This window comes from Gossypium raimondii, chromosome 12, assembly GCF_025698545.1.
Source record: "Gossypium raimondii isolate GPD5lz chromosome 12, ASM2569854v1, whole genome shotgun sequence".
Taxonomy (NCBI): domain Eukaryota; kingdom Viridiplantae; phylum Streptophyta; class Magnoliopsida; order Malvales; family Malvaceae; genus Gossypium; species Gossypium raimondii.
In genome coordinates this window covers 33026326-33098414 of record NC_068576.1, presented here as the reverse complement: position 1 = coordinate 33098414, position 72089 = coordinate 33026326, and the positions used below count along the sequence as shown (strand labels likewise).

General features: G+C 37.7%; 1 protein-coding gene and 2 long non-coding RNA genes across 3 annotated transcripts; all 3 read right to left on the bottom strand.

Annotated features, from left to right (window-relative positions):
- Window positions 1-29131: 29131 nt before the first annotated feature.
- On the bottom strand, window positions 29132-29479 carry LOC128035491 (uncharacterized mitochondrial protein AtMg00310-like). Its single transcript, XM_052625236.1, has one exon. The coding sequence runs from the start codon at window positions 29477-29479 to the stop codon at window positions 29132-29134; it is 348 nt and encodes a 115-aa protein (XP_052481196.1).
- A 14028-nt stretch (window positions 29480-43507) lies between these two features.
- On the bottom strand, window positions 43508-44998 carry LOC128035306 (uncharacterized). Its single transcript, XR_008191671.1, has 3 exons — window positions 44957-44998; window positions 44403-44489; window positions 43508-43710 (listed from the first exon to the last, which is right to left on the bottom strand). It is a non-coding gene; the product is annotated as an uncharacterized LOC128035306 (long non-coding RNA).
- Window positions 44999-50965: 5967 nt separating this feature from the next.
- Window positions 50966-52523, bottom strand: LOC128035307 (uncharacterized). The gene is made up of 3 exons (XR_008191672.1): window positions 52482-52523; window positions 51933-52019; window positions 50966-51142 (listed from the first exon to the last, which is right to left on the bottom strand). It is a non-coding gene; the product is annotated as an uncharacterized LOC128035307 (long non-coding RNA).
- Between the last annotated feature and the right edge of the window lie 19566 nt (window positions 52524-72089).

Here is a 72089-nt window from a genome sequence, read left to right as displayed (position 1 = left end):
TTCTTTACCCACCACCTCCCAATTCTCTTTAAAGAAAATACCCCAAAGACCATCAATCCTAGGGGCTTTGCAGGAGTCAATCTAATTGAAGGCTTCAAGAATCTCCCCATCCGTGAAGTCCCTATCTAGCATGTTGTTAATGTCCTAGGTGATGTTCTTTTGTATGTAACTCAAGTTAAGCTCACCATGAGAGGAAGCTTCCGACTTCAAAAGACTATGAAAATACTCTCACGCGACCTTACAAATATCATTAATGTCATTCATCCAAATACCATTTGAGTCCTTTAGTCTATCGATTTTTTTCTTTAACCTACTTGTGGCACAGACATGAAAAGAAACTCTCTTCTTTGGCATAAAGGTGCCTAAGCTTAAGACGAGCAGTTTTAAACATATCAACATTATTCTACCGACGAACGCCATCAATGAGCTTGCCAATCCTCGCCACCAGCTCAGGAATTTGATTTTTCATCCTTCTATAACGACCATGTTGCCACGTGCCAAGCTCCACACGCACTTTCTCAAGCTTCTCAATGATATTTGTATCATTACTATTCCAAGCTTTCTTAATAATGTCTTTGGCTTCCTTCTCTTTCGCCCAGCACACATCATATTTAAAGAAAAGCCTCGGGTCTTTAAAGTTCTCTCTAGGTTTGTGCCTCAAAGTATCCATCAAAATTGCATCATGGTCTAAGTTTGTTTGTCACACCACTATAGTCACAAGAAAAGGGAAATTGTTAATAGCGTTAGTAGAAATAAGGAACCTATCCAACCTCTCTTTGACTGTGTTATTCCCATTCCAATTATTGACCCACGTGAACCAGCCTTTGTTGGTTTTTATGTCAATAAGAGACAACTCCTCCAGAACATCTTTAAATTCCTCCCTAGTTACCCTAGATTTCCTTCATGCCCCTCTTTTTCAACATCGTTTATGATGGCACTAAAATCACCACCCACAACCCAAGCCTCCCTAATCAAGCTGCCCACAATTAACTCTAGTTTTAATCTTCTTTTCCTAAATTAGGGAGCAAGATTCAGATTCCTCTTCCCCAACTCTATCACAGCTACCTCGGGTTTATCTTCTTTTCCAAAATTTCGATCCCATTTCTCCAGTTACCTCTAGTTTGGGTTGACCCTCCTAACCGAACTCTAAGCCAACTCCCATATTGGAAGCTGAGGTTGTTTGTTTCAAGGTGTTCTTCTTTCTGTTACATTTTTTTGTAATGTGTCCAATAAGGCCACATATGTAACAGAAGGCATGTAGGTTTTCATATTTGATCTCACAAACAGTCTCGGTGCCCTCGCTGCCAACTAAATGGACCACCCTTATAAGGGGTCTTAGCACAACTATTTTGACCCTAATTCTAATATAGCCAGTCCACCCCCATCTCTATCTCGCCAGTCAATAGCCACGAGCTCCCCAATCGCCTTTCCTACATCGATGGCCACCTGACTATTCATTTGCTCAAAGGGGATGTTGTAAATCCTTATCCAAAATGGAGTAATATTAAACACATAGTCATCCAATTCTTGACCCTTAATGAATGGCTGGAATGTATTGAGAAACACTCAAAACATTGAAAACAACGAAACAAGGCTACTGGAAAGATTATTTCTTCATACCTTTCAGAACGTAAACCCTACTATTTATAATACAATTATTAACAACCGTAACTACCATTCTTAACTACTAACTATCATAACTACCTGCATACCCTAATATGCCACCAACTTCCTCAACTTCTGCTAAGAACATCTTCTAAGCAGAATGTTTTTGAACTACCTTAAGATAAGACCTGAACTTAGTAAACAGAGAAGCTGACAAAGGTTTATTAAACATATCAGCAACTTGTACGTGTGCTAGAATGTGCCCTACAGCCAATTTTCCATCTACGACTTTCTCTCGAACAAAGAAAAGGTCCAATTCCACATGTTTAAATTTTGAATGTAGAACTGGATTTGCAAACACAGCAACACCCCCTGAGCTATCACACCATACAGTGGGTTTCCTCAAGGGTGCAACATGCAGTTCTGACAAAAGCGATTCTAGCCAAACAACTTCTGTAACCGTGTGAGCCAGCCCCCGATATTCTACCTCCGCTATGGACCTGGAGACAGTTGGCTGCTTCTTTGACCCCCATGCAATCGGATTACCACCAAGAAAAACACAAAAGCCTATAGTAGATCTCCGGTCATCGACATCAGACCCCCAATTCGCGTCAGAGTAGCCAACCACATCCAATGTATGAGCCTTTTTAAATCGAAGGACATAGTCAATAGTACCTTGAAGATACCAAAGAATATGCTTGACTGCTTGAAAATGTTGATCAAGAGGGCGATGCATAAATTGACATACTTTGTTTACGGCAAACGTAATATCTAGCCTGGTTATAACCACATATTGAAGTGCTCCTACAATACTTTGATATCCAGCTTCATTCTCAATAGCACAACCACTAGACTTAGACAACTTCGAAGTGGAAACCATTGGAGTGGGAGAATTGTTCTCTTGATCCATCTTGGCTTTCTTTAGTAAGTCAAAAATATACTTTGACTGACTTAAAAATAAACCATCAGTAGTAGAAGTCACCTCAACACCAAGGAAATAACCAAGAGACCCCAAATCTTTTAAAGCAAATTTAGCATCTAACGTTGCCACAAAGCTATCGATACTTTGTTGATGGTTCCCAGTAATTATTATATCATTGACATACACGAGCACATACAAAAGCACTCCGTCCACCTTCTTCACAAAAAGAGAAGCATCAGACTTAGTAGGGACAAATTATGAGTCAAGCAAAAACTCACGTAGCTTAGAAAACCATGCTCTTGGAGCCTGCTTGAGGCCGTATAGAGCTTTCTTTAACATGCAAACTAACACTCCACCATCACTACGGGTCTGCTCAAAACCAGGTGGTTGTGCCATATAAATCTCTTCAGCCAAATCCCCATTGAGAAAGGCGTTGTTAATATCAACTTGTCGAAGTTTCCACCCAAATGCAACAGCCAATGTCAACACAACCCGAATAGTAGTCGGCTTCATAACTGGACTAAAAGTATCTTAAAAATCAATTCATGCCTCTTGAAGGTAGCCCTTGACAACTAGACGACCTTTGTAACGAGTGATGGTCCCATCTGGTTTTCTTTTGAGTTTGAAGATCCACTTGCAACCCATAGCCTTTCTATCGGCAGGTAAAGTAACAAAATCCCATGTGTTATTTTCCAGCAATGCGTTATACTCTTGTTGAGCTACGAGAGTCAATTCTTTGCTAGTAAAGGCCTGTTCTATTGTAGCAGGTTCTACTTCTGTTAACCCTATTGAAAAGACTCTGGGTCTAAAAATCTCGTTCTTAGATCGCGTCTGCATAGGATGAGAGTTTACTACAGGAGCCCAAGTAGGCTCACCAGGCAAACATCGAGTATGGTCATTATCAGGTGAAGAGCTGGAGGATGTTGTGGATTGACATGGAACATCTAAAGAAGAACTATTTGAACCCTCTTGCATGGGAGAACAACTCACACGTGGGCTAACTTGTAAACCATCACATCTTGGCATACAGTGGGAAGTTCTCTGAGAGGATAAAACCTCAGCTGAAGATGGGTGTCTCGCTGGTCCTGAGGAAGGTGCTATGACAGGAACCACAGATTGCTAATGTTGAAATGTATTGGAGTTATGTACAGTCAACGAAACTCCTGCAAAATCAGAATCACTTTTAAAAGGAAAACATCCTTCATCAAAAACCACATGTCTGGATACAAACACTTTCTAATTTTTGTCAAGGCACTTGTAGCCTTTATGAGTCATACTGTAGCCAAGAAATAAACAGGGCTGAGACCGGAATTGTGGCTTGTGAGCATGAAATGGCCTGAGATAAGGATAGAATCGACACCTAAAAACCTTCAGATGCTGATAACTAGGAACAGTTTGATGCAGAACTTCATGAGGTGACATTCCCTTGAGAACTGGTGCGGAGTCTATTTATGAGGTACATTGCATTAACAAATGCATGAGACCAAAAAGATATGGGCATATTCGCTTGAGCTAGTAAAGTCAAGCCAGTGTCTACAACATGACGATGTTTCCTCTCTACCAACCCATTTTGTTCTGAAGTATGCGGACAAGAGAGCCTATGTTGAATCCTAAGCTGACACAACATTTTCTGAAATGGATGATACTCTCCTCCCCAGTCAGCTTGGGGAGCTCGTATCTTGCCACCAAATTGTACCTCAACAAGTTTTTTGAAACTGAAGAAACTTGGTCAAAGCTTCAGACTTATTCCTGATCAAATACAACTAGGTGTACCGAGAGTGAGCATTAACAAAGGAGATGTAATAGAGACTACCGTCAGAAAGTACAGAGGCAGGTCCCCAAAGATCCGAAACAACAAGTTGAAAAGGAGCTGAATACACAGTGTTTGAGGGAAAAAAGAAAATTTATGTAACATCCAAGTTGACAAGCAGAGCAAACTGAGCTCAGTTTACATTTCTTTGAATCAACATTACAATTTTGAAGAATTTTAGTAACTATCCTATGACAAGGATGCCCAAGGTGCCTATGCCATAGCTCAAACACTTCATTACAAGAAGAAGAGACTCCTGACTATGTTGTATATGTTGCAGCAGTGTTACCAACAGTATCGACATTCTTTGATGTGCTAGGATGCTGAGTGTCTGAATGGTTAAACTGATATAACCCATTATGTATGCGCCCCACCAGTAATATGGCCCCTGTCTTGATGTCCTTCTCAAAACAATGGAGAGGATGAAATTCAAAATACACAGAGTTGTCTGTAGAAAATTGAGCAACAGACACTAGATTCTTGCATATTTGAGGGACATGAAGTACATTCTTCAAGTGAAACACTCAGTTGGAGCAAACAAAAGACGAGGAGCCAGTATTATCTACTGGTATAGATAGACCGTTTCCCATAAACAATTTTTGCTTACCTGTATATGGAGCTACTTCACATAGACCATCCAGATCATTAGTTATATGATTAGTGGCCCCTGAATCGGGAAACCAGACAGTGTTGTTGGAAACCAACTTCCCAGTCGTGGAAGCCATATTAGCCTGCAGCTACCGTGGTTATCAGAGAACCTTTATGACTACAACAATGACAACAGATCGATGATCGACAACTCTGGAGTCATTGACAATGCGCTTGCATGGATTGCTGAGACACGCCCTCAAAGGAGTCATCAAACCGATAGTAGCACTTGTGCATAGTATGTCCAATCCGACCACAAAGTTGACACTGAGGCTTAGTATGTGTGAATCTCCTTCCTCGACCTCTGCCTCGAAACTCTCTAGAGCCACCCCCTCTAGAAGATGATCGAGAATTGTTGTCAAATTGTTTAACACGACTACCACCAGATTCAGTATGTTGAGCAACATTAGCCTGCAAAGACATATTAGAAACAAGATCTTGCTGTCGAGCCTCACAATTAGTCAACATTTCAGTGAGATGATCAAGAGAAACATTCATTGCTGATGCAATGATACGTATGGATTCATATTCCACTGGTAAACCAGTAAGAATAACAGTAACCTGTTCTTGCCCAGATATACCACTACCAGCAGCAAGTAGAGTATCACACTGACTTTGAACCTTCGCAAGATATTCCTGAATGGTTAACTGTCCCTTTTTCTGAAAGTATAAAGAATGTCGTAAAGTCGAAACTGTCAAAGAAGATTTAGAAGCAAACCTCTTGATGACAGCACGCCAGATATCAAAGCTTGTACCCGCACCAGTGAAACGAACCAGAATAGTATCAGAAATGGTAGACAAGAGCCAAGAAGCCAATAACTTGTCTTGTTGCTGATGAAAAACAAACTCAGGATTATAAACAGGAACACCATTACTATCAAGAATGGATTGTGAAGGAACCTGAATCGTTCCAAGAACAAACTCATGCAAACCATAACCTTCAAGAATGAGCAAGATTTGCTGCTTCCATAACAAAAAATTATGAGCATTGAGTTTCACCGTATCATGTTTAGGAAACTGATGAATTTTGCGCAAAGAAGCATAACCAGGATCAAGAGAAGAAGTAGCAATTGGTATTGCCGTGTGAACGGACAGATGACCATCATGGTTACCTGAAACTGCATTTGTATCCATATTCAAAGAGAGAAAAAAAATATTATGGCTGTGATACCATATTGAGAAACACTCAAAACATTGAAAACAACGAAACAAGGCTACTGGAAAGATTATTTCTTTATATCTTTTCAGAACGTAAACCCTACTATTTATAATACAATTATTAACAACTGTAACTACCATTCTTAACTATTAACTATCATAACTACTGCATACCCTAATAGAATGCAAACAGACTTTGATCAAAAAGCCATGGGGTTAGGTTTAAAATTCTCCTTCTATCATCGATGTTACCAAAGTTCACAAGTATCACACCATCAGTTAAGGCCACAAAGTTAGCTTCTTCCTTGGTGAACCATAAGGATTTAAGAACACGATACATAGCTTCTCTGTTAACTTTTTCCCCAGACATGATCAATCCAACAGCCCACACCTCATACCCGTGTATGTTTGTTGACTTTTTATTCGTACTGATCACCCTTTTTTATTCTTCTTCAGAGAAGTTAGTTCTGTCCAATAGCTCTTTTATATCCTCATCCATTCTTGAAATCAAAGAAGCAAGCAAACAAGAAAAAACACTTTCACCGAAAACCCAGGCAGACCCCGGACCTTCACCACGAATGAACCAAAAAGATAACTACAAAAGCCAAAAAAGAGAGAAGAAACAGCAAGAAACTCTAGGAAACCAAAAACAAGAAAAAAAACAAATAAGATGATAACTGTGGCTGCAAAGATACCAGTCGATATTAAAACTAAAAAGCGGGAGGAAGAGAAGCAAACACACAAAACGACCAGAAATTGCGCTAGAAACAAGCATTATGATCCTCAAAACCAAACCAAAAAGAAGAAAACATAGAAACTCTAAAAGAAAATGGATCTAAAAAAATCAAAACTGGAAAAAACCGTTATCCAATTTAACGAGAAGGAGAAAAAAAACTACCAAAAACCCTAAAAAGTACAAACTACTTACAGATAAAGAAGAAGATATATATACAAAAACTATGATAATAAGACTCAACGTAATAAATGTCGATTTTTGGAAAATAGAGAAAAACAATTACATGTGATGAAAACACGTAGGAAAAGTCAAACGTACCTGGCTGCGAGAGCATGTAAAAATACAGAAACCATGCAAGAAAAACGTAAAATCATGCAAGAAACGTAAACTGTAAGCAAGGAAAAAATTTGCAGAGAAAACGACAAAGTTCACTGAAACACGAAGACCACCATTCCCTAAAGCACCCCAAAGGGTTTTTTACTAAAATAGGGTAAAAAACAATTTGTACTGAAATAGAATGTCAGAAAAATTATTTACGAAAATGGGTTATTTTTTTCATTGGTGCCTATCTTAGAGGCGCCAATGAATAAAAAATTATGAAATTTTTTTCTTTTTTTAATGGTGCCAATTAGATAGGCACCAATGAATATTTTATATTAATTTTTTTATATATATAAAATATAATTAATTTTTTTCCTGGGTCAGTATATGACCCGTATAATACATAGTAGTGGCGTCTATCTCAGAGGCGCTAATGGTGGTGCTTATCTGAGAGGCGCCAATAGTGGTGCCTATCTGAGAGGCACCATTAGTGGTGCCATGTTGAGAGGCGCCAATGGTCTTATTTTATATAAAAATTTATTTCAAAATATCAATAAATACTGTTAAATAAATACAAAATCAAATAAAATTACTTTATATAAAAGTTACATTATATAAAAATTAAATGAGTTAACAACAACTATATGATTAAAAAGTAAGTTATAATTAAACTTTTAATAAAATGATTTTAATTTTTTTATAAACTTATATGTTAAACTCACCAAATACTAAACTAATCACAACAATTTATAGCTTAATCCTAAATTACTAATAAATTAATTTTTAAATAATTAGAAACACAAAAATTTATAACATAATCCTAAATTACTAACAAATTAATTATAAAATAATTACAATATTCATGCAAAATTAAAATATTCATACAAAAATTACAAAATTACAATATTCATACAAAAATTACAATATTCATACAAAATTACAATATTCATACAAAATACTAATCAAAAACTATAAATACAAAATTAAAATATTCATAAAAATTAAAATATTCATACAAAATTACAATATTCATACAAAAATTACAATATTCATACAAAATACTAATCCAAAACTATAAATACAAAATTTATTATAAAATAATTACAATATTCATACAAAATTACAATATTCATACAAAATACTAATCAAAAACTATAAATACAAAATTAATTACAAAAATAATTACAATATTCATACAAAAAATTACAATATTCATACAAAATTACCCATTGGCGCCTCCCTATGAGGCACTTTTAATGGCGCCTCTGTATGAGGCACAATTAGTGGCGCCTACCTAACAGGCACCACCCAACCCATTTTCCCCTTTGACCCTTTGACCGTATTTTGACCCATATTTTTATTTAATTTTTTAAAAAAAATAAAAAAAATAATATTTTATTCAACAAAAAGAAAAAAAATTTAATAGTTTTTTATTCATTGGCGCCTCTGAGATAGGCATCAATGAAAAAAGTAATCCATTTTCGTAAATAATTTTTCTGACATCCTATTTCAGTACAAATTTTTTTTACCCTATTTTAGTAGAAAACCCCACCCCAAACGTAGGGTGGGATTTGCTTCTCCTTCCACGTAGAAAGCCATCGTACAGTTCTCGAAAAGCTCACCAAAGACAACCTTGAAAACCCCACTAAACAGGGATGCACAAAACACCACACCACTATCTAGTTATTCTTATCAAGAAGAATAAAGACGGACATCAAAGTAAAAATGAATCAAGAAGAAAATTTGCCAAAATCTTGGAGCAAAAATTCATTCCTACCAGTAGCCCGCTACAAGGCGACATTCCTTTTTTTTTTTTTACAAAAAGACCTAAAAGATCAACCTTCAATAAAATAACATCATCAATTACAAGATTATGAATCATTGTAGGGTAATCCATACCAAAAACTAAATGACCCTCATTAGAAATGGCATAATTACTCAAATAGTCTGCCACCTTATTACAATTACAATTGGCCCAATTAACAGCCACATTATTAAACCTATCCATATTTGTATTCTATTTGCAAGAGTTGCACAATCTGTTTCGAATGTGACTTTTGTAACATTCAACAATCCAACAATCTTGAGGCTTTCTTCGAAAGCATAGAGTTTACCCAGTGACCCGCCATCTCCTCGTTTTTTAAACTAAAACCCCTTCCAATAACAAAGCCCTCGGAGTCATGTGCAATTACCCCAAAACTAGTTTTAGTGTTCGACACAACAATATCGAAGTTGATCTTCATAGTACCTTTTAAAGGCTTCTCCCACTTTTTTGGATAAGGGGATAATGGTAGCATTGTCTTGTTAACCATGTTATGAATACGAACATCCTTGCTTAAGGTAATGGCCCTCTCCCAAATGACGCGTGCATCTTCTTCCTTACCATGAAAGATAAAGTTGTTTCGGTTATTCCAACTATTCCATAATATTGTGATAAAGTCGACACTGGCTTTCTTATCCAGAAAACGTATGGACTCCTTAATCTAGTCAATACAACATTCGTAGTTATTGTTAATGAGCCTACCATCCAGGCCACCACATGTGAGAATGGAACGGGCTGTAGGGCAATCCTTGAATGCATGAACTAAAGTTTTAGTGCCAACCCCGCATCGAGGGCACTCCTTATTAACGTTCTAGCGAATAGAAGCGATCTTCGCATTCGTTGGAAGAATTTCACGTCCCAACCGCAAGGCGAACACCCGAATTTTTGGAAGGGTTTTCAGCTTCCAAATGGTCTTCCAAAAGAAAAAATGAGGACTTAGGCCCACCTGCTGAAGAAGAAGCCAAGAATACGCTAATTTTGACGTGTAAAAACCATGATAATTCTGGAACCAGACCTTACAGTCCTTCAGACTATTAGAGATGATAGGTAGATTACAAATATGGTCCCCCATGTAATTGTCATAAATTTTAATGACTCTAGTTTTGTTCCATCTCATACAATCATCTGTCCAAAGCTCATGCCCTTTTCTCTCATGAATGTGCTAACCATTACTGGTTATAGAATCACTATTTAACCCCTCAAAACCTCAATTGTCTGTACAAATATCAATATTTTTCCCATCACCCACCTGCCATCCAAAGCCTTTTTCGAGAGTCCTAGCAGCAGTAGCAATGATGCTCTATGTGTAAGATAGTTTATCCACATTTTTGGGGTGGAACAGGTCACCATCGATGAAATATTTTGAACTAAGAACTTGAAAACATAATATATCTTTGTTCGTGAGCAACCTCCAGACATGTCTACCAAGGAGAGTTATATTGAAATGCCAAATGTCTCTAAACCCAACCCTCCCATACCCTTAAGGCGGCAGACTTTATCCCATGCAAGTATAGCCCATCCAAGGTCTTTATCTTTTCAAGCCCATCACATCCTTCAAATCTTTGATTGCGCCTCCTCAATGGTACCCCTAGTGTCACAGGGCTAAAGTTTTCTCTTGTGATCCGTGCGGCCTTAGGCGATCCGTTCATCAAAACTAGCCTAAGTCAGCCTTAACTCAAGTGAGGATTCCTTAAGAACTCCTCTAAGGCACCAAATTGAAGAGCGAAAGCGATTTATGCCAAAAGAAGCTAAACCAAAGAACAACAGAAAGCCACAGAAAAGAATTCACACAAGGTGTTTGAGTAAATGCTCTCAGAATTCTATTTCTCTTAAGAATTCAACATACAATGGAATGAGTACAAATGAGAGGGAGGCTCTCTATTTATAGTTGAGCTCCCCAAAACCGACAGTCAAGATACATTTACATCGACGGACGAGATTAATCATATCCCTTTATTTTAGGGATTTACAAGATATGCCATATCAAATCTAATCTAATCTTTACAAGATATGATTCCCCCTATCTTCTAAGATTAGTTACCATATTAGCCTAAATTGCCATGTCTTCATTTCGGGCCAACCAGGCTTCAATCTGACAGGCTTCTCCAATAGTTCTTTGAATCGGGCCAGCTCTCAAGGGCTAAATGTTCCCCATCTAATTGATAGACCTCCATGGGGCACATCTTATGTAACGGTCACGGGCCTTGCACTTTAGCCCGTGACATTCTTCTCCACTTATTCTCGCAATGCCCTCATTGCGACTTCCGAATGGCACTGACTTGATTCACCTTTGAACCCTCTCGATGCCTTGGCTTCTCCTTGACTTGCCTTGTGATCAGGTTGTCCCTTCGCTCGGAACCTTTGCCTCTGCTTCCATCGCATCTTCACTTGAACCGTTGCACTCATTGGTACATCTTGTTGGCAATAAGTCTCCGCTCTAACTTGCCCCAAATTTGACTTGTTCTCTCTTGAATCATCTTGATTCTCACATCTTGGCTTCGTATTGCCCATGGTCCCTTGGCCTCCTTGTTCATCAACTTTGAAAGGGCCCCTACGACGTTGCCAAGCCAACAAGTCAGAATTCAAAACACTATCAAAGTGTTTACAATGTACCTTACTCGCAGCATTTACTCGTCCCGACTATTTTTACATCGCTCCCTTTTTCTTGAAGCCCGATGCACAACCCACCTTTCCCAAAGGTGCCGGCTCTACAGTTGAATCTGCAGGCTTCATATCGAATTATTGCGCCACAAACACTTCCGAAGGAGCTTTCATAACTTTCTGTTCTATCAAGTCAATGTTCCTCCCATACGAAACATCCTCGACTAGTTGGATTGATGACAACACCTTTGCCCCCACCTTCATATCTCGATGCACTGACACAACAATTTTTGTTAACGGACCAGTGATAATATGAATTTTATCGGCCCATGGATACAGAACTGTCTGAATCCTATCAAGAAAGTTTAAGCCAAGTACATAATCGTAATCATCTAATTGGATTACCTCAAAATCTTCCTTGCCCTTCCATTCGCCGATTTGTAGCTCGACATTTTGAACTACTCCCATAGTTGGGGCTTCTTCAGAATTTACTGTTTGATCTTTTTATTTGATTTCTTAATCGGTAGACTAAGCTTCTTTGCAGCCTTTTCTTATATGAACAAGTCCGATGCTCCCGTATCAATAAGAGCACTCCGATTCTGACCCGCAATGTTGATGTCTACAAACATCAACCCTTCCTTACCATTCCTCTTCTTAGGAATGAGCACTATCGAATTGACCCTCGATGGATTTCCCTCAATAGGCTTCGCCTCTTCCGACTCATCATTTCTTTTGATAGCCGAAACTGAAGATACCTTTGGGCAATCCCTCTTCATGTGCGGTCCCTTACAAAAGTAGCACCGTAACTTTCCCCTCCTTTCTTTCGGGCTATTAGGTCTCCACTTCCCATTTCGTGGGTTCCTATCATCACCATCAATGCTACTACCATTGCCATCATAGCTTTGTCCATCTTCATCCTCCTCATGGTACCCACCATTACCCCTCCTGTTGGGCATGGAAGATTCAAACATGTCCCTTCTCAGAGCAAGTTCCACTATGGACTCCGCTACCATCATGGCATTGGTAAGTTCTCGAACTCCTCGACGTTGCAATTCTTGCTTCGCCCATGGTTTCAACCCATCTGTAAAGGAGAAAAATGCTTCTTTCTCGCTCAAATCAGAGATCTTGGGCATGAGTTCACTGAACTCCCGCACATACTCCCTAAGCGTGCCTCGTTGCATTAGCCGTCGCAACTTTGCTCGAGCTTCATCATCGGCATACTCGGGGTAAAATTGTGCTTTAAATTCACTTTGGAACTCCTTCCAAGTCCCAATTCCAGTCCCACCACGTCTCACATCAGTGGACCTACGTCGCCACCATAACAAAGCAATAACAGTGAAATACATAGCAATAGTATTTACCTTTTTGACATCATCCTCGATGTTCATCACACGAAAGTATTGCTCCATGGCCCAAAGAAAGTTGTCCACTTCACTTACGGAACTTGCCCCTTTAAACGCCTTCGGCTTGGGCACATCCATCGCTTGTGGCTTCGGCTTTGAAGCCAACATTCCATTCCCTACGGCAGCCTTGAAAATCTTGAGCTCTCCCTTAAGCTCATTGATCTCCTCCTTCAAAGCTGTCACCATAGCCTCGAGAGCATCGTCCTTTCCAGCCAGCTTATTATCCGAGGAACCGATAGTATCCCACACAAATTCCCTGAGCTGCTCTTGCAATGTTTGTAACCCATCATTGTGTCTATCATCGACATCGTCGATCCTCTCCTTAACGTCCCCCATGGACTCCTCGAGAGTGACGACTCGATCCTCCAAAGCTGACAATAAGTCCCTTGATCGACTCATTTTTTTGGCCCTTCCTCGAGTCTCTATTGGCTCACTCTGACCAACAACTTCCTTCGACATCCCAACAGTGCCTTCGAACCAAAAGCTCTGACACCAACTGTCACGGGGCTAGAGTTTTCTCTTACGATCCGTGCGGCCTTAGGCGATCCGTTCGTCCAAACTCGCCTAAGTTAGCCTTAACTTAAGTGAGGATTCCTTAATAACTCCTCCAAGGCACCAAATTGAAGAGCGGAAGCGATTTATGCCAAAAGAAGCTAAACTAAATAACCACAGAAAGCCACAGAAAAGAATGCACACAAGGAGTTTGAGTAAATGCTCTCAGAATTCTATTTCTCTTAAGAATTCAACATACAATGGAATGATTACAAATGAGGGGGAGGCTCTCTATTTATAGTTGAGCTCCCACAAAACCGACGGTCAAGATACATTTACATCGACGGACGAGATTAACCATATCCCTTTATTTTAGGGATTTACAAGATATGTCATATCAAATCTAATCTAATCTTTATAAGATATGATTCCCTCTATCTTCTAAGATTAGTTACCATATTAGCCTAAGTTTCCATGTCTTCCTTATCAAGCTAACCAGGCTTCAATCTGACAGGCTTCTTTAATAGTTCTTTGAATCAGGCCAGCTCTCGAGGGCTAAATGTTCCCCATTTAATCGATAGACCTCCATGGGGCGCATCTTGTGTAACGGTCACAGGCCTTGCACTCTAGTCCGTGACACTAGGAGCAAGGAAAACAGTGAGTGCATAAGTAGGTAGTGCTTGAAGAATTGATTTAACAAAAACTTCTCTACCACCATAAGAGAGAAGTCTATTTGACCAGCTGTTAATCCTACATGAAAAACGGTTAAGAATACTACAACAAGGTAAGGACTTTTTCTTTCCAACATGAAGAGGTAAACCAAGATAGTTATCCAAGTGGTCAACAACTCTCATGCGAAGCACATTACCAAATTGTTGTGTTTGGTTCATGGGGGTATTTGGGCTAAAAAATACCATAGACTTGTTAAGATTTATTTGTTAACTTGAAACATGTTCAAAATCCTTATGATTCTTCAAAAAAGCATCAACTTCCCCTTTTTAATTTCTAATAAAGAGGAGGGCATCGTCTGCGAAAAATAAATGATTTATGCGAGGGCCATTTTTGCTAGCCCAAATACCACGAATAGGACTGGTATGATGAGCGCAATGAAGCATTCTCAATAAGGCCTCCATGCAAAATAAGAAGAGATAAGAGGGAAAGGGGGTCCCTTTGTCAAAGACCCCTCTCCGGAACAATGGTCTCCGAAAGTAACATATTACACTTAATCACATATTTCACCGACTGAACACATCTCATAATTTTATCAACCCAAACATCTTCAAAACCTAAATTTTCTATGACTTTTTCGAGGAAATTCCACTCCACCCGGTCATACGCCTTGCTCATATCGAGCTTAACAACGAAACCTTTATTCGGCCCATTTTTAGAGCTTTAGAGGTAGTGCATCAACTCATGCACAATAAAAATGTTGTCATGGATCATATGACCCAAGATAAAGGCACTTTGATTTTGATTAATGCAAAGAGGGAGAGCTTCCTTCATACGGTTCCTTAATGTCTTTGCGATAATTTTGTATTTCACCCTGCACAAGCTAATAGGTCAAAAGTTAAACATGTCCACTGGATTTTTAATCTTAGGAATAAGAACAATAACCATTTTTTTTTATGAAAGAAATGTTTTTGTTACCATCTAATTTTTCATGACAGAGATTAAAAACATCTTTACCCACCACCTATAAATTTTCTTTAAAGAAAATACCCGAGAGGCCATCAATCCCCTGGGCTTTACGTGGATCCATTTGGTTAAAAGCTTCAAGGATCTCCTCATCCGTGAACTTCTTGACCAACATGTTATTAACATCCTGTGTAACAGATTTCTGAATATAGCTCATATTGATCTCAGCATTAGAAGGAGCACTCGTCTTAAATAAATTGTGAAAATAGTCCCCTACCGCATTGCAAATATCTTTTGTATCGTTCATCCATATACCATTAAGATTCTTTAAACGATCAATTTTATTTTTTTTTCAATCTGCTAGTAGCCCGAACGTGAAAATATCCAGTGTTTCTATCCCCTTCTTTGAGCCATCTTATCATTGACCTTTGCGCCTAGTACCCTTCCTCTTCGGCGTAAAGGGGCCTCAACTTAATAGGAGCCTCTTTCAAGCTATCAGCATTAGACATCTCATAAGGGTCGTCGATTATCTTTTCGATCCATACAGTCAATTTTTGAATATTATTTGTCATCTTTCTATACCTATTGTGCTGCCAAGGACCAAGCTCCTCACAAACCCTCTCAAATTTTTCCATAATGTTTATACCACTTCTACTCCAAGCAATTTTAATTATATCTTTGGCCACCCTATCTTTAGCCCAGCATGCATCGAATTTGAAGAAGAGTCTAGGGTCTTTGAGATCCTCCCTAGGCTTCCGCCCCATAGTATCCATCATCACTGCGTCATGGTCTGATTTATCCTGCCCAATCACGTTTGTCACAATGAAAGGGAGATTAGAGATAGCGTTAGCAGACATAACAAAACGATCCAGCCTTCTTTTGACCAAGTCACTACCCTCTCGGTTATTAACCCAAGTAAACCAACCCCTGTCGATTTTTATGTCAACAAGAGCCAACTCCTCCAGGACATCCCTAAACTCTTCCAAGTGAACCCTAGGCTTCCTACCACCTCTTTATTTTTCAGTATCATCTATGACAGCATTAAAGTCCCCATCCACAAGCCAATCTTCCCTAACAAATCTACCCACCCTTTTTAGAATATCCCAAGATCCCCCATAAACCTAATGTTACTATGGTTTTCCATGCTCACAGTCGAATCAATATGGTTGCTCTAACCACATCAACTCTATCTTTCCACAGCATCGCCAGACCACCACTACGACCTTTCGAGCTCACCGCCAAGCATCCAGTTATCCTACACAAATTTTGAATACGAGATTATTAGCATGCATTTTCATTTTGCATGAAAATACCATATCAGGACTATTTACGACGAGAAGTTGCTTGAGCTCTCGAACTATTGAAGGGTTTCCAAGCCCTCAACAGTTCCAACAGAAGAACTTCATGGCTCTTGACGGGGCTGATCGCCAGCCACTGCCTTACAAGGTGAAAGGCAATCCATACGCTTTCTTCGAACAATTCTAGAAGGGCTCTCTTTGTTGTTCTCTCCGTTGTTGTTGAATAAACTTAAATGAAATAGAGTTATGTTATATGAAAGGTCAAGAGTTATGTTGTTTTTTTAATGGGTTTAAATTAGTAGTTTTTTCTTTTAGGAGAATGAAAGGTCAAGAGTCATTGGTGCTATTATTATATATTAATATTTTCAGTTTTTTTGTTGTTTTAAAGGTTAGACTATAGCCTATAAATAGTTTGTAAGCTTTTGATATTATGGAATGAACAATTTTAACAATTTGGTATATGAGCTATGGAGAGTGTGACTAGTAATGTGCCATTGCCTCGACTAACAAAGGTGAACTATGAGAATTGGAGCATCCAAATGAAAGCTCTGCTCGGGTCTCAAGATGGTTGGGAGGTGGTCCAAGAAGGTTTGGTAGAACCGACAACTACTGCAGGATATACGGCGGCTCAAAACAAGGCGTTGAAAGAAATGCGATCGAAAGATAAGGCGACATTGTACATGTTATTTCGAGCTGTTGACGAGTCGGGCTTTGAGAAGATTGCAAGTGCGACAACTTCAAAAGAAGCATGGTACATTTTAGTACAGGTTTACAAAGGAGCCGACAGAGTTAAACAAGTCCGCCTTCAAAATCTTCGTGGTGGGCTGGAAGGCGTGAAGATGAAGGAATCAGAAGGTGTCTCCGACTACATCACGCGTGTTCAAACCGTGGCGAACCAACTCAACCGAAACGGAGAAGCGTTAACCGATGCACGAGTTCTGGAGAAGATTTTGAGATCATTAGCTGACAGTTTCGAGAATGTCGTATGTGCCATAGAAGAGTCAAAGCATCTAGTAACGCTCACAGTCGATGAACTCATCGGTTCTCTCGAGGCACATGAACAACGTAAGAAGAAGAAGAAAGAGAAGACACTTGAGTAAGCACTTCAAACCAATACATCAATCAAAGATGAAAAAGTTCTCTATTTTCAAAGTTTTCGAGGTAGAGGTCGTGGTCATGGAGATCGAGGAAATGGTCGTAGTGGAAAAGGCCAAGGTCAAAAAGGGAATTATGAGGAAAATAAGCATTCAAACCAACAAAATTGGCGTGGAGGAAGACATGGTCGTGGAAGAGGCGGATGGTCGAATTATTCCAATGTCGAGTGCTACAAGTGTGGCAAATATGGTCACTATGCGAAGGATTGTAACTCTGATAAGTGTTACAATTGTGGTAAGGCGGGACATTTCGCGAAAGAATGTCGCATCTCAAAAAAGGTGGAAGAGACAACTAACCTAACCACAGAAAATGAGGAGGCAAAAGAAGATTTTCTCTTGATGGCACACAACGAAGTCAACACCAACAACAACATGGTATGGTACCTTGACATGGGTGCAAGCAGCCATATGTGCGGGCTCAAGCACCTATTCCAAGAAATGCAAAAGGTTGAAACGGACATGTGACATTTGGAGATTCGTCGAAGGTTGAGGTAAAAGGTCAAGGTACCGTTTGTTATTTACAACAGGATGGGTTAGTTGGGTCAATCCAAGATATGTATTACGTATCAGACCTCAAGAGTAACATTTTGAGTATGGGGCAACTCATGGAAAAAGGTTAATCGGTATTCATAAAAGATCGGGTGTTACACTTGAAAGATAAGGAAGGGCGTTTGGTCGCTTTAGTTGAAATGGAGAGAAATTGCATGTTCAAGTTGAATTTGAAAAGCGTTCGAGGAAAATGTTTGCAAGTCGATGTTGAAGACAAGGCGTCGCTGTGGCATCTCCGTTTTGGCCATCTACATTATGGTGGTCTAAACGAGTTGGCGAAGAAGAACATGGTGCATGGGCTACCAGATATGGACTATGAGGGAAAATTTTGTGAAGAATGTGTGCTTGGTAGGCATGCGAGAATTTCATTTCAAAAGAAAGAAGAATATCGGGCTAAGCAACTTCTCAAATTGATTCATACTGACATATGTGGACCAATCACCCCTGAACCTTTTAGCGGTAAAAGGTATTTCATTTCTTTTATCGATGATTTCTCACGAAAAACTTGAGTTTATTTTCTTAAAGAAAAATCTGAGGCATTCGAGGTGTTCAAAAAGTTCAAAGTGATGGTGGAAAAAGCAATTGGTAGACACATCAAATCTGTACGATCTGATAGAGGTGGCGAGTATACTTCGACGGCTTTCATGGAGTATTGTGAGGAGCAAGGCATAGGACGATTCCTAACCGCACCGTACTCACCCCAACAAAAAGGTGTGGCCGAGAGGAAGAACCGGACTGTTCTCGACATGGTTCAATCAATGCCCAAGAATAAGAAGATGCTGAAAGAATTTTGGGCGGAAGCTGTGCAATGTGTCATCTATGTGCAAAATCGATGTCCACATGTGAAGTTGGATGATCAAACACCACAAGAGGCTTGGAGCGGACAAAAACCATCAGTTTCTCATCTCAAAGTATTCGGTAGTGAGGCCTATGCACATGTACCGGATCAACAAAGAACGACACTTGAAGACAAAAGCAAAAGGTTTATTTTTATTGGGTATGATGAGAAAACAAAAGGATACAAGCTACTCGACCCGATAAGTAAGAAGGTTGTGGTAAGTCGTGATGTACGATTTAATGAAGCAAGCGAGTGGGATTGGAATAACTTAACGGAGGTTATCATCAAAGATGGAGGATCATCAATAGCTACACCAACAATCATACCGGCAAATCCTGAAATTACAGATGATGAAGATGAACCGCAACAACCAAAAATGCGAAGTTTACAAGATTTGTATGATTCAACAAATGAGGTACATATTGTATGTCTTTTGGCAGATTCCGAGATTATAAGTTTTGAAGAGGCGGTGCGAGACAAGAAGTGGCAAACTGCTATGGATGAGGAGATTAAAGCAATTGACCGCAACAACACATGAGAGTTAACGGAATTGTCGAAAGGAAGTCAACCCATTGGTGTGAAGTGGGTGTTTAAAAGAAAGATGAATGTTCAAGGCGAGTTAGAACGATACAATGTGCAACTTGTTGCAAAAGGATATAAGCAAAAGGAGGGGATCGATTATGATGAGGTATTTGCTCCCGTTGTAAGAATGGAGACAATCTGATTGCCCTTTGCACAAGCGACTCAATTTAAATGGCCGATATTTCAAATGGATGTCAAGTCGGTATTCTTGAATGGTGTGCTCGAAGAAGAAGTCTACATCGAACAACCACCTGGGTACATAAAAAATAGAGAGGAGAAGAAGGTGCTAAAATTGAAGAAGGCACTTTACGGGTTGAAGCAAGCACCGCGGGCATGGAATACTCGTATTGATACATACTTCAAGGAGAATGGGTTCAAACAATGTCTCTATGAACATGCCCTCTACGTGAAGAAGAATGGAGGTAATATGTTATTTGTTGCTCTTTATGTCGATGACCTCATTTTTATGGGGAAAAATGGTGAGATGATACTAGATTTTAAGAGCAAAATGACACAGGAATTCGAAATGACAGATTTGGGTTTAATGAAATTTTTCCTTGGTTTGGAGGTTAGACAAGAAAGGACAGGTATTTTTGTGTCACATGAGGCATACGCAAAGGAAATTTTGAAGAAGTACAAGATGACACATTGCAACCCGGTATCAACACCAATGGAACCAGGTGTAAAACTCTCGAAATTCGATGGAAGAGAACGAGTCGACGCAAGTAAATACCAGATTTTGGTGGGAAGCCTTCGCTATCTCACTTGCACAAGGCCTGACATTTCGCTAAGTGTTGGCATTGCAAGTCAGTTCATGGAGAAGCCGGTTTATTCACATTGGAAGGCTTTAAAGCAAATCCTACGGTACAGTCAAGAAACGGTGTCACTCGGGTTATTCTATTCAAATATGGAAGATTACAAGTTGATTGGGTATTCCGACAGTGATTGGTGCGGAGACTTAGATGATCGGAAAAGTACATCGGGATATGTGTTCTTTATGGGTAACACAACATTTGCTTGGCTTTCAAAGAAGCAACCAATCGTGACACTATCGACATGTGAAGCTGAATATGTGGCAGCGTCTTGGAGTGTGTGTCATGCTATATGGCTCAGAAATTTGTTGGGTGAGTTGGAGCAATAACAACTCGGTGCAACTGAGATACGAGTTGACAATAAATCAGCGATTGAGTTGGCAAAGAACCCAATGAATCATGAAAGAAGCAAACACATTGACATTCGTTTTCATTTCATTCGAGATCATGTAAAGGAAGGAAGTGTGAAATTAGTGCATGTGGCAAGTCGGGACCAAGTCGCGATTATCTTCAGAAAATCGCTACCGATGGTACTCTTTGACAACTACAAGAAATTAATCGGCATAAAGGATAGCAGAAGCATTTAAGTTTACAGGGGAATTTTGTTGAATAAACTTAAATGAAATAGAGTTATGTTATATGAAAGGTCAAGAGTTATGAAAGGTCAAGAGTTATGTTGTTTTTATAATGGGTTTAAATTAGTAGTTTTTTCTTTTAGGAGAATGAAAGGTCAAGAGTCATTGGTGCTATTATTATATATTAATATTTTCAATTTTTTTGTTGTTTTAAAGGGTAGACTATAGCCTATAAATAGTTTGTAAGCTTTTGATATTATGGAATGGACAATTTTAACAATTGTTTCCCTTTAATCTTTTTCTTTTACATTGTATTCTACCCCTCCTTCACAAGCTGACTTAGATAATCGTTTTTCCAGGGGCGAGTTGGATTCTGAACCTTCATCTCCATCCCTTGCTTTTCCTTTTTGTGTCAGAATCTCATTTTCTTCCCTAGTTCGAGTCTTGCTCTCGTTATTCGCTTCATTAGAATTTGTCGGCTTATCCAAGATTTCGATCCCATTTCTCCAATTTCCTCTGTTTTGGGTAAATCCTCCTATTTGTGCTTTAAACCAACTCCCATGCTGGAAATTTAGGTTATTTGTTTCTATCTGTTCATTTTTTTTGGTGCATTTTTGTATGGTATGTCCTATGAGGCCGTAAAAATAGCAAAATGTTGGCAGTCTTTCATAGTTGATGGCAGATATAGTCTCAGTTCCTTCCCTTCCAACCAAGTGAACAACCCTTTGCAAAGGTCGTAGCACATCAACTTTTACCCTTAGTCTTATAAACTCAGTCCACCCTCCATTAGCCACCACTTCCCCTATCGCCTTCCCCACATCAATAGCTACTTGTCTGACCATATGCTCCAAGGGGATATTGTAAATCCTTATCCATAAGGGTGTAATATTGAACTCGTAAGCATCTATCTCTTGGCCCTTGATGAAAGGTAACATCGCAAATAGGCATTGGCCAAACAGCCATGGCATCAGATTTAGTATTCTCGTTCTATCTTCGATATTACCAAATTTAACCAAGATCACTCCTCCATTTAGAGCAACAAAACTAATTTCTTCCTTTGTGAACCATAGCGATTTTAGAACCCGATACATAGCCTCTCTGTTTATTTTCTCCTTTGCCATGATCTTTCCCACAGCCCACGCTTCATAACCATGGGTATTAGCTTCATTCTTATTCGTACTTATCACCCTTATAGATTTCTCTTCAGAGAAATTCAGTCTTTCCAGCAACTCATTTATGTCTTCAACCATAATGAAAGAAAAAGATTCAAGCGAAACCAGGGGACTCAACGCAATCCAGAAGCCAACTATAACAAAACCATGAAACAACAAACCACCCAAGAAGAGAGAAATAACGGCAAGAAAACCAAAAAAACCGAAACTAAAAGGCAAGGAAAAACAAATAAAGATTACAGAATCAGGCAAAAGCTCTTAAAGCAGTAATGAAAAACCTACTGACAACAAGAAAAAAAAAACGATCTTTAAGAGCATACGAGAAACGACCAGGAACAGCAATGACGATATACACTATACAAAACCACGAAAAGAAAATCAGAGAAACCAATAAAAGTAATGTTAAAAACGATCAAATCAGAAAGAAGAAGAAAAATATCAATTTTAATGAGGAAACCAAAAGAAGAGAAAAACAGTAAACACAGCCAAAAAACCCTAAATTTTAAGATTACATAAACATGTAAAAGCAGATATAGTCATTAAAGTAATGATAAACACAGTCGTAATTAATGCAGAGCTGTAGAAAACCGAGAAAACTCGTTTCATCGACTCAAAAACATGTAGAAAAGTCAACTGACCTTGTTTCGTCAACATGCAGAAGTACGGACACCATGCAAGAAACGTAGAATCATGCAAGAAATCGAAAAAAGAAAAAAGAAGACAGAAACAGAAGAAAAAGACAAAAAAAAAAACTTATCAAGAAAGCCACCAAACCCCAATGCACTCTTGGCCGCAAAGTAGCCGTAGCTACTGCTTCCACGTTAATCGCCACCGAAAACGAAACCTCGAAGTAATAGAAACTAACAGCCTTGAAAACCTCACATTGCAGGGACGCCCAAAACAACACCTATATCGTCCAATTGTTCTAATAAAAGAACAAAGACGGACTCCAATAAACAAAAACAAGAAAGAAAATCGCAGGAGCAAATTCGCATTAAAAGTATACGCTACCAGGCGACATTTTTTTTGACAAAAGACCTAAAAGGTCAACATCAATTAATAGCATCAACCATTACAAAATGATGGATTGCGGTAAAGTAATCCATCCCAAAACTCAAGTTACAATTATTTGTAATAGCATAATTGCTCAAAAGTTCCTAGCCTTATTACAATTGCAATTATTACAATTGCAATGGACTCATTTGAATTCCACATTGTTGACCATATCCATGGATTTAAACAAATCATTAACATGTTGCCCCATGATTGTGATATCCACTCTCTGATTCTTAATTTTGTTTGCCAAGCTTGCGCAGTCCATTTCCAAGATAGCTTTCGCTATGTTCAGGGATCTCACAACCTTAGTGCTCTCTTCAAGTGCCTAGAATTTAGCCTACTCAGCCTGCAACTTATCCTCTTTAAACCCGCAGCTCCCGCCAATAACAAAACCCTTTGAGTCACGTGCGATAACACCAAACCCTATTTTGTCGTTAATAATAGCTGCATAAAAGTTAATCTTCATTTTATTATTCGGCGGCTTCTCCCATTTTTTTTACAGCAGTTTGAATCGGTAATATTGGCCTATTGATTATGTTGTGAATACGGAACTCCTTGCTAAGACTTTTAGCTCTCTCTCAGATTACCCAAGCAGCTTCCTCCTTTCCAGGAAAAAGCATGTTATTACAATTATTCCAGTTTTTCCATAAAATGGTACTGAAATCAACCATGGCTTTCTTATCCAGCAACCTCATCGCCTCTTCCAGCTAGTTGGTGCAGCTAGAATAGTCGTTACAAAGAATTCTCCCATCGAGGCCCTCAATGGTGAGAATGGCTCGAGCATTTGGGCAATCCTTAAGGGCATGAAAAAGGGTTTCTCTCTTATCACCGCATCTAAAGCACTCCCTATCAGCAATCTGACGAATTGAGGCGATCTTATCTTTCGTAGGGAGGAGCTCATTGTTAAACTAATACAAAAACAAGAAAGAAATAAGGAAATTCTTCTTCTTATTAATGCATGCAGAAAGCTCATGCATTTATAGTCATACGTACGTAACCGTTTAACAGACTAACTGTAAACTAACTACTTAAATAGTAACCGTTCTTAGTTATAACAGACTGCTTTAGTTACTACTCTAACATTCCCTCTGCTTGTTTGACTTTTGAGTTACAAAGTTCCTTTGACGTTAAAACTCTAAGAGCATGTCTGAAGTTTGAAAACAGCTTCGGTGTGATTGGTTTTGTGAGGACATCTGCAATTTGTTGAGTTGAAGGAACAAAATTAACTTGTAGGCAACCAGCAAAAATCTTCTCACGAACAAAGTGATGGTCTATTTCAACATGCTTCATCTTGGTGTGATGTGTGGGATTCTCAACAACAGACACTGTGGAGGAATTGTCGCACCAGATGATTGGCACCTTGGACATTGGCATTTTAACTTCATTCAGCAACTGTTGGATCCATAATAGTTCAGACACGCAGTTAGCCAAGCTGCGATATTCTGCTTCAGCAGATGACCGAGACACTACTGTCTATTTCTTTGAACACCAGGTCACAGGATTTGGACTAAGATATACCACATACCCAGATGTAGACCGACGATCTTCAACAGATGAGGCCCAGTCAGCATCAGAGTAAGCCACCAGTTCTCGTGGTCCTGCTGTAAGGCATAGTCCATGATCCATGGTGCCTGCTAAATATCGTAAGACTCGTTTGACTGCTTTCCAGTGAGTTTCACTTGGAGCACTCATGTACTAACAAAGTTTATTAGTACAAAATGATAAATCGGGTCGGGTAATACACACATACTGTAGCATACCGACAACACTTCTATACAGGTGCACATCAGAGAAAGGCAGGCTACCATCTGAGGCTACTAGCTTGGGAATGCTTACCATAGGCGTTGGTGTTGCTGCTGCTCCATGCATTCCAGTTTTCTCAAGGAGGTCTATAACATATGTCTTCTAGCTTAGTATCAATCCCTGGGACGTGCTTTGAACCTTTATTCCCAAGAAGAAACTAAGTTCTCCCATGTCCTTAAGGGCAAACTTGCCATGAAGACGACGAACAACATCTTCTATATCTTGTTCATGACTGCCAATGATCACAATATCATCGACGTAAACCATAAGTAAGAGATGCTTTCCTTCAGACACCTGTATGAACAAAGAAGAATCAGCTTTGGATCCAAGAAAACTGAGTTGCGTCATGAGATACTCCTTAAGAGTCTGAAACCAGGCACGGGGAGCTTGTCTCAGCCCATATAGAGCTTTGTTTAGCTTGCAAACCAACTTTTGACCAGCAACACCAGGAACTTCAAAGCCAGGAGGTTGTTCCATGTATATTTCTTCAGTGAGCTCGCCATTAAGAAACGCATTGTTTATATCGACTTGCCGTAGAGACCACCTCTGCATAACTGCAAGTGAAAGAACAGTGCGAATGGTAGAAGCTCGCACTACCGGACTATACGTATTATGGAAGTCAAACCCTGTATGTTGAGAAAAACCTTTTGCAACTAACCGAGCCTTGTATCTGTCAATGGATCCATCAGACTTTCTTTTAACTTTAAACAACCATTTGCACCCTACTGCTCTTTGATTTTCTGGGAGAGAACACAGGGTCCATGTATTATTGCGAGTCAAAGCTTGCAATTCATTGTAAACTGCTTTCTGCCAACACTCAAATGTCATTGCTGTATGAATGTCAGGAGGATCATCACTGGATGAAGAATCTGTCATGCTAAGGTATGCTTTCGGCCTGAAAATCCCAGCTTTACTTCTGGTTACCATTTTATAGATGTTAACAGGTGGATGTGGAAGTGGGTGTACTGGTTGTTGAGGTAAAGATGTCATAGACGCAGGTTATGAAGAAGGAACTTGTTGTTGGGAAGTTGTCATAGGTGATGTGGATGGAGTAGGTTGACTATGTGGGATATTATGGGTGGAAGCATGTGGGGTGGATATTGATTGTGACAGGACAGGTGTAGTAGAAGTAGACGTGGTAATAGGTGGAGGTGTAGGCAGAGTACTTGGACACGGTTTATGGGGAGTAGGTAGAACTAAAAGCTTAGTACTGACGTGTGGAGTAGGTGTAGTAGATGATTTAGTTGCTAGAAAAGAAGTGTTGTATGGAAAAACATTTTCATTAAAGGTGACATGACGGGTGACATAGACTTTACCATTGGAATCTCTACATTTATAAGCTTTATGGTAAGGGGAGTAACCAAGAAAAACACATGGTGTTGATCGAAATTGTAGTTTTGACTTGGTGAATGGCCTAAGGTTGGGAAAGCATAAACAGCCAAAGATTTTAAAGTAGGAGTAGTTAGGCATTGTTTGAAATAATTTTTCATATGGTGAGGTATCACCCAACGGATGAGAGGGTAACCTGTTGATCAAGAACACAGCACTGCAGAAAGCTTCATTCCAAAATAGCAAGGGCATTGAAGCATGAGCTAACATCGAAAGCCCTGATTCAACAATATGTCGATGTTTGCGCTCAACAAGGCCATTCTGAGCTGACGTGTATGGACAAGTGAGACGATGCATGATGCCCTGTTGGTTTAAATAACTCTTCAATGCCTGAAACTCCCCTCCCCCATCTGTTTGTAAAGACTTGAGCTTTGTACCAAGTGTTCTTTCAACTTGGCGATGAAACTGTGGAAACACATTGAAGACATCAGATTTGTTCTTCAAAATATAGAGCCAAGTACACCGAGAATAGGCATCAGTAAAGGCAACATAATATCGAAACCCATTAGAGACAATCGGAGCTGGTCCCCAAACATCAACCACAACCAGCTGTAGAGGCGATGTATATGTAGTAGATGATTTTGAAAATGGAAGCTTACATTCCTTACCAAGATGACAAGCAGTACAATCAACAAATTTATTGCTATCAGAAAACTGAACATTACATCGTATAAGTGCTTTAGTAAGCTTTGCACGACAGGGATGTCCTAATCGATAGTGCCAAACACTAAGAGGAAGTCTGACACTGGACATGAAACACTGAGCAGACTTAGAAGACACATGTACCCAAGCAGATGGATTAACATGAAGTCTGTACAACCCTTGATTAACAGAGCCATGAAGTAAAACCTCCCTTGTCTTCAAATCACGCACCTGGCACTGATTAGGGAAAAATTCAAACATGACCTGATTATCTTTAGCAAACTTGGAGACAGATAAGAGATTCTTAGTAATGCCAGGAACGAGTAGCAATGAACGCATGTATAGAGGTCGAGATTGAGTAGATAAGGACAACTGTCCAGTAGACACAACAGGTAAAGCTAAACCATTTCCAACAAATACCTTACCTGGTCCTTTGAAGGGTTGACTATCACCAATGGAACTAGTCGAATTTGTCAAATGATGTGTGGCACCTGAATCTGGATACCAAGAATTATCGGCTACTGTTTCAGGTGTTGCTATGTACGCCTGAGATGGGGTTTGTACAGGGGCCTGCTGCGAAGGACTACCAACAAATGGATTAGTCCAAATAGATGATGGATGAGTAGGAAGACACCAACCTGGTGGACTCCATTGAGGCTGAGAAGGAGAGAACCAGGGTGAAGCAGAAGTACTGGACCCAACCATACAGACATTTGCTTGTGGGGGGCCTATAGTTGTTACTTTTGTAAGACGAATCAAACCTATGATAGCAGCGGTCAACCAGATGACCGGCCCTTCCACACAACTGACTTTGGATTTGTGAGTGAGAACGACCACGCCCACGCCCCCGAATCGTAGATGATGAGTTATAGGAAGGGATTGAGCCACTAGACCCTGTAGAGTCAGATGACTGATGAGATACCATATTAGCGGAACTCGATATTTCAAGATTCACGAGTCATTGTCGAGCTTCAGCATCAAGAAGCATGGACATAACCCCTTGAACGGTGTAAGGCACTTGACTTGATGTTACAATTGTAATGATAGACTCATAGTCGGGCGAAAGACCATTTAAAATCACAGTGATGTGCTCATGCTCACTGATAATCTCACCACAGCTTGCAAGATGACCACAACAGCCTTTAATCTTGACCAAGAAGTCTTTCATGCTCAGCTCACCCTTACGCTGGGAATGCAAGGTCCGACGATAAAACATTAACTTGGAAGTAGTTTTGCTGCCATACAGAGTGACAAGTGCCTTCCAAATCTTTGCACTTGTATCCATGCCAATCAAATGAGGCAGAACAGATTAACTGATAGAAGATAACAACCATGATGCAAGAGCACTATCCTGTTGCTCAAAGTGAACAAAATCTGGATTCTCACAACAACCACCATTTTCATCGGCAAGAAACTGGGTGGGAGGATCTTGTTCGTCCAAGAAACGTTGAAGTTTATGCGTCTTGACTGCCAAGAGTACCTGTTGTCTCCAAAGCAAGTAGTTACTATCATCAAGAAGAATGCTAATCTTCTTTGTAGAGAATAGCCTACTATTAATAACACCATCAGCAGAATTGCAAGCCATTTCGAAAACGCACAGCAGATTTTCAGGTAAAAATCATTAGAAAAGAGTTTACCTCTGATACCATGTTAAACTAATACAAAAACAAGAAAGAAATAAGGAAATTCTTCTTATTATTAATGCATGCAGAAAGCTCATGCATTTATAGTCATATGTACGTAACCGTTTAACAGACTAACTGTAAACTAACTACTTAAACAGTAACCGTTCTTAGTTATAACAGACTACTTTAGTTACTACTCTAACACTCATGACCCAGCCTCTATGCAAAAACCCTGATCTTCGAGAGAGTTTTAAGTTTCCAAATCATTTTCTAGAAAACTCTATGAGGCCCCATGCCCACTTGTTTAAGAAGGAGCCACGAGTAAGTTATTTTAGAAGTATAAGATCCAAGAGGGTTTTGAAACCAAATCAAGCTATCCTTCGGACCATTGGGAAAGAAAGGTAGGTTGCATATACACTCCCCCATGTAGTTATCGTATATCTCATGCACTTTATTATGATTCCAGTACATCCTCTAATTATCTCACATCTCGTGCACTTTTCTTTCATGGACAATATGACTGATGTCGCAAATCAATTCGCCGTTGAGCCCTTCGAAAGCCCAATTGTCCTTGTAGATATCAATCTTTCCACCATTCTCTATTTGCCACCCAAGGCCAACTTTAAGATCCCTCGCAGCAATAGCAATGCTATTCCAAGTAAACGATGGTTTTCCCACCTTTTTGGAGTGAAATAGGTCACCATCGGGAAAGTATTTGGAGCTGAGAACATTATAGCATAATGTGTCTTTGACCGTGAGTAGCCTCCACACCTGTCTGCCAAGGAGAGCTATGTTAAACAATCGAATGTCTCTAAAACCAAGCCCTCCCATTCCTTTCGAGAGGCAAACTTTGTCCCAAGTTAACATAGCCTACCCACGTCGTTTATCTTTACAGGCCCACCACATCCTTCGCATCTTTGCTTGCAACTCTTCCACATATCCCTTAAGTGCAAGGAAAATAAACAAAGTATAAGTCGGCAAAGATTGTAAAATTGATTTAATAAAGATTTCTCTACCCTCGTAGGCTAGGAGTCCCTTTGACCAATAATTAATCTTGTATGAGAACTGTAACACCGCTAACCCATATCTAAACTTATGCCAATAAGGCACCTCAATCACAAACCATTAAGCACATCTAAACTTATGCATATTTGGCCATACATCAACCATACACAACTAACTTATTTCCATCTCAAAACATGTCATTCTTGACCTATACTATGTCAATATAAATTTACCATTTAGACCATTACTCACATGCATCAAAATCATATGAGTGACACAAATCAACAATTTCCAAATGGTACCAATCAACCAACATATATATACATACCAAAATCAACACTTAGCATTCAACCCAAACTTTCAACATAAGTCCACCTATACATGCCATTATAACCTTGACCAAAACATCAAAATCTACCAGTATAATCATTGGATAGTGTGATAGGTCACCGATGAGCTTCCAAATAATAATCTACAAAACATAGGAAATAAAACTACGTAAGCATATAATGATTAGTAAGTTCGTAAAACATGAACATAACTTACTATTTCATGTATAACATTAAAATTAAGCAAGATATAATCCAACAACAAGATTGGCACAAGCCTAAGTATCAACAACAATATATGTTAGTGCTTTAACACATAACTTAATTAAACTATCACATGGTAAGATAGATTTACATGAACATAGTACCATTGAATTCATACTTTCCATAAGCATAAATATACATTCCTTGAACATTACCATTTCATACCTTTCCATAGGTTCATATCATAGTCGATTGGAACACTTACCGTTCCTTCCCTTTACATGCCCTTTGAACCACTTACAATAATATCGGATATACGGGAAAGCTCACACAAAGTGTGCTAAACATATGGTCGAAACAATTCCTTTTCCTTTTCCTTTTCCTTTACATCATTGCTCACTTGAGCCATAAAATGGGACTACTCACACAAGTTGACGGTCATAATATAAGCTACATGATGCCGCTCACACAAGTTGATGAGTATCCGAAAAAAATGTTAGAACTTAGTCATCGGTAGGACATTCAGGACCAGCACCTGAAACATGGTAACCCTAATGATATGTCATTTGTATCCTATATATTCCTAAAGGTTCAGACGGGGCTCAATAATCGTCGAAAGTTCGTTGGATTTCCATCATTCATTACATGGTAAGTAGCACAATAACATATATATCAAAATAACATTAAAACGTTATTTAAACATACGAACTTACCTCGATTACAAAGACGTCGAAACAAGATCAACTAATCTGAGGTTTTAGCTTTTCCTCACTCTAGATCTTTACGAGGTTTATCTTGATCTAAATAATCAAATTTAGTCTATTTAATGCTCATACTATTCAATTTAGTCCAAAATTCAAACTTTTGCAAAAGTACCTTTTTTCTCCTAATATTTTAACTTTTTTTCAATTTAGTCCTAAGCTCGTAAATTGAAATTTATGCAATTTCATCTACATTTCATGCTAGTCGAACTACCTAGGAATTTATATCAACCCCATACAAACCATCATTTCATGATTTTATCATGATATTTTACTACTTTTACAAATAAGTCCCTAAATGACATTTTCAACAAAAATCACTTTACGAAACTTGTTTATTTATCAACAAGGACTCATAATCTTTCATTAAATTTTAAGAATCATGCAAACATGCTCATGGAAAAACCCTAAACCTTTAATAGTTTTTCAAATTAGTCCTTAGGCTAGATTGATTAAGCAGCAACGATCCTGAAAACATAAAAATTATCAAAAACGGAACAAAATATTACTTCCAAGCAAGAGAGAAGTTAGCCGAATGCTTAAGCTCCTTCAATGGAGTTTTCTTAACCTAATTTTCAGTGGGGATGGTGAACTAAAAGATGATACTTTAGTTTTCTTTAATTTACTTTAACATATTTATTAAATTACATAATTAACCTTGTTAATTAACCTTAAACTCACTTAATTTTATGTCCATGAATGTCCACTAATAATAATGGTCTATTTACCATCTAAGTCCTTTCACTTTAAAGTTTTATAGCAATTTGGTAATTTTAGCTACTAGAACTCTACTTTTGTAACTTTTACGATTTAGTCTTTTTTACTTAATTAAGCATCCAAACGTTAAAATTTCTTAATGAAATTTTTATACAACCTTACTAACATACTATAGATATTAAAATAATAATAAATTAAATATTTACTCATCAAATTTATGGTCTCGAAACCAGTGTTTCGGTTTCATTAATAACAGTCTGTTACAAGAACTGGTTAATAATGCTAACGAATGCCTTAAAGTTTTTCTTTCCAACATGGAGGGGTAGACCGAGATAGTTATCTAAACTTTCAACAACTTTCATTCAGAGCATATTGCCTAGTACCTGTCTTTGGTCCATGGGAGTCTTCGGACTAAAGAGAACCATAGAATTTTCCACGTTAACTTGTTGACCCGAAGCAAGCATAAAATTTCTAAGGATTTTTATGAAAGCCACAACCTTCTTTTTATTGTTCCTGATAAAAAGAAAAGCTTCGTCAGTGAAAAATAAATAATTCACCCGAGGGCCATTTCGGCTATCCCTTATGCCTCTAATGAGGTTGGCTTCTTGTGCTTTTAAAAGCATACTTGAAAAAGCCTCCATACAAAAAAGGAACAGGTAAGAGAGAGGGGGTCCCCTCGTCAAAAACCCAGTTCGAGTACAATAATCTCCGAAAGAGTCAAATTGCATTTCACCACATATTTCACCGTTCTAACACATCGCATGATTTTATCGATCCAAGCATCTTAGAACCCCAACTTCTTTATAACTTTTTCAAGGAAGTTCCACTCCACCTGGTCATACACCTTGCTCATGTCGAGCTTTTGGACGAGACCTTTATTTGGGCCATTCTTTGAGCTTTTGAGATAGTGCATCATCTCATGGCCGATAAGGATGTTATCACGGATCATTCTCCCCGAAACAAAGGTGCTTTGGTTTTGACTAATGCATAGAGAGAGGGCGGTCTTCAAATGGTTCGCTAATACTTCTGTAATAATCTTGTAAATCACCCTATACAAACTTATAGGCCTAAAATTAGTCATGTCCACCAGATCTTTAATTTTCGGTATAAGGACAACAATTGTTTCATTTATATAAGAGATATCCTTGTTGCCATCCAAGACTTCATGAAAAAGTTTAAGAACATCTTTACCCACCACCTTCCATTCTCTTAAAAAAAAATACCTGAAAAGTCATCAATCCTTGGGGCTTTGTGTAGATCCATATGGTTGAAGGCATCAAGGATTTCATCATCCGTGAAATGCATAGCTAGCTTATTATTAATCTCCGGAGTAACCTTTTCATGAATGTCATTGATATAAGTCTCAACATTTGGAAAAGCAGTAGACTTAAACAACTTACTAAAATAGTCCCCAACCACTTTGCTAACATCATGAATGTCCAGCACCCAATTACCATAACCGTCCTTGATTCTATCAATTCTATTCTTTTTTTATCTTTGGGTAGCTCTAACATGAAAGAATCGAGTATTTCTATCGCCTTCTTTAAGCCATCTAATCCGATATCTTTGCGCCTAATAGCTTTCTTCCTTGTCATAAAGGTACCCCAACTTGAGGCGAACAGCTCTCAAACTATCAGCATTTGACCCAGCATATGGGCCATCGATGAGCTTTTCCATTCTCATCGTCGGCATTTTAATTTTATTAACCATTTTCCTATACCTTTCATGTTGCCAAGGACCTAACTCCTTCCAAACTTTCTCCATTTTATCAATGATATTAATATCCTCATTGCACCAGGCTCTTTTTATGATGTCCTTTGCCTCCATTTCTCTAGCCTAACAAATATAACACTTGAATGAGAGTCTTAGATCATTGATGTCCACTTTAGGCTTCCAACCCATGGTATCCAACACCACCACATCATGGTCCGAGTTAGCTTGTCTAATAACATTAGTCAAAAGGAAAGGAAACTTATTATTTCCATTAGCAAACATAAGAAATCTATCAAGCCTTTCTTTGACCAACTTATTACCTTCACAATTATTAACTCAAGTGAACCACCCTCTATTTATTTTTAAAACCACAAGAGCCATCTCCTCCAAGACATCTCTAACATCTTTTGTGGTTGCCCTAGACTTCCTACGACCACCTTCTTTTTCGATATCATTAATAATAGCATTAAATTCACCCCTAACAATCCAGTCTTCCTTCACCGATCTCCTCACCCTTCTAAGAATATCTCAAGACCTGTTTTTAATATTTGGATCAGCATTGCCATAGAAGCCAGTAAATCTAATTTTTTTATCTGTTTGCTCACTATCGAGTCAATATGGTGGCTTGAGTAGTTTTGGATCAACACGTCAATATCATTTTTCCACAGCATCGCCAGGCCTCCACTTCGACTCTCCAAGCTAACCGCTAGTTATCCCTCCATCTTGTAAATATTTCTAATACAAGTAAAATTGTTAGAAAGCATTTTTGTTTCACAAAAAAAGACAATATCGAGGTTGTTAGCAACGATAAGTTGCTTAAATTCTCGAACTATCACAGGGTTCCCCAACCCACGACAATTCCAACACAACAATTTCATGGTTCTTGGTGGGGATAGTCACCAGCCACCGCCTTGTAGGGTGAAAGGCTTTCTATAAGCCTCCTACGAACCATTCTTGATGGGCTATCTTCATGGTACTCCCCATTACTTCCTTTTATTCTTTTTCTTTTACATTTTGTTCTGCCCCCTCTTTCGCAAGCTAGTTTAGTTGATCATTTCTCCAAGGGTGAACACGATGCTGATTCCTCTTCTCCCTCTCTAACTTTTTCTTTTTCCTTTTTGTGTCATGATCTCATTATCATCCATTGTTCCCTCCTTGCTTCCCTTCTTAACATCATTTAATATTTTTTGATTATCCAATATTTCAATCCCGTTTCTCCAGTTTCTTTTGTTTTGATTAGAATCTTCTATCTAGACTATAAGCTAGTTTCTATACCGAAAGCTAAAGTTACTCGTATTGAGATGTTCATCTTTCTTGTTTCATTTCTGAGTAGAATGTCCAATAAGTCCACATATGTAGAAGAAATCTGGTAATCTTTCATACTTGAAGGTGCAAATAATTTCGCTTTCATCCCTACCAATCAAGTGAACAATCCTGCGAAGGGGTCGTGACACATCAATTTTAACTTTGAATCTTATAAAGTTCGTCTAGCCTCCCTCTCTGTCTATCCAGTCTATAGCCACCACATCCCTAATTGCCTTCCCCACGTTGATGGCCATATGTCTGTCCATTTGCTCTAGGGGATATTAAAAATCCTTATCTAGAAAGGAGTAATATTAAAATCGTACCCATCAAGTTCTTGACCCTTAATGAAAGGTAGCATCGCAAATAAACATTAGTTGAAAAACCAAGGCATCAAGTTTAAAATTCTCGATCTAACTTCAACATTTTCGAATTTTTCCAATATCACATCTTCATTAAGAGTTACATAGCTGACTTCATCCTTTGTGAACCATAGGGATTTTCGAACTCGGTACATAACCTCTTGATTTAATTTCTCCTTAGCCATGATCTTCCCCACGGCCCAGGCTTCATAACCTTGTAGGTTTTCATTATTTTGTTTTGTACTTATCACCCTTTTCGACCCCACTTCAGAGAATTTCAGTCGTTCCAACATGTCGTTAATATCCTCATCCATTCTTAAGGGACGTGAACCTGGAGAACACGTTTGCCAAAGGATAAAACAGACCAATGGCCGCCCTCATGATTAACCAAGAACCTACTACAGAATTATAGAGGGAGAGATGGAAACAAACCAAGCAAAAGAAGAAAGAAAAACGCAAAAAATAAGAAAAATCTAAAAAAAATGAAAATTAACTGAAAACAAGACTGTTTTCCAATCCAAAGAGCCTAAATGATAGAAATAAAAAAAACCTAAATAACAAGAGATCAAACAGAGAAAACTTGTGGAGTTGAACTAAAAAACGATCATGACCACAGCAAGGTAACCCAGGAAACACAAAAAAATAAGATAAAAATGAGCAAAGCTATAAGAAGACTCCTAACAATATAAAAGAGAAAAACTAAAATGATAAAGACAAAAAGAAATAGCTAAAACCCTATATATAGAAAAAAATACGTATTCAATTATAACAAATAAAGCATAAAACAAATAATAGTATCGTAATAAATGTAGATTTTTAAAACTCTAAGAAAATCTTCTTTCATGCAAAATGCTTAGAAAAGTCAAACTTTATGGCTATGAATGCATGTGAAAGGAACGAATTCCATGCAAGAAAAGAGAGTTCATGCAAGAAAACACATAAAATAAAGAAAAATAGAACAAAGGAAAAAATGACAAGATTCATCGATTTACGAAAAACACCATTCCTCAAGCCGCTCTTAACGCAGGTTAGACGCAACTTCTGCTTCCACATTAAGAACCACCGTACAAACCCTCGAGAATAACACCAATACCTGTCTTAGAAACCCCACTAAACAGGGACACATAAAAACACACCTCCATGATAAGGGAAAGAAATAAAGTAGAGAAAAGTTTGGGAAGAAAAACAGTAAGGAAAAAAACAGTAAGGAAGATAAAAGAATTCTGTTAAAATTTCCTTCAGTATTTCGATAACCTCTCCCATGCAACACATGCACGTTTTAAAGGAAAACAAATAAATGACGTGGACATAATTTGGTTACAATCAAAACTCCCCGTTTCACTAATGCCTCCAAAACTCCCCGTTTCAATTAATTCTAACTTATTTTATTTAAGTCTTTTCCTGTTAACAGTCTAGCTCATAACAGTACTCCCTCCCACAGACACATCCTTGTCCTCAAGGATGAAAGTGAGGAAACTTGGACTGGATTGCCGAGAGTGATTCCCAAGTGGCGTCCTCCGGAAAAGTGTTTGTCCATTCAATCAACACCTCTGTCACTGCTTGATTCCCCTTTTTAACCATTCTTCTGTCTAAAATACGAATGGGTACTTTTGGTAAGGCACCTTGATCGTCCACGAGTGGTAACTGAGATTGAGTCGGAACTGCCCCAACATGTTTCTTTAGTTGTGATACGTGGAAAGTTGGATGGATCCGAGAGTTTGGGGGAAGTTGAAAGGTATAAGCTACTGCCCCTACCTTCACAATAATAGGGAAAGGTCCAAAGAATTTTGGAGCTAACTTCTGACTGATAACCCTGCGAAGAGACTGTTGACGATAAGGCTGTAACTTCAGATAAACCAAGTCCCCAATTTGGAAACTTCTTTCTGAGCGATGTTTGTCTGCAGCATTTTTCATGCGAGTCTGAGCCCTCTTAAGGTAAAAGTGAAGCAAGTTTCTGGCCGCCTCACGAGCTTGTAGACTACGGTCAACCCCTGCTACTGCTGAAGCTCCAGCTAGGTACGGCATATGAGTTGGAGGTGGCTGACCATACAGGGCCTCGTATGGTGTGAGTTGAATTGCTGAGTGAAAAGAGGAATTGTACCACCATTCGGCAAGGGCCAACCAATGAAACCAACGTGCAGGAGCTTCTCCCGTCATACAACTCAAGTAGCTTTCAAGGCATCAGTTTAAGACTTCAGTCTGACTATCCGTCTGAGGGTGGTATGCTGTGGATAACAGGAGCTTAGTACCAGACTGTCAAAAAAGTTCTTGCCAAAAGCTACTGATAAAGATTTTGTCACGGTCCGAGATGATTGTCTCAGGCATCCCATGGAGCTTATATACATTCATCAAGAATTCATGAGCTACCTCCTTGGCCGTATAAGGATGAGACAGGGCGAGAAAGTGGCCATATTTGGTGAGATGATCTACAACCACCAAAATGGAATTCTTGTTGTTGGACTTTGGTAAACCTTCAAGGAAGTCCATACTTATCACTGACCAGGCTCGATTAGGAATTGGTAGTGGCTGCAGTAACCCCGGAGAAGCTACCGTTTCACCTTTGCATTGTTGACAAATGGTGCATTCGAGAATCCATTTTCTAATATCCGTGGTCAAACCCTTCCAATATAACAGGCCTGAGAGTCATTTTCTGGTAGCATGTACCCCCGAATGACCTCCAATTGCGCTTGCATGAAAATGACTGAACAATTCTTGTCGTAGTTGTGGAACTCTACCTACAACAATCTTCCCTCTACGAAATAGAAATCGGCCATCCCAGGAATACCTCGAGTCCTGATTCTGTTGTAGTTGCACATTCTGAATAATTTTCTGCAATTTGACATCTAACACATAGGTTTGTTGCACCCGTTCCAACAGACTGGAAATAACTGTACTGGCTGACATCTGAAAGTGTTGACCATGTTCCAACTGAGGTTGACGTGAGAGAGCATCAGCGACCCTGTTGTTGATTCCCCGTCAATACACAATCTCGAAATCATATCCCAACATTTTGGCTACCCATCGTTGTTAGAATGGAGTAACAGCGACTTGATCTGATAGAAACCTCAGGCTGTGGTGATCTGTTCGTATTTTAAAATGTCGTCCAATCAAGTAAGAGTGCCACTTCTGTACGGCTAGTAACACAGCCAACATCTCTTTTTCATATATTGAAAGTGCCTGGTGTCGTAGACCCAGAGCCTTACTAAAGAAGGCTAACGGTCTTCCCTGCTGTTGTAGAACCGCACCCACCCCAAACCCACTGGCATCTGTGTCAACAGTGAATTCCATCTGGAAGTTAGGAAGCATCAACACGGGAGCAGAACATAGCGCTGTCTTGAGTGCTAAGAATGCTTCGGTAGCTTGTTCGGACCAATACCAACCATTCTTCTTCAGTAAATCTGTTAGGGGTTTTGCAACCACCCCATATCGCTTAATAAAACGCCTGTAGTAGCCAGTAAGACCTAAGAAGCTGCGTAGCTCCTTAATCGATTTAGGAATGGGCCAGGAAGAGATACACTCTATCTTAGCAGGATCCATAGCAACAGTACCAGCGTGTAAAACATGTCCCAAATATTGTATTTGGGGGGATCCAAAACAACACTTTGTTTTCTTAGCATATAACTGATTTTTTCTGAGAGTAAGAAGGACTGACCTTAAGTGTTGTAGGTGCTCAAGCCATGAAGTGGAATAGACGAGAATGTCATCGAAGAAGACCAGCACAAATTTTCGCAGCCATGGCTTAAAGATCGAATTCATGAGGGCTTGAAAGCTTGAAGGGGCATTTGTGAGGCCAAATGGCATAACGAGAAATTCGTAGTGCCCCTCGTGAGTTCTAAACGCCGTCTTGTGCACATCGGGTTCCCACATACGAATTTGATGATATCCCGCACGCAAGTCCAACTTAGAAAAGACTCGGGCTTCCCCTAACTCGTCCAGAAGCTCCTCAATGACTGGAATAGGAAATTTATCCTTAATCGTATGTTGGTTGAGTTGTCTATAATCGACGCACAGCCTCCAGCTTCCGTCTTTCTTTTTCACCATAACAATGGGGGATGCAAAGGAGCTGGTGCTGTCCCGAATTATCCCTGCTTGAAGCATCTCCTGAATCAACCTCTCCATTTCAGTTTTCTGGAAAGCTGGATAACGATAGGGCCGGAGTTTGACTACAGCTCCCTCATCTCTTAAAGGAATTTTGTGATCGTGACCCCGTCGAGGAGGCAAACCTTTCGAAACTTGGAAGACATCATCAAATTCCTTCAGTAATGTTTGAAGTTGGCTCTCCGTATCGTCGACCCCCATGGACAAGAGTAGCACTTGAGCTGGTGAACTCAGAATTGCCGTGTACGGACCCATTGACTGTCCCATCATCACAAAGGCCTTTGAATCACTGGTTCGAGCCGCTAGAGCGCCAGGAACAATGCCTTGAATACTGCAAGATTCTCCATTAACTTCAAATTGCATCGTTAAGGAACTAAAGTTCCATATGATGTCCCCCAAAGCTAGTAACCACTGTACCCCTAGAACCATATCGCATCCCTTTAACGATAGAACCATAAAGTCTGTTTCGAACTTGTGACTTTGTACTTCCCAAGCAATTCCTTGACACAACCCTCTCGTGAATAGGTAACTACCATTTGCGACAGATACTTTAAGTTTCTCTTGATGAATGACAGGTAATGACAACCGATTAACCAAGTGTGCATCAATAAAATTATGGGTGCTTCCAGAATCAACTAAGATGACAGCCATACACGACCCCACACGCGCAGCCACTCTCATCGTGTTATGCCCTTGTAGTCCATTCAAGGCATGCAACGAGATGATAGGGGATTTGGAACTTTCTTCTTCAGTGCCATTCTCCTCGAGCTTCTCAGAACACTCCTGAAAATCATCGGTTTCACCATCTGAAAGTGGTTCCAACAGAAACTGATACAGCTGGGATTTCACACATTTATGGCCCATGTGATATTTGGCTCCGCACCAAAAACAGAGGCCCTTTTGCTTTCTTTCAGCCATCAGCGCTGGAGAAATGGTTTTGGAGCCTCCTTTGATGGGTGACGCATTGCTGCTGAATTGTGTTCCTATTGGACTCCTTGTAGCAGAAGAAGAGTGCCTTGAATTAACTGAGCTAGTAGGTAAGGTTCTAGGGGAACTAACCCCCACTTCAGTATAACCTTTCCCCGAATTAGCAATAAGAACCTCTATTTTTCTAACTAGCTGAAAAGCTTCCATCAGTGTGGGTGGTTCAAACAAATCTAAATAATGACCTATTTTCGCCTTCAGATTACTAATAAAGATACCCAGAGCATAAGTTTCCGGAAGATGCAGTTGATTTAACAGTCCTACAAACATATCCTGATATTGCTCAACCGTACCTTTCTGCTTCAGATTTACCAGTTCCCTCATCGGATTCCCGAATTGCCCAAACCCGAACCTATCTTGCAGGCTCTTTAGGTAGGACGGCCATGACAGCATGTGTAAACCTCCGTTTCGCTGAGAAAAGAAATGGTGCCATTCCAACGCTCTACCCTCTAGATGCAACATTACGACACAGACTTTATCAGAATCCAATGTTCCTTCAGCCTCAAAGTATTGCTCCAGCTTAGTAAACCATCCACGAAAATCAGATCCATCAAAACTAGGACACTCGAAATAACGGTGAACCTTTTCCAATTTCTCCAGTATATGGGAGGGAGTTTCCCGATGAAAACTGGTCCCGTCTGCGAGGTTCGATCCTCCACCCGACTCTTTAGCAGGAAACCCAGGTGGTGCCCCCAATACTCCCTTCCTTTTGCCCTCATTCACCGACACTGTAGGGTCAAGCTTAGGTTGGCCGAGATATTGTTCCAACAAAGTCTGCAAATCAGTACGAATTTCGGTGCGAAACTCCTGAAATTTTGTGTTCATTTGAGTCTCCAGTTTAGCCTCTAAACGACCCAGTTCAGCTTGTAGCTTGGACACGTTCTGCTGAACACTAACAAGCTCCTTCTGTATCCTCGTAGAAACTCCTTCGCCCGCCATGAACAAGATCGTAAAGCTCTGATACCTTTGATAAGGGAAAGAAATAGAGTAGAGAAAAGTTTGGGAAGAAAAACAGTAAGGAAGAAAACAGTAAGGAAGATAAGAGAATTCTGTTAAAATTTCCTTCAGTATTTCGATAACCTCTCCCATGCAACACATGCACGTTTTAAAGGAAAACAAATAAATGACGTGGACATAATTCGGTTACAATCAAAACTCCCTGTTTCACTAATGCCTCCAAAACTCCCCGTTTCAATTAATTCTAACTTATTTTATTTAAGTCTTTTCCTGTTAATAGTCTAGCTCATAACCTCCACTACCCAATTATTCTAAACAAAGAAGAAAGGCAGACACCTAAAAAATTGAAAAAAAAATAAGAAGAGCAATCGCACCAATCTTGGAGCAAATTTTCACTTGCGTGCTTTTCTTCCAGAAGACCTATCGCTACCAAGCAACATTCATACATCTAAAACGGGGACACTTTTTTTAGCCCGACGCTTTCGCAACAACAATGACTCAAGTTGTCGATGGTGCCCGATGCTTACACATCTAACGCACCAAGGTACGGTGGTGCTCGAGGCCCAACTTGCCTATAGAGCTCCACACTCCAGCACCATCAGGGGCCCAAGTTGCTGATGGTGCCCGAACATCTGAGGTACCAAAGTGCCGATGCTACTCGATGCTCTCGCACCACCAACGTCCTAGGTTACCGATGGTGTCTGAGGCTCCCGCACATCCAAGCACCTAGGTGCCAATGCTGCTCGATGCTCCCACACCACCAACGTCCTCGGTTGCCAATAGTGTTCAAAGCTCCTGTACACTCAAGCACCAAGTTGTCGATACTGCTCGATGCTCCCACACCACCAACGTCCTAAGATGTCAATGGTGTGAAAGGCTCCCGCATATAGAAGTAACAAGGTGTCGATGCTGCCTGATGTTCCCACACCACGGGATGGCCTCAGTTGTCGATGGTTCTTGATGCTCTCACACAACTAAGGGCCTATGGTGTCGGTGGTGTATGAGACTATCGCACGACCAAGGGCTGAAGGTACTGGAGGCTCATGTTATAAAAAGCGAAGGGACTGGAATGATTCACTCGCTGGCTACCAAACATGTAACGATATCAGGATTCTATCTTTGGGATTGGGGAGGGACTCGTTGCATCATTTTTTATATTAGGGGATGTCTCGCTGAATGTTCACCAAAATGGCTTGCCGGAGCACCACTGGGAACCTAACTGTTGATGGGGGGCATCGACGTCAGGGCATGCGATAGGCATGGGTAGTGCCCTGGACAACCCCTGCTCACTCAATATCACTTCCCGCCTAAAGAGCTAAAAAATTTTTATAGAATTTCTACTAGAAGACATTCATATGTCTAAAATAGGGACACCTTTTCTAGTCTGACGTTTCCACACCAACAGGGGCCCAAGTGTAACTTTGGTGCTCAACGCTCCCACACATTTAATGCACCAAGGTGTCGATTCTACCCGGTGCTCCCACACATCGAAGGTACCGATGGTACCTGATGACCCCGCACCACGGGATGGCCTACGATATCGATGGTGTATGAGGCTACCACACAACCAAAGGCCCAAAGAACTGGAGGCTCTTGTTGCAAAAAGAGAGGGACCAAGACGATTCTTTCACTATTGGGTACCGAACATGCAACGATATCTGAATTCCAGCTTTGGAATTGGGGAGAGATCAGGACGATTCTGTAACACCCCTTACCCGAGACCGTTTTCGGAGTCGAGCACGAGGCATTACTTAGCTTATCTTACCAATTCGGAGCATAAAAACTAGGTTTGAAAATTTATTTCACTATTTATAGCAAATCTGTCCAATCGCGCAGCAGTTACTAAATTAATTATAACTTGAGCTACAGAACTCGAAATTTAATTCCGTAAATTTTCCCTGAAACTAGACTCATATATCTACTCACCATAAAATTTTTAGAATTTTTGGTTCATCCAATTAGTACAGTTTATTAGTTAAAGTCTCCCCTGTTTCACCACTTGACTGCCCTGACCTCTAGTCACTAAAAATAAGTTTTCTCACTGTAGGATTTTCATATGAAGTTCTTACTTGTTTGTACAGAAAATAAACTCAATGATAAATCTATACATATAAACTATAACTCATAACCATTTTTGTACAATTTTTAATGATTTTCTAAACTCAAAACAGGGGACACCAAAAACTGTTCTGACCCTGTCTCACGAAAATTCACATATCCTAAAATATAAAATTTCTTTCGCTACACTGTTATTTTTCCATGAAAATAGACTCAACAAGATTTAATTCCATATATCATTCACCCTGTAATTATTTTTATACTATCTTGGGTGATTTTTCAAAGTCATGTCACTGTTGCTGCCTGAATTCTGTTTCTTTGCAAAATTTCATCCTTTCATGATTTCCATACATACAACAAATACCTTCATACTTAACCATTTTAATAAGCATACATCATCAAATACTTACACACCATTCTTTAGCAAAATCATAATCACAAACATACAAAATAACTAAATCCCTATACATGCCATAACTCAAACGTGATTCGATATAAAATACCGAGCAGTTGTGGTTGATAGTGTGGACGATCTCCGACTTCTTTAGGATCCTTGAAGTAGCTTTGCAATACTATAAGAGAAAGAGAAATAAAAGAAGTAAGCATAAAGCTTAGTAAGTTTACTAGCAAATAAATAACAATATTTAACTTAAATAATTAAACTCAAATGTCTATATCTCTAGTTTACTCTTTAGTTAATCTCATACTAGTTCTCTTGCTTGTTTACTTAGAATACTTGTGTACATAACTTACTCAACTCTTGCTTCATCGTTGAACATCAATTGATAGTATAATAAGTTCTTAACTCTTATAACTTACCTGAGCTTGCCATTTATGCTTTAAACTGAACTTTCATGAACATAATTCGTTTACAAGCCCGTTGAGCTACATTGGAATAATAAGGATACTCGGGTCTCTTCTGATAATAACATGCCAAAGCCATGTCCCAGACATGGTCTTACATGGGATGTTCTCATATCGGTGCCCATGCCATGTCCCAGACATGGTCTTACGAGGGACCTCTCATCTCGGTGCCAATGCCATGTCCTGACATGGTCTTACATGGGACCTCTTTACCCAAATGTCATGACATTCGTATCCAAAGACCATCCTTATGTATCAACGGGACTTTTAATTTTAATTCTCTATCATTTCATGCTTAGATCATCATCAAATAAATTCATAAAATAAATTCATAGTTGCTGGAAAATAACAGCATTGATAATAAATATTGAAATATTGCATTTATTTACCGTAAACTTACCTCGGTATCAAATATAGTCCAATTCAACAACTTAGTCTTCAACTTTATTCTTCCCTTTGTCTAACCTCGAGTTTCGTTCTTCTTGATCTAAAATAGCAAATTTAACTTATTTAATACTCACATTCAACAAAACAGCCCTTGTCTCTAACTTTTTCAAAATTACAATTTTGCCCCTAAACTTTTACATAATTACATTTTTGACCCAAGGCTCGGAAATTAAACTTCATCCCTTATTCTTATGTTTTATGACATGATGAACATTTTCTCTTCTATGCCAACATCAAATTCCCACTCTAACATGTACTTATGAACATTAGGTATTTTCTGGATTATGTCGTTTTACTCGTTTTTGCTTAAAATCGGCTAACAAAAGTTGTTTAACATAATTTCTAGCTTCATATTCTATCATAAAACATCAAAATAAACACTTTTCACCTATGGGTATTTTTCCAAATATAAACCCTAGGTTAAATTATTGCTAGAATAAGCTAAATTAAGCTACCAGGACTCCAAAAACGTAAAAAACATTAAAAACGGGACTTGGGATCACTTACTATGGAGCTTGGAAGCTTGAAAACCCTAACTATGGCTTCCCCTTGCTGATTTCGTCCTAATGAAGAAGATGATGATTTTGCCATCTTTTTCCCTTTTAATTCATTTTAATTACTAGATTACCAAATTGCCCCTAACTTAAAAATTTTCTATTTCACTTATCTCATGTCCATTTTGTCTACCAAGTTACCAATGGTATAATTACCATATAAGGACCTCCAATTTAAAGTTTCATAACAATTGGACACCTCTAACATGTAGAACTCAACTTTTGCACTTTTTACAATTTAGTCCTTTTGACTAAATTGAGTGCTAAACGTCGAAATTTTCGAACTAAATTTTCACAAAATTATTCCGTGAAATCATAGACCATAAAAATATAAGAAAAATAAATTTTTCCTCATCGGTTTGTGGTCCCAAACCACCGTTCCGATAACCTTGAATTTAGGCCATTACAACTCTCCCCCCCCCTTTTTAAGGATTTTCGTCCTCGAAAATCTTACCAGTAAAGAGATTCGGGTATTGCTTCCTCATTGTGTCTTCCGGTTCCCATGTTGCTTCCTCAATCCCGTGCTTTTGCCATAGCACTTTCACCAGTTTACCTTTTTGTTTCTAAGCTCCTTTGTTTCTCGTGCTAATACTTTAACCGGTTCTTCATTATAAGTCATATCCTATGAATTTCTACTGTTGGAGTAATAACATGTGAAGGATCTGATCGATACCGTCGTAGCATAGATACATGAAATACATTATGAATTTTGTCGAGTTCCAGTGGTAAAGCCAATCGGTAAGCAACTGGTCCAATTCTTTCTATAATCTCATATGGTCCGATAAATCTTGGACTCAATTTACCCTTTCGATCGAACCGAGAACTTTCTTCCAAGGAGACACTTTTAAGAATACTTTATCACCCACGAAATTCAATCTCCTTCGTTTAAGATCGGCATATGACTTCAGTCGATCGGAAGCTGCTTTTAGACTATCTCGAATCAGCTTGACTTTTTCTTCTGTTTCTCGGATAAAATCAACCCCGTGTATTTTCTTTTCACTGAGCTCTATCCAACATAACGGTGTTCTACATTTTCTACCATACAAAGCTTCATACGAGCCATTTTAATACTAGATCGATAAGCATTATTGTAAGCAAATTCAATCAAAGGTAGATACCTTTCCCAATTACCTTGCAACTCTAATACGCAACATCGGAGCATATCTTCCAATACCTGAATTACACGCTCAGATTGGCCATCTGTCTGAGGATGAAATGCAGTACTGAAATACAACTAAGTACCCAAAGCATCTTGTAATTTGTTCCGAAGCGAGGCGTAAATCGGGATCTCATGCGATATAATGGAGACAGGCACTCCATGTAGTCTAACAATCTCGAGATATATACAATTCACCAATTTATCTAAAGAATAATCCATACATCTTTGGGATAAAGTGCGCGGACTTTGTCAATCGGTCGACAATTACCCAAATGGCATCTTTCTTCCTCGGAGATAACGGTAACCCAGATACAAAATCCATAGTGATTCTTTCCCATTTCCATTCCGGTATAGTGATTGGCTGAAGCAACCCCGAAGGTACCTGATGTTCAGCTTTAACCTGCTGACATACTAAACATCTTGATACAAACTCAGAGATATCACGTTTCATACCCAGCCACCAATACATCTTTTTCAAAACATTATACATTTTATTACTCCCCGGATGTACAGACATAATACCACTGTGTGCTTCGTGTAAAATCTTCTGTACAAGTTCTGAATTCTTCGGTACACATACTCTGCCTCTGAATAATAAACAACCATCAGTTCCAATCTGAAATTCTGAATCATTACCTGACTCACAATGCACCCGTTTAGCCTGTAATTTCTCATCATTCCTCTGAGCTTCACATATTTGTTGACGAAATGTCGATTTAGCTCTCAATTCAGCTATGATTGAACCATCATTAGACAGTGACAACCGGGTATTCATAGCTCGTAAAGCAAATAGAGATTTTCGGCTCAAAGCATCAGCTACCACGTTAGCCTTACCCGGATGGTAATCAATAACCAAATCATAATCCTTTATCAATTCAAGCCACCTGCGTTGTCTCAAATTCAAATCTTTCTGTGTCATCAAATATTTCAAGCTTTTGTGATCAGTATAAATATGACACTTTTCACCATACAAATAATGCCGCCATATTTTCAATGCAAATACAATAGCAGCTAACTCGAGATCATGTACCGGGTAGTTTCTTTCATGTGGCTTAAGTTGTCTTGAAGCATAGGCTATTACTTTATCTTCTTGCATCAAGACACAACCCAAACCATTTAATGATGGATCACTATAAATAATAAATTCCTTACCCGATTAAATTTGTACCAACACAAAAGCTTAGTCAACAATTTCTTCAATCGGTCAAAACTTTGTTGGCATTTATCATCCATTCAAATTTAACATCTTTCAGTAATAAACGAGTCATTGGAGAAGCTATCATAGAAAACCCTGTACAAATCTCCGATAATATCCAGCTAATCCCAAGAAACTTCTAACTTCAGATACATTTTTCGGTGGACTCCAATTGACAATAGCTGAGATTTTACTTAGATCTACCCTGATGCCTTCTGCAGATACAATATGCCCGAGAAAACCCACATCTTGAAGCCAAAATTCACATTTACTGAATTTAGCATAAAGCTTCTTTTCGCGCAGAATTTGCAACACTATTCTCAAATGTTCTGCATGCTCATTTTCATCTCTAGAATAGACTAAAATATCATCAATGAAAACTACTACAAACCTGTCCAGATACGGTCTGAATATCCGGTTCATCAAATCCATGAATACTACAGGTGCATTAGTCAACCCAAACGGCATAACCAAAAACTCATAATGCCCATATCTGGTTCTGAAAGCTGTCTTTGGCACATCTGGCTCTTTTACTCAGAATCGGTAATAACCCGATCGGAGATCAATCTTGAGAATCTTGTGACACCTTTCACCGATCAAACAAGTCATCAATTCGAGGCAACGGTACTTATTCTTTATAGTTACCTTATTGAGTGCCGATAGTCGATACACAATCTCAAAGACCCGCTTTTCTTTTTCACAAAGAATGGAGCACCCCAAGGTGAATGACTCGGACGAACAAAACCTCTATCAACAAGTTCCTGTAACTGTGCCTTTAACTCTTTTAATTCTGTAGGAGCCATACGATACGGAGCTATGGAAATTGGGGCAGTTCCCGGAATCAATTCTATAGAAAATTCCACTTCTCTTTCTGGTGGCAACCCTGGTAATTCCTCTGGAAACGCATCAGAAAATTCACATACAACTGGCACTGCCTGTATCTTTGGCTCAGATACTTTAGTATCCAACACATACGCCAAATAAACATCATACCCTTTTCTGACACACCTCTGAGCTGACGTCACTGAAATTACATCAGATAATTCATCTGTCTGATCAGATTTAACCCGAAGTAATTCTCCATTCTGGCACTTCAGTACAACATATTTCTGTCCACAGTTTACTACTGCGTCATGCTAAGTTAACCAATCCATGCCCAATATCACATCAAACTCATCAAAAGGCAATAACATCAAGTCAACCAGGAAACAAATACCTTTTATCATCAGTGGACAATTTTTACAAACTTTATCCACCATCACAAAGCGGCCCGGGGGTTAGAGACTTTAACCATAAATTGATGAGGTTCAAGACAAATTTTAACAAATACTAATTTCGTGCATATATATGAATGTGTAGAGCCGGGATCAATTAATGCAATAACATTAGTGTCATAAAGAGAAAATGTACCCGCAATTACATCAGGAGAGGACGCCTCTTCACGAGCTCGAATAGCATATGATCTTGCGGTGCTCTAACATCCGATCTAACCGCTGAATCTCTGGATGCACCCCTATTACTCGCCCCCACTTCGGGTTTCTCTGCGGTCTACCTCGGTAGGAGCATTACCGATCTCGCACTTCGTTATTTCTTCTCTTTTAGTTGTTTCAGACAGTCCGAATAAAGTGATCGGATGCTCCACATCTAAAACAAACATTTTCACCGCTCTACACTCTCCGGGTGGCGTCTCCCACATTGAGAACATTCAGGCCTAGGAGGTCGAGTCTTTGCTGTGCCTTGCAACCTGTAGTGGTTTGAGCTCTAAAACCCTCGAATCTTCTACTGCCTTGGCCGAATATATATGTGGAAAATGTGATCCGCTAGAGAGCTCCCTAGGCCTCTTAGATGTAGACTGAAATGATTTACTCATTTGCCTCTTCTTTGTATCCTGCGCTCCAGCTTTAGCTTTGCTCTTCTCTTTTTCTTTTAACAAGTCTTCTACTTTACAAGCTCTTTCTACCAGAACAACAAACTCTCTGATTTCCAATACACCCACTGATAGTCGGATGTCATCATTAAGCCCATCTTCAAATCTCTTGCACATGTTAGCTTCAGTGGATACAAATTCCCAAGCATACTTACTAAGTCTGACAAATTCGCGTTCATATTCAGTCACGGACATCTTACCTTGTTTTAGCTCAAGAAACTCCTTCCTTTTCTGATCTATAAATCTCTGGCTGATGTACTTCTTTCGAAACTCCTCCTGAAAGAAATCCCAAGTAACCCTCTCACTCGGTACTATAGACACGAGAGTCTTCCACCAATGATAAGCTGAATCTCTGAGAAGTGAGACCACACACTTCATACATTCTTCCGTGTACAAGATAATTCTTCAAAACCACGATGGTATTCTCAAGCCGTGCTCTTTTACGCATCATCATCTTTGGTAGCCCAAATTCTTCACCTTTCTTGCTTCCTAATCTTATCAACAGTGGTCTCTCCCGATAAATATACCGCAATGGGGAAGCTACGTAGGAACACGTGAATCTTGAGGGGTGGAGGTCTTACAGTAGGATTCGTGCATGAACGAACTCGGCAAACCAATCATTCATGGCTTGGAAGAAGGCTTCTCTAGCTCCTCCTCCTGTCCTAACGATGCGGGCCTTTCACTAACATTAACATCTAGTGGCGCCGTCCCTTCTGCGAAGCGAGCGCATTACTTTCTACTTCATCTATACCAGCTCGTTCAGATCCATAACTATAAAAGAAAACATTTTAAAATCGTCAGAGTCGTCACACTATCAAAATATATAAGTATGGCATGTATAGGTAGACTCTTATTCTTACTGAGTATTTCCGAGAACCGACTAAACCTGCTCTGATACCAATAAAATGTAACACCCCTTACCCGAGACCGTTTCCGGAGTCGAGCACGAGGCATTACTCAGCTTATCTTACCAATTCGGAGCATAAAAACTAGGTTTGAAAATTTATTTCACTATTTACAGCAAATCTGTCCAATCGCGCAGCAGTTACTAAATTAATTATAACTTGAGCTACAGAACTCGAAATTTAATTCCGTAAATTTTCCCTGAAACTAGACTCATATATCTAGTCACCATAAAATTTTTATAATTTTTAGTTCAGCCAATTAGTACAGTTGATTAGTTAAAATCTCCCCTGTTTCACCACCTGACTGCCCTGACCTCTAGTCACTAAAAATAAGTTTTCTCACTGTAGGATTTTTATATGAAGTTCTTACTTGTTTCTACAGAAAATAAACTCAATGATAAATCTATACATATAAACTATAACTCATAACCATTTTTGTACAATTTTTAATGATTTTCTAAACTCAAAACAGGGGACACCAAAAACTGTTCTGCCCTGTCTCACGAAAATTCACATATCTTAAAATATAAAATTCCTTTCGCTACACCGTTATTTTTCCATGAAAATAGACTCAACAAGCTTTAATTCCATATATCATTCACCCTGTAATTATTTTTATACTATCTTGGGTGATTTTTCAAAGTCACTTCACTGTTGCTGTCTGAATTCTATTTCTTTGCAAAATTTCATCCTTTCATGATTTCCATACATAATTTATCACCTAGACTCTTATAACAACAAATACCTTCATACTTAACCATTTTAATAAGCATACATCATCAAATACTTACACACCATTCTTTAGCAAAATCATAATCACAAACATACAAAATAACTAAATCCCTATACATGCCATAACTCAAACGTGATTCGATATAAAATACCGAGCAGTTGTGGTTGATAGTGTGGACGATCTCCAACTTCTTTAGGATCCTTGAAGTAGCTTTGCAATACTATAAGAGAAAGAGAAATAAAATAAGTTAGCATAAAGCTTAGTAAGTTTACTAGCAAATAAATAACAATATTTAACTTAAATAATTAAACTCAAATGTCTATATCTCTAGTTTACTCTTTAGTTAATCTCATACTAGTTCTCTTGCTTGTTTACTTAGAATAGTTGTGTACATAACTTACTCAACTCTTGCTTCATCGTTGAACATCAATTGATAGTATAATAAGTTCTTAACTCTTATAACTTACCCGAGCTTGCCATTTATGCTTTAAACCGAACTTTCATGAACATAATTCGTTTACAAGCCCGTTGAGCTACATTGGAATAATAAGGATACTCGGGTCTCTTCGATAATAACATGCCAAATCCATGTCCCGACATGGTCTTACATGGATGTTCTCATATCGGTGCCCATGCCATGTCCCGGACATGGTCTTACTGAGGGACCTCTCATCTCGGTGCCAACGCCATGTCCCGCACATGGTCTTACATGGGACCTCTCATCTCGGTGCCAATGCCATGTCCCGACATGGTCTTACATGGGACCTCTCATCTCGGTGCCAATGCCATGTCCCGGACATGGTCTTACATGGGACCTCTTTACCCAAATGTCATGACATTCGTATCCGATACCATCCTTATGTATCAACGGGACTTTTTAATTTTAATTCTCTATCATTTCATGCTTAGATCATCATCAAATAAATTCATAAAATAAATTCATAGTTGCTGGAAAATAACAGCATTGATAATAAATATTGAAATATTGCATTTATTTACCGTAAACTTACCTCGGTATCAAATATAGTCCAATTCAACAACTTAGTCTTCAACTTTATTCTTCCCTTTGTCTAACCTCGAGTTTCGTTCTTCTTGATCTAAAATAGCAAATTTAACTTATTTAATACTCACATTCAACAAAACAGCCCTTGACTCTAACTTTTCAAAATTACAATTTTGCCCTTAAACTTTACATAATTACATTTTTGACCCAAGGCTCGGAAATTAAACTTCATCCCTTATTCTTATGTTTTATGACATGATGAACATTTTCTCTTTTATGCCAACATCAAATTCCCACTCTAACATGTACTTATGAACATTAGGTATTTTCTGGATTATGTCGTTTTACTCGCTTTTGCTTAAAATCGGCTAACAAAAGTTGTTTAACATAATTTCTAGCTTCATATTCTATCATAAAACATCAAAATAAACACTTTTCACCTATGGGTATTTTTCCAAATATAAACCCTAGGTTAAATTATTGCTAGAATAAGCTAAATTAAGCTACCAGACTCCAAAACGTAAAAACATTAAAAGCGGGACTTGGGATCACTTACTATGGAGCTTGGAAGCTTGAAAACCCTAACTATGGCTTCCCCTTGCTGATTTCGTCCTAATGAAGAAGATGATGATTTTGCCATCTTTTTCCTTTTAATTCATTTTAATTACTAGATTACCAAATTGCCCCTAACTTAAAAATTTTCTATTTCACTTATCTCATGTCCATTTTTGTCTACCAAGTTACCAATGGTATAATTACCATATAAGGACCTCCAATTTAAAGTTTCATAACAATTGGACACCTCTAACATGTAGAACTCAACTTTTGCACTTTTTACAATTTAGTCCTTTTGACTAAATTGAGTGCCCAAACGTCGAAATTTTCGAACGAAATTTTCACAAAATTATTCCGTAAAACCATAGACCATAAAAATATAAGAAAAATAAATTTTTCCTCATCGGATTTGTGGTCCCGAAACCACTGTTCCGATAACCTTGAATTTAGGCCATTACAGATTCATTCATTGTTGGGTACCAAACATGTAATGATATATGAATTATAGCTTTGGGATTGGGGAGGGACTCGTTGCATCATTTTTTATATTTTGGGATGCCTCACCGAACGACTGCTGCAATGGATCACTGGAGCACTGTCGGGAACCTAACCGATGGTAGGGGTCACCGACATCTAGCATGCGATAGGCGTGGACAGTGCCCTGGATAACCCCTGGTCGCTCAATATCGCTTCCCCCCTAAACAGCTAAAAAAACTTTATAGAATTCCTACCAGTAGACATTCTTTTCTTTTTTGACAATCGACCATAAAAGGTCAAAAAAATCAATTAATAGCATCAGTCATTACAATCTCATGGATTTCCTTGGGATAATCCATGCTAAAATTCCAAATACAATTATTTTTAATAGCAAAATTACAAATAAAGTCAGCCACTATGTTGCAGTTTCAGTTGGACCACTTCACATTAACCGAAATAAAATTGTTTAGATTCTTACATGCTTTATCAACACATTAACCCAAAATAGTAATGCCATGCCCCCGCTTCTTCACCTTATATACCAAATTGGCGCAGTCATATTCAAATACAGCTTTTGAAATAGTTAAGCCACCTGCCACTTTCATGCTTTCTTCAAAGGCAATCAACTTAACCCAGTCAACATCCATAACAGTATCTTTAAAACCCCCACACCCCCCAAGCACGAAACCATCTGAATCCCTTACGATCACACCATAGCCAATTTTTTTCATTTAAAACAGTAGCAGCAAAATTGATTTTAACAAAGCTGCAATGGAGCTTCTCCCATTTCTTACAAGTAGGGGTAATAGGAAGCATCAGAGTGTTGACGAGGATGTGGATCTTGAATTCATGACAAAGGGTCTTTACTCTCTCTCAGATAGTTCTCACATCCTCTTTCTTACCCCAAAAGATAAAGTTATTCCGATTATTCTAGCTATTCCAAAGAGTTGTGAAAAAATCAGCAACAGCTTTTATATCCAAGACCCTCACAACATCCTTAATCCAATAGATGCAACACGAATAGTTACCAACAAACAACTTATTATCACGACCACCTATCGTCAAAATGGCTCAAGCCGTAAGGCAATCCTTGAGAGCATGGATGAGGTTTCTTCCTTCTTACCACATAGAGGGCAGTCCTTTTTAAAATTTTGACGAATGGAAGAAATATTAGCATATGTGGGGAGAATATCATGACCCACCCTCCAGCAAAAAACTCAGATTTTTAGCAAAGTATTCAACTTCCAAATTGTTTTCCTGTCGAATCTATGAGGGACAAAACCTAATTGTTTGAAAATAAGCCAAGAGTAAGCCGATTTCAAAGTATAAAAACCATACGGGTTATGAAACCAAACCGTATTGTTGTTGAGGCCATTAGCAACAATTGGCAAATTACAAATCTGATCCCCCATAGTGCAACCATAAATCTCATTCACCTTCTCCTTATTCCAACCCATATGATTATGATTCAATAAGTCTCTCACTACTCTTTCGTTGTCGATTAACAAGTAGGGCACAGAGAGTCTTCATTCAAACCCTCGAAACCCCAATAATCATTGCGGATCTCAATGCTAGTACCACTACCCACCAACCATCCAAAACCATTCGCAAGAGTTTTAGCTGCAGTGACAATGCTAGTCCACGTATAAGAAAGCTAATCAACATTCTTAGGATGAAAAATATCATCACCAAGGAAGTACTTCGAGCTCAACACCTGGTAGCATAATGTATTTTTGAAATGAGTGAGCCTTCAAACTTGTCTGCCAAGGAGAGCCACGTTGAAGAGGTGAAGATTGTGGAAGCCAAGTCCCTCATGCTTTTTGGGTAACAAAATCTATCCCAAGCCAACATTGACCAATCTCTGCTTCTCTTGTTACTAGCCCACCACGTTCGACTAATCTTGGATTGCATGTCATCAATGATACCCCTAGGCACAAGGAAAACATAAAATGCGTAAGTAGGGAGCGATTGGAGAATAGACTTAATGAAGAACTCTTTACCGCCATAGGAGAGAAGTTTCTTTGACCAACTGTTTATCTTGTATAAAAATGATTAGTAATACTCTGAAAAGCCACAGTTTTCCTTTTTCCAACGGGATGGGGTAAGCCAAGGTAATTGTCTAACTTGTTGACCACTTTCATCCCAAATAGATCACTATAATGTTGTCGTTCATCAAAAGAAGTATTTGGGCTTAACAGGATCATAAATTTGTCAAATTTAATATCTTGTCCCGAAGCTTTTGTGAAAGCCTTCAAGACAGTCTCGACCTCACTCTTTTTATTTCTGACAAAAAGAAGGGCATCATCAGTGAAAAATAAATGGTTAATACAATGGCCATTTATGCTAGCCCTAATTCCCCTAATAGTGTTAATACTCTAAGCATGCAACAACATTTTAGAAAAAGCCTCCATGCAAAACAAAAAAGTTAAGGGGAGAGGAGATCCCCTTGTCGAAGACCTCGCTCCGACATAATAGTTTTAGAGATAATCATGTTGCACTTAATGACTTATCTAATCGGCCAAAAGCTACTCATGATCCTTGCAACCTAAGCATCCGCGAAACCCAACCTTATCATGACATCTTCAAGAAAATTCTACACAACGCGATCATAAGCTTTGCTCATATCGAGCTTAATGACAAAACCTTTGTTCAAACCATTCTTCAAGCTCTGAAGATAATGCATCAGCTCATGTGCGATAAGGATGTTTTCATGGATCATACGGTTCAAAAAAAAAGCACTTTGGTTCTGACCAATGCAAAGCAGAAGAGTAGTCTTAAGTTGGTTTGCAAGAGCTTTGGAAATAATTTTATAAACCACCCTGCACAAGTTAATAGGACGAAAGTTATTCATATCATGAGGATCCTTAGACTTAAGGATAACAATAATCATAGTATCGTTAAGGCAAGTTATGTCTTTGTTTCTATTTAACACATCATGACAAAGCTGAATAACCTCTTTACCCACCACCTCCTAATTTTCTTTGAAAAAACAACCCGAAAGACCAATCCCTAGAGCTTTGCGAGGGTCCATTTGGTTGAAGGAGTCAAGAATCTCAGTATTTGTGAAGTCCCTAGTCAGCATAGTGTAAATATCCTCAGTGATACATTTATCTATGAAGCTCAAGTTTTGCACACCATAAGAGGGCCCATTTGATTTAAAAATATTTCTGAAATACTCCCAAACAACTTTGCAAATCTTATCTTTATCATGCTTCCAGTTCCCACAAGGGTCCTTCAATTTCTCAATACTATTTTTCTTTATCCTCCCAGTGGCACGGACATGAAAAAATTGCATGTTCCTATCACCCTCTTTGAGCAATCTTATGCGAGACCTTTGAGCCCACTAATACTCTTCTTTAGAATAAAGGTGACCAAGCTTAATGCGAGTTGTTTTCAACATATTTGCATTACTCTCTCAATTCGACCCATCAATGAGATTATCAATCTACATAACCAACTTCCTGATTTTGTTTTTCATCTTATTATAACTATTATACTGCCACTGACCAAGCTCCATCCCTACTTTCTCATGCTTCTCAAGAGTGTTCATATTATTCTTATTCCAAGCCATCTTGATAACATTTTTTGCATCCTTCTCCTTCGCCCAGCAACATCGTATTTAAAGAGGAGTCTAGGGTCTCTGAAGTTTTCACGAGGCTTACGACCCAATGTATCTAACATAATGACATCATGGTTCGACTTAGATTGTCTCACCACGTTAGTTTCAAGAAACGAAAAATTGTCAATAGCATTTGCAGAGATAAGGTACCTATCCAATCTCTCTTTGACTATATTATTATCTTCCCGATTGTTAACCCACGTGAACCACCCCTTAGTGGTTTTGACATTTACCAAAAAGAGCTCCTCCATCACGTCACAAAACTCCTTCATAGAAACCCTAGATTTTTTACAGCCCCCTTCCTTCTCAGCATCATTAGTAATATCATTAAAATCCCCACCCACGATCTAGTCCTCACCAACCAATCTCCCAACCCTTCTAAGGATGTCCCATGATCGATTTCTTAGGTTAGGGTCAGCATGTCCGTAGAAGCCAGTGAACCTTATTGTGTTGTGGTTATCCGAACGAACCAATGAGTCAATATGGTGGCTAGAGTAGTTTTGTATAGCCCCATCAACTCCATCTTTCCAAAGCATTGCTAAACCCCTACTTCTCCCATCTGAGTTTACTGCTAAGCACCCATCCATCCTGCACAAGTTACAAACACGAGAAAACTTATTAGATTGCATCTTTGTTTAGCATAAGAAGATAACATCAGGGTCAGTAGCAACAAGGAGTTGCTTAAGTTCTTGAACTGTCGCAGGGTTCTCAAGCCCACGATAGTTCCAACAAAGGAGTTTCATTGCTCTTAATAAGGCTGGTCACCAGCCACCGCCTTGCAAGGTGAAAGACTGTCTGCAAGTCTTCTTCGAACTAATCTAGTAGGACTCTCGTCATTATTCTCTCCATTTCCTCTTTTAATTCTTTTCTATTTGCATTTCAATTTGTCTCCTCCATCACGAGCTACTTTTATTGGTCGATTTTCCACAGGGGAGCAAGACTCAAATTCCTCTTCCCTTTCTCTAGTTTTTTCTTCTTTTTCATTAAGCCTCGTAAGATCATTATCTTCTCCACTAATTTCCTTAGTGTCTTTCATCTCTATACTATAATTTGTTTTTATTTCCAATATTTCAATGCCATTCCTCTAGTTTCCTCTAACTTGGGTTATTCCCCCTAGTTGAACTCTGAGCCAACTCTCGTATTTGAAACTAAAGTTGCCCATTTCAAGGTGTTCTTCTTTTCTAGAACATTTTTGTGTCGTATGTCCAATAAGCCCAAAAATATAGTAGTAAGCAGGCAACCTTTCATACTTAATTATGCACATAGTTCTGGCTCTATCGCTTTCTACAAGATGAACCACCCTTTGAAGAGGTTTGAATACATCAATTTTGATCGTAATTCTAATATATTCTGTCCACCCCCATTTCTATCACGCTAGTCGATAGCCGTAACCTCCCCTATCGCCTCACCCATGTTAACGGCCACCTACCTATCCATTTGCTCAAAGGATATGTTGTAGAACCCACGTTCATGTTGTTATGAATATTTTCATGGAAACTTGGTAATTTGTTAACTACTACACATACATACTTACTAAATTAACAAATCTCTTGAACATTTCTCAATGCCAATTCAAACAATTAATCAATCTTCATAAGCACATATAAGATTAAGTGAGGTAATAATATATTTCTATATTGTAACAGTTTAATCACAATAATCTTGCAAGTTATGCAAGGCTAATGTATTGTTTATCATGTGGCTAATTTAACCTTTAGCTACCTCAAAAGATTAAACATGCACCAATTAAATCTGCGTCAATTAATTACAATTTCAATACGTTTAATAATTAATTCATTCGTTACCTTACATTTTATAATGTGAGTATAACATAAGCATGATTTTATTTAATTGAACAACTTATCAAGACCTATAACAACACAAACATGATTTTAATAATTTAAGTGGAAAGAATGCAATCAATCTAACACGGATTAAATTTAAGTCATTTTAATTAGAACAAGAACAAGAACACAGCAATTATTCATATTCATAATCACAACATAAACAAGAAAAGTAAAGAGAAGGGAACCAGGAAGCAAAACCAGTGTTTCTCTAAAGCTAGACTAGTCCGCTCCTCTTATTCTCTGATCGTTCTATTGAATCGAGGCCTCTACAAACAATTGAATGCTTCTATTCCAAGGTGGAAGAAAGCTATTTTTCAAGAGGGAAATTGGCAAGGGAATGAACAAGAACAGGGGAAAAAATGAGAGAATGTGAGTGAAAGAGAGAGAGATGTGTGGGAATCAATACTATGTTGAATGGAGTAGTAAAGAGGGGTATTTATAGATGGGAGTGGTTGCTAAAAATAGCAAATAATTAGCATCCATGTACTCTCCCTTGGTTGGCCACAGAAGGAGCAAGTTTGAATAATTCAAACTTTGCTAAATTTAGCTTAAGGCAAATATTCAAAGGCACAAAATGTGGAGGGGTTTAAATAGAGCTTAAGGAAACTTTGAGGGCTATTTTGCAAGTAATTAAATCAGCTAAATAAGCTGATTGGGTCAGCTTATTGAGATGGTTTTGGGCTTCCAATTTGCTTGTTGGACCATTCTTCAATGCTTAGCACACTGGGCCACTTTCTCTTTCAGGCTTTATATTAATTTTTAACCCAATTTAAGTTGGATAAAAATTAAATATAAAGTATATAAAATTATCATCATTTGGATCATCCTTGGCTGGAAAATAATCAGCCTTGCTCTTGGTTCACTTGATGCAAAAATTTCTCTCACGATTCAAGCCTGTCGAGGTGTTTGCCAAGTCAATTTTCACATTTTGTGCAAAACTGTCGAAAGTAAACTAAATTTGTGAAAATTTATTATAAAAATAATGAAAATTCAATCTGTTAATAATTTAAGTGCAAATTAATTATTTTATAATTAAAGTATGAATTTTGACAAAATTTACTACGGAACTGCATGAACTAGAGCTCAAAAGGTGCTGAAAAAGTCTATTATTTTTGTGTTTCCACCCACCACCCGCAGTGGGTCTAATTTTTGTCCCCATCCCACCCCACCACTCATGAAACCTGAAACCATCCCCGCCCAATTGGGTGCAAAGTGTAACACCCCTTGCCCGAGACCATTGACGAAGTCGAGCACGAGGCGTTATCTGATTTAACTTACCAGTTCGAACCATAAAAATTTACTTTTAAAATTTATTCGCTCACGTTCAATCAATATGTCCCTAAAAAGGATCCTCGAGACCCTAAAACATGCAACGAAAATGATTTGGGTCCAAACCGGGAATATTAAAAATTTTTCGATTTCTTAAACAAATCAAAATAATTTATTTCACTATTCACAGTAACGTTGTTCACTCGCGCGATAGTCACTAATTTAATTATAACTTGAGATATGAAACTCAAAATTTAGATCCGTAAATTTTCTCTAAAACTAGACTCATATACCTTCTTACAAAAAAATTTCCAGAATTTTTGGGTTAGCCAATTGGTACAGTTTATTAGTTAAAGTCTCCCCTATTTCTCTACTCGATAGTTCTGACTTCTTCAAAAATAAAATAAAAAAGATAGTTCTGACTTCTTTGTACTAAAAATTAGTTATCTCATTTTACAGAATTCATATAATGTTCTCATTTTTTTTTTGAAAATAGACTCACTAAGGATTATAGACATATAAATTATGAATCATAATTATGTCTGTACAATTTTTAATGATTTTCTAAAATCAGAATAGGGGACTTCAAAAACAACTCTGACCCTATCTCACTAAAATTCAAATATCTCCTAATATAAAATTCATTTGCCTACACCGTTTCTTTTGTCTGAAAACAGACTCGATAAGATTTAATTCTATATCTCATTCACTCTCTAATTCCATTTCTACTATCCTTGGTGATTTTTCAAAATCACGTCATTACTGCTGTCCAAAAACTGTTCCATTGCAAATTTTTACTCTTTTATAATTTCTTTGTATTTACTATCATTTAGGCATCCATAACACCAAACATGTTCTTAATTAGCCATTTCAATAGAAAATCATTAGCCATATCATATAAACACACTCAAAATGATTAAGTCTCTATACATGCCATAGCTTTACACATTTCAAAATCACATAATACCGAGATGTTTGTAGATAGTGTGAGACGAACTCCGACCTCCTTGTGATCCTCGAACTGACTTGGCGATACTATAAAAATAAGGAAAATAAAGAAAGTAAGCATAAAGCTTAGTAATTTTACAAGTAAATAAATAACAACATTTATCATAAATAATCATACTCATAAATTTCATCAAACATTAGAATCTTTACTCGCTTCTTTACTTACTCACTTACTTGTTTACTTACTTGCTTACTTAAATAACTCATGATTATAACTTACTCCTCCCTTGCTAAAATTTCTTTCTCAACTGATAACTGAGATATTCTCAATCCTTATAACTCACCTGAATTTATTATTATTCTTTTATCTGAACTTTCATGTAACATGGTCTATTTACTAGCCCATTGAATCACTTGGAATACTAAGGATACTCGGGTCTCCTATCTGATAATACATGCCAAAGCTATGTCCCAGACATAGTATTACATGGGATGTTTTCTGTACTACCAATGTCATATCCCAGATATGGTCTTACATGAGAGTTCTCATATCGGTGCCCATGCCATGTCCCAGACATGGTCTTACAAGGGATCTCTCATCCCGGTGCCAATGCCATGTCCCAGACATGGTCTTACATGAGACCTCTCATAATCTCAATGATACCAATGCCATGTCCCAGACATGGTCTTACATGGGATCTCTTTACCCAAATGTCATGACATTTGTATCCGATACATTCCCAATGTTTCAACGGGGTTTTTATCACTGATTCTTTGTCATCTCATACTTAAGTCAACAATAGATATTTTCATGAAATAAATACATAATTGCTGAAAAACAACAGCATTAATAATAATTATCAAAATATTGCATTTATTTACCGTAAACTTACCTCGGTACAAAATATGATCAAATCTAGCACTTTAGTCTTCAACCTTTTTCTTTCCCGGGTCTAACTCCAGATTTCGTTCTTCTTGATTATTGAGCTCGAAAGCTTGAAAACCCTAAATATGGCTTCCCCCTTGCTAAATTCGGCCAAATGAAGAAGATGAGCATATTTTGCCATCTTTTCCCCTTTTTAATTATTTTTTATTACTAAATGACTAAAATACCCTTCACTTAAAAATATCCTATTTCACTTATCTCATGTCCATTTTTGTCCAAATTTAACCAATGGTCTAATTGCCATTTAAGGACCTCCAATTTAAAATTTCATAACAATTGGACACCTCTAACATGTAGAACTCAACTTTTGCACTTTTTACAATTTAGTCCTTTTGACTAAATTGAGTGCCCAAATGTCGAAATTTTCGAATGAAATTTTCACAAGATCATTCTATGAAATTGTATACCATAAAAATATAATAAAATAATTTTTTTCGTCATCGAATTTGTGGTCCCGAAACCACTGTTCCGACTAGGCCCGAAATCGGGATGTTACACAAAGTGGGGCGGGACCCAGCAAAACCCGCCCCATTGACACCCCTACTAACACACATGCATTTTATTTTCATAATTAACAAATGGTTAAATTATAATTTTGGTCCTTCTAGCTTTTAGATTATATTTATAGGTCAGATTTCAATTTCAATCTATATACAATACTTAAATTTGAGATTTGATTTTTATACTTTAATACTACTATATATAATAAGGTCTTCCTTTTGTGATACATGTGCATTGCTTTTTCCTTTATATAATGATTAAATTTCAATTTCAGTCACTTTATTTTTTAGATTATATAAAAGATCATATTTTAATTTAGATCCATATTGTACGCTTTCGGACTTGAGATTTAATCTTTATACTTTAAATTTTACATAATATTGTTCAACATTTATAATGCCACTAGTTAGTCTAAATATTTTATTCTAATTAGAATGCTAAAGTAAATTTTAAGAATTGTTAAATCATTAAAATTCCTTTTAAATTTAGGTCCATTACATTGTCAATTTTTGGTCACATGACTACCAAGTAAGATTTGTTTTTAATATTAGAATGTCGGGACAATGAATTTTAACAAAAAAAAATTGTAATGATGTTAACAACTAGACCTAAATTTTTAAATTTGAAAAATAGATAAAATAAAGTTTTGAAAATAAAAGTATGAGAAGTAATATAAAGAGTACAAGAACTTTGAGCATATTGTATCCTTTAACTTTTAACTCTAGAATTTGGCCCAAAATATTAACCCAATGCAAAGTGTGGGTTCGAAGCCATACTAGTAACAATATACAAAAGTAAGGCTTAATCCTCCATTAACACGTTGGTGCACCAATACATTGGTGCTTTTTGTAGGCATAATAACAAATTTATCCCTCAACATTTACCTCTTTTGTCAAATTGGCTCTTATTATTTTTTAAGCTAAATTTGACTAATAACCTCACAAAAAAAAGTCAAATTGTGTTTTTTTTAATGAAAATACTGACTAAAACATTAATTTTTAATGATGTTTGTGTGACAACCGCATAACAGATTCACATTACTTCATGTTGAAATGACACTATTTATATTATATGACATGTCAACAAATAATTTAAAATTATAAAAAATGTTCAAAAGTAAAAATTCAAAATTCAATAAAATTCATATAAAACATGAAGTACATGTGAATTTCCATGCAAGCGCTATGTTTAAAAAATAATATTTTAGTCAAGATTTCTATTAAAAATCAATTCAACTCTTTTGAAAAGTTGATGGTCAAATTAACTTTTTTAATAGGTTGAGGCCAAATATAGCTAAAAATAATAATAAAGGTCAAATTGACAAAAGATGTCAATATTAAGGTCTAAATTTGTCATTATGCATTTTTTAACATTATAAAAAATTGTTAAATTTCAATTTTGGCCTCTCTATTATGCCTAGATTTGAGATTTGATCCTTATACTTTAATTTCTAACTTAATTTGGTCCCTATATGTTTATATTGTTATTAGTTAGTCCAAATAATTAATATTGTTAACTTTTCAATTAAAATGTTATATGGTTGTCGATTAAGTCTTAGCTCGATTGGCATGAGCATTGTTGCCAATGCAGAAGGACGTGGGTTCGAGTACGCTAAAGCGCATTATTCTCCTATTTATGGGTTGGGGAGAGGCTATAGGTAGTTCTAAACATTATGTCAAAAAAAAACAGATATAATTTAAATGTCCTAAGTGTTTTAGCTACTGACATGCGACTTCTCATTTCTTTTAGGTTTACCTTGCTCTTTTTTTTTCTTCTTCTTTTTTGCGCATAAGAAAATGGTCAAATTTTAGCTTTGGCCCATATATTAAGCTAAAACTTTATATTTAATCTATATACTTTAATTTCCAACAAAATTTGGTCCCTTAACTCTTACAATATCATTGGTTAGTCTAAATAGTCAATATTTAAATATTTCAATCAAAATACTGATGTTAATTTTTGTTAACACTATTCGAACGAAAATTATTTTTTCATGATGGTTTTCAATGGGCGTTTGTTTTCAATATTTTGTTACTTGACTATTAGGTGATTTTTTAAATTTCAAAATGCCATATCGTTAATTTAATAAAATAATATTAATAATGGTAATAATTGAACTTAAATTTTAAATTGAAAAATAGATAAACTAAATGCCTAAAAAAAGTAGGATTGTAATTTTCTAGTATACAAACTGTATAAAAACTTAAATCCTATTTTATTTTGTATTCTATAATTTAACCCAAAAACAATAATTAACCCATCCATACTACTAGTAGTAATAATAATAAAGCTATCTTTCATAAACCTTTTTCACCAAAAGGTAAGCCAAGTTACTACTCAATACAAAGGGTTATGGATTTTCCATTTCTTTCTCCGAAAAATCAATCTTTATTCTATAAAAGCATAAAACCTTCCGAATAAAAAAGACCATTACTTTCTCAAAAGAAACCCAATTTATTTTTTACAGAACAATATCAATTAAGTCAAAGTTACCATTAAACTACAAGCCAAAAATAGTTAACAGTCTCGCATTAGAAAGTTGTTTGAACCAAGTATAGCTTTTTACCCCAAAAAAAAAAACAAGCATAACTTAAAACTTTTACCGCCCCCCCCCCCAAAAAAAAAAAAGATCAGTTTGCCATTTTTATATAATTAAAGCTGAAAGTGGAACAAAAGGTTAGGTCAAGTTGGACGACAACCCAGACACATGCCAATATCTCCAAATCTTAAAGTTTTAACAGTTTATAACTCAAAACTACATTAAGCTGAATTTGGTACATCTGCTCTATTTGATTGGACCATCAATAACTATAAAAGACAGTTACAACCCATACGTTATGTTTTATATGTTTGTTTTCCTGTAAAGTTCATAACTTATAAAGAAGTTATATTTAATGCATTGTAAGTGAATTAGATTTTAACATATCATTCGTTGTAAACTAAATAACTTTTATTTATTTTTAGAAAAAGTTTTAATGCTTTACAAAAAAAAAAGTTTTAATGACGCATTATTATACAGTGTAGAAAATATAAAACTCATTTATAGATAAGAATGTCATGTTTTAATATAAAAATCCCTATGTGGGTGGATGAAAATTTTTACTTGAAATTTGTCTTAAGAAAATATGAAAAGAAAGAATTAATATTCAATAAATTGATAGTGTATAACCTCTAATACATTTAGTTAACTATTATGTGACATTATATTAATGAAGTAAATAAAATTTAATGTTAACATACATCATAAGTTTTATGTACAAAAAACTATATTGTAAATAAAAACTTTTAATGGAGTAAATAAAATTTTAGAAGATCCTAAAATAAATATCATAATTTTATTTAGGACTAATAAAAAATTTTAAATTGTTAATATGAAATGCCACTTTTTATTATGATACTATATTGATTTTCTTTTATCAATACAATAGTTATCTAGGTATTTAGTAAAAATTCTAACTATTTCTCCATCCAATTGTTGGCATTATCTAAAGTTGGATATGTTGAAAAGATTAAAAACACTTTGAATGATTGTGAAAATTCCTCTATATTATTGAAACTGATAGTACATTCTATATTTATAAAGTCTTGACTAACTAACTAACTTTATATATAACTGACTCTAACCACCTTACTAACCTCTTTGCTTCTTAATATCTCAACACTCCCCCTCAAGTTGAGGGGTATAAATCTTTAACCCCCAACTTGGACACTAAATACTCATGTTGTTTAACACCTAGGGCCTTTGTCATCAAATCAGCAAGTTGTTCAGTTGTTCTCACATATTGCATTTGAATCAATCCATCTTTGATTTTATCTCATACAAAATGACAATCGATTTCTATATGCTTATTTCGTTCATGAAACACCAGATTGGCTGCAATTTGTAAAGCTGCCTTGCTGTCTGAAAACACCACAGACTTAGTTGGTTGATTAATACTTATTTCTTTTAACAATCCATTCAACCAAATAACTTCTGCCACTACTGCCGCCATACTTCTGTATTCAGCTTCTGCTGATGATCGAGAGACTGTGGTTTGTTTTTTTGACTTCCACTATATAAGAGACTCTCCAAGTTTAACGTAGAAACCTATCACTGATCGCCTAGACATAGGGCATGAAGCCCAATCGGAATCACAAAAAGCAACCATCTGTAGTTTGCTAGCTGCAGACAACAAAATGCCTTGACCAGGGTTTTTCCTTATGTATCGTACCACTCGGATAGCAGCCTCCAAATACGAATTTTTCGGTCTGTGCATAAACTGACTTAAATGTTAAACTGCAAACATTATATCTGGTCGCGTATTGGTCAAATACAACAGCCTTCCCAAAAGCCTTTGATATACAGAAACATCTGGAATTAAATCATCTTTTTCAGCCACTGCCGGCACAGACTCGTCATATTCGACCGATGTAAGTTTTTTATTCTGCTCAAGCAGTGTACTTACTAATTTCGCTTCTCCTAGACCCAGATCAGCTATCAGCTCTAGGGCATATTTCCTTTGGTTCAATACAACTCCTTCACTTGACCTCATCACTTCTATTCCCAGAAAATACTTAAGCATTCCTAAATCCTTCATCTTAAAACTCTGATGCAGAATCTGTTTTAGTTCATTGATCATGTTAATGCTGCTTCTTGTAATTAACAAATCGTCAACATAGATGAGCAAGATAACTATGTTACCCTCACTCCTTTTTGTGAACAATGAATAATTATATTTGCTTTGTGCATAGCCTCCCTGCGTTTGCGCCTCAATGAGTTTTAAATTCCATTACCGAGAAGCTTGCTTCAGGCCATATAGTGATTTATGCAGCCGACCCCGAGACTCCCCCTGGCTACGAAAACCATCTGGAAAGTCCATATAGACCTCTTCGAACAAATCCCCTTGCAGAAACGCATTGTACACATCCATCTGAAAAAGAGGCCAATCAGACGATGCTGCCAGGCTAATCACAGTTCTAACAGTGACATGTTTCACCACAGGGGAAAAAGTCTCCTGAAAATCTATACCCGCTTGCTGATTATAGCCTTTCGCAACCAGTCGAGCTTTAAACCTTTCCACCGAGCCATCAGACTTATACTTGATTTTATAAACCCATTTACACCCAATGGGAACAACACCAGTAGACCTCCCAAGTACCATTGTCCTCCAAAGCTCGAATCTCATGTTGCATAGCATTGACCCATCATGGATCCAAAATGGCCTCCGCATAGGTTCGAGGTTCAATCAAAGAAGAAATATGGGTTGCAAAGGACTGAGTATGACTAGGCAAATGAGAGGATGAATAAACATGGGAAATAGGAAACATACCTGTGGTATAAGACGCGGAAGACTGGTTAGAGCAGACATAATCTTTCATCCAAATAGGTGTTTTAACAGACCGTGTAGTGTGACGTAGGGATGTATTAGTAGGTATGACAGGAATAGAAGGATGGGAATGGGGTACTGACCTACTAGAGGGAGGAATATTAAGAGAAGGTGATGGCTCAAGGTGAAGAAAAATAAAATTATCAGTGTCAGGAAAAGGTAAAAACTGTTGGGTAGGAAAAGCAAAAGGAAATATAGTCTCATGAAAAACAACATCACGATTAACAAAAAAAATTTTTGATTCAAGACTAAACAACAAGTAACCTTTCTGTACAGATGAATAACACATAAAAACAGATGGAATAGCCTTAGGAGAAAACTTATCATGATAGTTAGGAACTGTAGCATAAGCTAGGCAACCAAAAACTTTCAGCCGAGAAAAATCAGGGGCAATTTTATGCAAGAGTTCAAAAGGGCATTTCTAATTTAAAACAAGAGTAGGCAAACAATTAACTAAAAAACAAGAAGTAAGTATGCATTCACCCCAAAATTTGCTAGGCATGTGGGACTGGAATTTTAATGACTGGGCTACTTCCAGCAAATGTCGATGTTTTCGTTCCGCAACTCCATTCTGTTGAGGAGTATAAACACAGAAACTTTGATGAAGAATACCATTCATATGAAAAAATTCATTGCACTCATTTTTAAAAAATTCAGTCCCATTATCACTACGAATAGTCTTAATTGTGGTGGAAAACTGATTTTTTACTAAGACAAAGAATTGTTTGAGAGAAATAAGTGCATCACTTTTATTTCGTAACAAGTAAACCCATGTCATTTGGGTATGATCATCAACAATTGTGAGAAAAAACCGATGACCACTATGAGTAGAAACTCGATAGGGTCTCCACAAGTTAATATGAGCAAGAGAAAAAGCCTCACAGACACGAGTTATATGTACAGGAAAGGGAAGCCTAGTTTGTTTAGCAAGCGGACAGACAGAGCATTTTTTTATACTATCTATATCTAAAATTGTACAAGAAAGGTTAGGAACCTTATTTAGTTTTGAAACTAAAGCATGGCCAAAATGGGTATGCCAAAGAAATGACGAGTCAACAGAAGAAACAACTGCTACACTGGGTGAATCCACACTAGTCTATCGAGATGGGTCGAGGATGTAAAGACCACCTCGTGCCCTACCAATCCCCCTCATCTTTCCACTGGAGAGATCCTGTATAAGATAAAATTTGGGGGTAAAAAGAAACAACACAATTAAGGTCATTAGTAAGTTTTGAAACAGACAGAAGATTATAGTAAAAATTAGGGACATAAAGAACTTTGGTTAACTGCAAATTAGGTAAAATATTACAAGTACCAACATGGGTAATGGAAACAGAAGAACCATTTGGAAGTCGAACACAAGATGAACCCAATGCACATTCAACAGACTATTCTAAGAATTGAAGATCAGATAGTATATGATCAGTATCACCAGTATCTACAATCCACTTGTGACCAATGTTAACCATACCTGCTAAACTGGCAGCAACTTCAACAGCAGGTTCTTTACTCAGCAAATTCATTATTTGGCAATATTGTTCCTGTGTAAACATCGGCATCTGTGGACTAGAACCAAGGGAATCCACAACTTCATTGCCATATGCAGGAACAGTAGCAGCAGCAGCGTTATTCACAACAGAATCTAAGCCAGTATTTGCTTTCCTCTTTGTGAATTTAAAGTCTGCAGGGTAACCAACTAATCTGTAGCAATTCTCCCTTTTATGTCCCTTAATTTTACAATGATCACAAGTGCCAAAAAAGCCTTCTTCTGTACCATTTGAACCGAAGAAACGGAATCGAATCGACTCCAATATTACTAGAATTATGTTTTCTCTGCGACTCTTCTTGCATAAGCATCGAGTAGGCATTATTAACAGTAGGTAAAGAATCCATAAACAAAATTTGACTCCGCACAGCATTATAAGTCTCATTCAAGCCCATAAGAAATTGAAACAAATTCTGCTATGATACAAGAGTAACATTCTGTCGATACTGAATACACCCACAAGAAGATGTCGGCACCAGTGCATTGTACTCATCCCAAAGTAACCTAAGCTTTGTAAAATATGTCGAGATGGAGGCCGTACCTTGAAGAAGAGAAGCAATCTCACGGTGCAAGAAATAAATTCTTGAGCCATCAACTTTGTGGAATTGCTCACTAAGATCAGTCCAAACGGCTGCTGCACTTGACGCAAACACAATTCCGGCCGAAAGTTCTTTACTGACAGTATTGAGTATCTAAGAGAGCACAATCGCATTACACCTCTCCCACTGGTAACCCATTTCTTCTGGCAATGAATCTTTAGGACAAGTGTCATCCACCAGCCCCAATTTGTTTTTTTGCTAACAGTGCAATCTTCATCGTTCGACTCCAAACATTATAATTTTCAACACCGAGTAAGTGATGTGAAACTAACAAAGTTCTTGGGGTGTCAGATGGATGCAAATATAGTGGGTGATTGAAGTCAATGGTTGATTCAGAGGGATTCATGATAATTCACCGCCTCTACTATTCATAAAAACACACCAAGAAGCAACGAACAAGGAGAAGGAACAGATTGATCAATTTGGAAAAGAAAACCCTAGACTACTACCCCAATTGGGGATAAATGACCAAATTTGGGCTTCCGACTTACTTCACAAGCCCAATGAACATTTGGCATAGGCACACAACAACAATCAACTAGTTAACTAAGACTGTTCGTCAAACCTTGGCTAACAACGACAGAAAAAACCACCAGAATGACCGCAGCTATTGACCAGCAAGCAGCAACGGAACTATTACCGAAAAGATAAAGATCGTCGGAGCTCTGATACCATGTTGAAAAGATTAAAAACACTTTGAATTATTGTGAAAATTCCTCTATATTATTAAAACTGATAGTACATTCTATATTTATAAAGTCTTGGCTAACTAACTAACTTTACATATAACTGACTCTAATCACCTTACTAACCTCTTTGCTTCTTAATATCTCAACAGGATATTGTGATCGAGAAAAGTAGATAATAAAAGAATTTTTTACCTTGTGTTGATTGCACCTAGTTGTCTTTTTTCTTTTATGGTGAAATTTTGTTCGGTTTTCTATACGTGTTTTATGGGGACATTGACGTCCTTCAGTTTTGTAACCTTATTTTGATTTTTTTTTCTTTTATTAGTAAGATTTATCCGCTTAGAAAAAGTGACGGCAAATACTGGAGGGTATTAGGAAAGAAAAAGAAAAACCCAAATTGTTTGTAAGCCTTTTCTGTTTGAGATTAATAAATTGATTATGCTTTTAGTTTGAGTTCATTTATTGTATTAAAATATTATGAAGTGAGAAAGTGAAACATCAAAGGGAAAAGAATATCCACATCAATCGGAGGGTCGAGATCGAAAAATAAAGCGACAGTAATGCATCCTTATGTGAGCCACAGGTTGATTGAAATCGATGCCAAGTCCAATCAATCCACTGCGCACCAATGGCCCTTACTTGGCTTAGATACCGCCCATACGCTCACCCAAGTTTATTATTATTATCATTATTATTATTATATACAAAACAAACAAATGGGTAATTTTATAGGCTCAAGCAACTTAAATCAGACATAATAATTAGGTAACTGATTTTGAGAGCCTTCAATGCCACGTCCCTCTCTTTATCTATTTCATCCTTTGTCATTAAGTTACATTCTAATTAATGATATTTTCTATTAGACACGAGGTTAAAAAATAAGGGGGAAAAAACATAGCTCTACAGAGCAAGTACATTACGTGCAAACATGGAATACGTGAGGATTCGGATTTTTAGGGTTAGGGTTTGGTTTTGTAGGGTCAAATACAGACCATACATGTATGGACAAAGACTCTTTAATTTTACATTCAACTTTATATTATAAAATTAATTTGTTTTTTAAATTTATATAAAAATATTTTTTATAATATTGGTTAAAAGTTTAATAATATTGTTTAGCTACTTCAATAACTATAGCTATCTTTTTTTTTTTATGGTTGCAGAGCGTAGTTAAGGTGTTGTTCAACTGATCTTTCTCCTCTTTGTTTCTGCTTTTCTTTTCTTTTCTTTTACGATATTATTTGAAATAATTAAAGTCTGAGAAGATAACGATGCTAGAAAAGCTGCGAATATATATATCGTTATCAGATAAAGTAGAAGATAACAGGAAAATATCATTATTTTCCACATACATTTCAACAAGAGGAAGACTGTAAGATTCTCTGAAGTTCCTCTGAATCAATTACATAATATTAAACCCAGATTATGAATTGTTTTTTATTTCTTTTTTGGTATTTAATCAATGACTAGGTCAAAGGATGTGGCTAGGGAATTTTAATATATATTTTTCTAATGTTCATTTATTGTTTTTCTTATACCAAATAATCTGTGAAGAAATGGATATAAACAGCGCACTTGCACCTTCTTTTCTTTCTCATCATTAAACCTAAGTTACCTAACCAATTTAAACATAAGAAAATACAGGCAGGGGGTTTTTCTTATGGGCTTTGAAAAGCAATGGTAGTGATGGTTGATATCTTATATATACCATTCAACAACCATCTTCTCAAATTTGTTTGCTTGCCCACCTCATTACTCCCCAACACCAAAGACTAAAAAGAAAATCTTATAAAAGAAAATGA

Coding starts and splice junctions, on each gene's coding strand:
- LOC128035491 (XM_052625236.1), bottom strand. CDS start 29,479: ATGGGAGGGCTTGGTTTTAGAGACATTCGATTGTTTAACATAGCTCTC.